At 37.6% G+C, this 72,089-nt stretch overlaps 1 protein-coding gene across 1 annotated transcript; it reads left to right on the top strand.

Annotated features, from left to right (window-relative positions):
- The first annotated feature begins 20,229 nt into the window (after positions 1-20,229).
- Positions 20,230-44,979, top strand: TENT5D (terminal nucleotidyltransferase 5D). The gene is made up of 3 exons (XM_033201099.1): positions 20,230-20,350; positions 38,343-38,462; positions 42,232-44,979. Exon 3 carries the CDS (start codon positions 42,250-42,252, stop codon positions 43,417-43,419), a length of 1,170 nt encoding a protein of 389 aa, XP_033056990.1. The 5' UTR covers positions 20,230-20,350; positions 38,343-38,462; positions 42,232-42,249; the 3' UTR covers positions 43,420-44,979.
- Positions 44,980-72,089: the final 27,110 nt, after the last annotated feature.

Here is a 72,089-nt window from a genome sequence, read left to right as displayed (position 1 = left end):
CTATTCAGGTCCTTTGCTTGCTTTTTTTTTAGACAGAGTTTCACTCTTATTGCCCAGGCTGGAGTGCAATGGCGTGATCTTGGCTCACTGCAACCTCTTCCTCCCGGGTTCAAGCAATTTTCCTGCCTCAGCCTCCTGAGTAGCTGGGATTACAGGCATGCTTCACCACGCCCCACTAATTTTGTACTTTTTTTAGTAGAGGAGAGGTTTCTCCATGCTGGTCAGGCCAGTCTCAAACTCCCAACCTCAAGTGATCCACCCACCTTGGCCTCCCAAAGTGCTGGGATTACAGGCATGAGCAACCATGCCCAGCCTGCTTGTTTATTTTTTATCACCAATTCTTTATTACAAATTTTAATTAGCGCATAATAATTGTACCTGTCTGTAGATTACAGTGTGAGGTTTTGATACATGTATACATTGTGTAATGACCACATCAGGATGATTAGTGTATCTCTCATCTCAAATTTTATCATGTCTTTGTAGTGAGAATATTCAAAATTTTCTCTTCTAGGTATTTTGAAATATGCAATACCTTATTGTTAATCATAGTCACCCTAATGTGTAATAGGATACCAGAACTTATTTCTCCTATCTAATTGTATCTTTGGACCTGTTAACCGATCTCTCCCCATTCTCTCCTGCTCTCTTCCCTCCCCGGTCTCTGGCAAATACTTGTATTTGCTATTTCTATGAGAACAACTTTTTTAGATTTCACATGTGAGTGAGATCATGCAGTATTTTTCATTCTGTGTCTGGCTTATTTTACATAACGTAAGCTTTTCAGGTTCATCCATGTTGTTGTAAGTGGCAGAGTTCCATTTGTTTTTATGGTTGAGTCATACTCCATTGTGTATACATGCTACATGTTTTTTATTCCTTTGTTCATTGAAGGAAACAAATTGATTATTTATCTTGGCTATTGTGAGTAGTGCTGCCGTAAATATGGGAACACAGATATCTCTTTGACATACTGATTTCATTTCCTTTGGATATATATACCCAGTAGTGGGATTGCTGGATAATATGATAGTTCTGTTTTTAATTCTTGGAAGAGCCTCTATACTGTTTTTTTATAATAGCTGTACTAATTAATATTCTCACCAACAGTGTGTGTTTCCTTTGTTCCACATCCTTCCCAACACTTGTAATCTTTTGTCTCTTTGATGCTAATCATTCTTTTTTCAATTGTAAATTGTTAAGTAATAATGTATGTATTCATGGGGTAAGATAGTGATGTCTCAATACATATAATTTATAGTGATCAAATCAGGGTAATTAGCATATCCATCATCTCAAACATTTATCATTTCTTTGTGTTTGGAATGTTCAATATCCTTTTAATAGCTATTTGAAACCATATAATATATTATTGTTAACTATATTCATCCTATAGTGGCATAGAAGACTAGAACTTATCCCTTCTATTCAGCTGTAATTTTGTTATCCTTTAACAAATCTCTCCCTATTCCTCACTTCCCCCTACTCTTCCCAGCATCTAGTATCCTCTGTTTTACTTCCCCCTACTCTTCCCAGCATCTAGTATCCTCTGTTTTACTTTTTGCTTCTGTGAGATCAACTTCTTTTTAGCTTCCACATATGAGTGAGAATCTTCAGTGTATGTTTCTGTTCCTGGCCTATTTTTCTTAACATAACGTCTCCAGTCCTTCCATGTTACTGCAAATGACAGTTTCTTTACTTTTTGTGGCTGAATAGCATTCCATTGAGTATATAAATACATTTTCTTTATTCATCAGTTATTGGAAACTTAGGTTCATACCATATCTTGGCTATTGTGAATAGTACCACTGGGAACATGGGGATGCAGATATCTCTTGATTTAATAATTTCATTTCCTTTGGATTAATTCCCAGTAGTGAGATTGCTGGATCATATGGTAGTTATAATTTTAGTTTCTGAGGAAACTTTATACTGTTCTTCATAATGGCTGTACTAGTTTACATTTCTACCAACAACATATAGCCTTTCTCTTTTCTCTACATCCTCACCAGCGTCTGTTATTTTTGTCTTTTCGATAATAGTCATCCTTGCTGGGGTGAGATGATACCTTATTATGATTTTGATTTTAATTTCCCTGGTGATCAGTGATGTTGAACATTTTTTCAGGTATCTGTTGCCATTTGTTTGCCTTCTATCAGAAATGTCTGTTCAGATCATTTGTCCATTTTTTTTTTTATTTGCTGTTGAGATGTTTGAGTTCACTATGTATTCTGAATATTAATCCCCTGTCAGATGAGTAGCTTGCAAATATTTTCTACTATTCTGTACATTGTCTTTCCACTTTGTTATATGGAACATTTCCTTGCTATGCAGAAGTTTTTGGTTTGATATAATCCTGTTTGTCTGTATTTGCTTTTGTTACCTGCATCTTGAGGTCTTTATGTATATAATCTTTTCCCAGACCCATGTTTTGAAACATTTCACCTGTGTTTTCTTTCAGTCGTTTTATCATTTCAGGCCTTACATTTATGTTTTTGTTCTATTTCGAGTTGATTTTTATGTACGGTAAGGAGTGGTAGCCTAGTTTCATCCTCGTGTATATGGATATCTAGTTTTCCCAGTACCATTTATTGAAGAGATTGTCCTTTCACCAATTAATTTTCTTGGTACTTTTGTCAAAGATCAATTGGCTGTAGACATGTGGATTAATTTCTGGATTTTCTATTCTGTTCCATAGATCTATGTGTCTTTTTCTTTTTTTTTTTTTTAATGCCAGTGCCTTGCTGTTTTAGTTACTACAAGTTTGTGGTACATTTTGGGGTCAGAAACAAAATACTAAAATTTCTATGAAACCACAAAAGACCCTGAATAGCCAAAGAAAACCTGACCAAAAATAACAAAGTTGCATGTATTGTACTACCAGACCTTACTCATTTTTTAAATTAGATTGTTTTCATTCTGTAGTGTTAAGTTCCTTGTATATTTTGGACAATAATCCCTTCTCATATGTATGGTTTGCAGATATTTTCTCCCAATCTCTAGGTTGTCTCTTCATTTTGTTAATGTGTCCTTTGTTGTGCAGAATCTTTTTATTTTGATGAAATCTCATTTGTCTATTTTTGCTTTTGTTACCTGAGCTTTGGGGATCAAATGTAAAAGATCATTACCCAGAACAGTGTCATGTAGTTTTCTCCCCTGTGTTTTTCTACTAATTGTCTTATAGTTTCAAGTCTCATGTTTAAGTCTTTAATTCATTTTGAATTGATTTTTATATATTGTGTGAGATGAGAGTCCAATTTAATTCTTTTGCATGTGGATATTGGTTTTCCCAACACTACTTATTGGAGAGGCTATCCTTTTTGCATTGTATAGTCTTGGCATCCTTTTAGAAAATAAATTGACTATAGATATGTGAATTTATTTCAAGGCTTTCTTTTCTTTCCCATTCGTTGATGTGTCTATGTTTATGCTAGTGCCATGCTATTTTAATTACTATCACTTTGTAGTGAGTTTTGGACATAATCCCAGCAGACACAATCTGAATGCCATAATCCTGAATGTTGAAAACCTGAAAAATCAAAATCCTGAAAATATAATTCAGTAAAGAAGAATGTTAAAACTATTCAAAAGACATGTATTAACATTTTTAAAGGGGAATTATTGGAGAAGCAAAAATACAGCAGAACACTGCGTAGGCCATTTTACACAATAAAATTGCAATTAAGTGATTCTCTGTTTTCACAGCACCAATAATGATTAGCTTTTAAACTTTTTTTTTCACCATTAAGTAGCCTTATATACTTATTACAGCCTTTTTGTGAGGAAACAATTTCACAGATCTCTTCCCTTGTGTTGTAGGGAATACAGTAAGAAGAAATGATATTGACTTCCCAAACACCAAATCTGTATTAGTCAGGGCTCTCCAAAGAGACAGAAGCAATAAGATATGCATATAGATATTTGGAAGGGAATATATTAGGGGAATTGGCTCAGATGATTAAGGTGGCCAAGGTATCCCATGACAGGCCTTTTGCAAGCTGGACATCCTGGGATGCAGGTAACATGACTCAGTCCAAGTCTGAAGGCTCCAGAACCAGGGAAGCTAGCTGATGGTGTAACTCTCAGTCCAGAGCCAAAATCCTCAGGACCCAGAGGGATATTGCTGTTAATTCCTGTACTCCAAAGGCAGTGAAGCTAGAGTTCTAATGTCCAAGGCATCAGAAGAAAAGTCTCAGCTACCAAGAGAGACCAATTTGCCTTCTGAATGTGTTCTTTATGGGTCTCTGGCCTATTGAATTGTGCCCACCAACACTGAGGACAGATCTTCACTAAGGACAGACTCACATCCTAATTTCCTATGGAAACACCCTCATGGATACACCCAAAATAACGCTTTACTGGGTTTCTGGGGATTTCTTAATCCAGTCAAGTTTACACTTAAAATGAAGCCCACAAATTCATCTCTTGTCAACTTGGCATCCACACACATCTCCTTCAACAATACTTAATTTCCAAATAATGACAATAACAGGGTTATAGTTCTGCCTAACACAATGCAGTGTTCCACACTGCCCTAACAGAGGGGCCCCAGCCCTGCAGCAGACTTTTGCCTGGACATCCAGGCATTTCCGTACATATTCTAAAATCTAGGCAGAGGTTCCCAAACCTCAATTCTTGACTTCTGTGCACCTGCAGGCTCAATGCCACATGGAAGCTGCCAAGGATTGGGGCTTCCACCCTCTGGAGTCACAGCTCGAGCTGTATATTGGCCCCTTTCAGCCATAGTTGGAGCGGCTGGGACACAGGACACCAAGTCCCTAACTGTACACAGCAGGAGGACCCTGGACCTGGCCCACGAAAACCACATTTGCCCCCTGGGCCCCGGGGCCTGTGACAGGAGAGGCTGCCATGAAGGTCTCTGACATGGTCTGGAGACATTTTCCCCATGTCTTGGGGATTAACATTAGACTCCTTGCTACTTATGCAAATTTCTGCAGCTGGCTTGAATTTCTCCTCAAAAAATTTGTTTTTCTTTTCCACTGCATTGTCAAGCTGCACGTTTTCTGAACTTTTTGCTCTGTTTTCCTTTTAAAATGGAATGCTTTTAACAGCACAAAAGTCACCTTTTGAATGCTTTGCTGCTTAGCAATTTCTTCTGCCAGATACCCTAAATCATCTCTCTCAAGTTCAAAGTTCCACAAATCTCTGGGGCAGAGGAAAAATGCTGCCAGTCACTTTGCTAAAACATAATAAGAGTCACCTTTCCTCTAGTTCCTAACAAGTTCCTCTTCTCCGTCTGAGACCACCTCAGCCTAGACCTTACTGTTCATGTCACTGTCAGCATTTTTGTCATAATTATCATTTCTTAATAGTTTACCCAGATTACTTACGAAAACTATGATAGTTATTTAAAGTTTAAAGTTTTCTTGTTAAACATTTTTATAACCTATGTATTCCAGGTTTTCGTAAGTAAGAACATTAAGATTAGATAAATGTGAGTTTTTTGTTTTGGTGTTATTTGTTTTGTTTATTTGCCAATAAGTCAAGATTTAGTTGTTTTCATTAACCAACCAATGTTAAATGCCTTATTTATTATATTTTATGTAAACAAAGATAATTCTTTTGAGCCGCATTTACAGATTTATAACCCTCATACCGAATTTCGACATCTAGCAGAGATAAATAATGTATGTTGACAATTTTGAAGCCATTTCTAATTCTTTTTCACCAAATTTTAAAAACCAGATTATTTATTAAAGATTTAGTTAAGCCATGTGAACTTGAAAAAGCATTTGTCTTAAAGTCTCTATTTTTCTGATTAAGTATTTGATTTAAGCACCTTTTTAAAAAGCCGATTAGAGACTTTAATACATTTTTAATAGTGAAATATCATATACTTGATGCATAAATACATAGACGTATTCGACATGTAGTTAGGAGCAGACCTTATATATTCATAAGACATAGTTTTGAAATGTGAGGACATGAGATTTGGAGAGGCCAGGGGTGAAATAATATGGTTTGGTTTTGTCCCCAGCCAAATCTCAACTTGAATTATGTCTCCCAGAATTCCTATATGTTGGGGCAGGGACCCAATGGGAGGTAATTGAATCATGGGGGCTGATCTTTCCCATGCTATTCTTGTGATAGTGAATAAGTCTTCCAAGATCTGATGGGTTTATCAGGATTTTCTGCTTGTGCTTCTTCCTCATTTTTCTCTTGTCTCCACCACATCAGAAGTGCTTTTCACCCCCACCATGATTCTGAGACCTCCTCAGCCATGTGGAACTGTAAGGCCAATTAAACCTCATTTTGTTCCTAGTTTCAGGTATGTCTTTATCAGCAGCATGAAAATGAAGTAATACACACATAATATGGAGCTTTCCTTTGGATTTGATCAAGTCAGATAGAGTTGGTCAAACTCAGTGGGAAAAAGACCAAAACAACAACAAAAACCGAAACAAGCAAACAACAAAAAAATAGTTAAGCAACGCAAACAATTGCACAATTTATGTGATTACTGAGCACTCCAGTGGTAAGGAGAAATGAAGACCAGCTAGTTCTTAATCTTAACTTTAGTGAAAACAAAATCCCAATTTAGGTATTTACCTAGGGATGGGTCTGAAGCTGTTCTCTGTCATCCTAGAAATAGGAAAAAACTCAAACTCTCCTTCCCTTTTGGAAGCAAACTCAAAACTCCAGGAAGGAGTTACCTGTCCTCTATCATGAAAGCAGGAAGACTTGCCTTTATTATTGGAAGCAAGTAAAACATCAAAAACAAGGAGTTGTACAGTAAAATAAACTTTAGATCTTGACTAAAGCTTGGGAGGTCAGGACTTCTCTGGAGGGGGAGCTTCCAGGCCTCAGAAAATTGTCCTATTGGTTTGAACCATAAAGATAGCTCAAGCTGGTACCTATAGGAGATTTGTCAAAGTTCAGGGGCACCTCCACTCAGAATCCCTTCATGGCCACCAAAATGTGAACCCCAAATACCTGCAACAGGTCTCAGTCAATTTAGGTTTATTTTGCCAAGGTTAAGGACCTGCCCACAATAGCCTCAGGAAGTCATGAGACATCTGCCCAAGGTGGTCAGGGGTGCAATTTGTTTTTATACATTTTATGGAGACATAAGACAGGTCTTATAGTCAGTATGTGTAAGACTTACATTGGTTCAGTCTTGTAAGGTGGGACAACTCAAAGTAGGTATTTCCAGGTTAGAAGTAGGTAAGAGACAAAAAGTTGCATTATTGTGAGTCCTTGATCAGCCTTCTACTGAATACATAATTTAGTCTGGCTCAGTGAATCTGCATTTTTACGTAAAGAATAGGGGAGAGGAAGCAATGAGATATGGATTTGTCTCAAGTGAGCCTCAGAGGGATGACTTTGAATAGTATAGGAAGCAGGTTTGCCTTACGCTGTTCCCAGCTTGACTTTTCCCTTTAACTGAGTGATTTGGGGGTCCCAAGATTTATTTTCCTTTCTCACAATATTGATTTTTCCTATATATGAGCATGAAATGCTTTGCCTTTTTTTTGTATTATCTCTGATATTTTTATCAGTGTTTTGTAATTCTCATTGTAGCAATCTTTTACCTCCCTGCTTAGATGTATTCCCAGGTATTTTATCCCTTTTGTGGCTATTTTGAATGGTATTGCATTCTTCATTTGGCTCTCAGCTTGGATGTTGTTGGTGTAGAGAAATGCTACTGATTTTCATACATTAGTTTTGTATCCTGAAGATTTGGCGAAGTTGTTTATCAGATAAAGAATCTTTTGGGCAGAGCCTATAGGGTTTTCTAGGTATAGAATATTATAATCTACAATCAGTGATAGTTTGACTTCCTGTCTTCCTATTTGGATACCCTGTATTTATGTTTTGTTGTTTGTTGTTTTACCTGATTTTTCTAGCTAGGACTGCCAATACTATGTTGAATAGGAGTCTTGAGAATGGGCATACCTGTCTTGTTCTGGTTCTCAAGGGAAATGCTTCCAGCTTTTGCCCATTAAGTATGATGTTTGGCTTTGGTTTGACATATATGGCTGTACTACTATTTTGAGATATGTTCCTTCAATACCTAGTTTATTAAGATTTTTTAACATAAATGGATGTTAAATTTTATCAAAAGGCTTTTCTGCATCCATTGAGATGATCGTATTGTTGTTGTTTTTAGTTCTGTTTATGTGAACATTTAATGATTTGCATATGCTGAACCAACCTTACATCCCAAGGATAAAGCCTACTTGATCATGATGGATTCTCTTTGTAATGTGTTGCTTGATACGGTTTGCTGATGTTTTCATGAGGATTTTTGCATCCATGTTTATTAGGATATTGCCCTGAAGTTTTCTTTTTTGTTTTTTTTTTTGTTGTTTGTTTGTTTTGTTTTGTTTTGAATAATTTCTTTATTCTAACAGTTTGGTATAAAATTTCATATTTCAATCAATTAGCACACTGATTAAATAATGGATAACTGGAATGTTTGAATTAATTATTCAATCCTTATTTTTTTTTATTATACTTTAAGTTCTAGGGTACATGTGCATAATGTGCAGGTTTGTTACATATGTATACATGTGCCATGTTGGTGCTGCACCCATCACTCATCAGCACCCATCAATTCGTCATTTATATCAGTATAACCCCAATGCAATGCCTCTCCCTCCCCCCTCCCCCCTCCCTGATAGGCCCCGTGTGTGATGTTCCCCTTCCCGAGTCCAAGTGATCTCATTGTTCAGTTCCCACCTATGAGTGAGAACATGCGGTGTTTGGTTTTCTATTCTTGTGATAGTTTGCTAAGAATGATGGTTTCCAGCTGCATCCATGTCCCTACAAAGGACACAAACTCATCCTTTTTTATGGCTGCATAGTATTCCATGGTGTATATGTGCCACATTTTCTTAATCCAGTCTGTCACAGATGGACATTTGGTTGATTCCAAGTCTTTGCTATTGTGAATAGTGCCGCAATAAACATACGTGTGCATGTGTCTTTATAGCAGCATGATTTATAATCCTTTGGGTATATACCCAGTAGTGGGATGGCTGGGTCATATGGTACATCTAGTTCTAGATCCTTGAGGAATCGCCATACTGTTTTCCATAATGGTTGAACTAGTTTACAATCCCACCAACAGTGTAAAAGTGTTCCTATTTCTCCACATCCTCTCCAGCACCTGTTGTTTCCTGACTTTTGAATGATTGCCATTCTAACTGGTGTGAGATGGTATCTCATTGTGGTTTTGATTTGCATTTCTCTGATGGCCAGTGATGATGAGCATTTTTTCATGTGTCTGTTGGCTGTATGAATGTCTTCTTTTGAGAAATGTCTGTTCATATCCTTTGCCCACTTTTTGATGGGGTTGTTTGTTTTTTCTTGTAAATTTCTTTGAGTTCTTTGTAGATTCTGGATATTAGCCCTTTGTCAGATGAGTAGATTGCAAAAATTTTCTCCCATTCTGTAGGTTGCCTGTTCACTCTGATGGTAGTTTCTTTTGCTGTGCAGAAGCTCTTTAGTTTAATTAGATCCCATTGTCAATTTTGGCTTTTACTGCCGTTGCTTTTGGTGTTTTAGACATGAAGTCCTTGCCCATGCCTATGTCCTGAATGGTACTACCTAGGTTTTCTTCTAGGGTTTTTATGGTATTAGGTCTAACATTTAAGTCTCTAATCCATCTTGAATTAATTTTCGTATAAGGAGTAAGGAAAGGATCCAGTTTCAGCTTTCTACTTATGGCTAGCCAATTTTCCCAGCACCATTTATTAAATAGGGAATCCTTCCCCATTTCTTGTTTCTCTCAGGTTTGTCAAAGATCAGATGGCTGTAGATGTGTGGTATTATTTCTGAGGACTCTGTTCTGTTCCATTGGTCTATATCTCTGTTGGTACCAGTACCATGCTGTTTTAGTTACTGTAGCCTTGTAGTATAGTTTGAAGTCAGGTAGCATGATGCCTCCAGCTTTGTTCTTTTGACTTAGGATTGTCTTGGCAATGTGGGCTCTTTTTGGTTCCATATGAACTTTAAAGCGTTTTTTTCGAGTTCTGTGAAGAAACATTGGTAGCTTGATGGGGATGGCATTGAATCTATAAATCACCTTGGGCAGTATGGCCATTTTCACGATATTGATTCTTCCTATCCATGAGCATGGTATGTTCTTCCATTTGTTAGTGTCCTCTTTTATTTCACTGAGCAGTGGTTTGTAGTTCTCCTTGAAGAGGTCCTTGACATCCCTTGTAAGTTGGATTCCTAGGTATTTTATTCTCTTTGAAGCAATTGTGCATGGAAGTTCATTCATGATTTGGCTCTCTGTTTGTCTGTTACTGGTGTATAAGAATGCTTGTGATTTTTGCACATTAATTTGTATCCTGAGACTTTGCTGAAGTTGCTATCAGCTTAAGGAGATTTTGGGCTGAGACAATGGGGTTTTTAAATAATACAATCATGTCATCTGCAAACAGAGACAATTTGACTTCTTCTTTTCCTAACTGGATACCCTTGATTTCTTTCTCTTGCCTGATTGCCCTAGCCAGAACTTCCAACACTATGTTGAATAGGAGTGGTGAGAGAGGGCATCCCTGTCTTGTGCCAGTTTTCAAAGGGAATTTTTCCAGTTTTTGCCCATTCAGTATGATATTGGCTGTGGGTTTGTCATAAAGCTCTTATTATTTTGAGGTACGTTCCATCAATACCGAATTTATTGAGCGTTTTTAGCATGAAGGGCTGTGAATTTTGTCAAAAGCCTTTTCTGCATCTATTGAGATAATCATGTGGTTCTTGTCTTTGGTTCTGTTTATATGCTGGATTACGTTTATTGATTTGCGAATGTTGAACCAGCCTTGCATCCCAGGGATGAAGCCCACTTGATCATGGTGGATAAGCTTTTTGATGTGCTGCTGAATCCGGTTTGCCAGTATTTTATTGAGGATTTTTGCATCGATGTTCATCAGGGATATTGGTCTAAAATTCTCTTTTTTGTTGTGTCTCTGCCAGGCTTTGGTATCAGGATGATGTTGGCCTCATAAAATGAGTTAGGGAGGATTCCCTCTTTTTCAATTGATTGGAATAGTTTCAGAAGGAATGGTACCAGCTCCTCTTTGTACCTCTGGTAGAATTCAGCTGTGAATCCATCTGGTCCTGGACTTTTTTGGTTGGTAGGCTATTAATTATTGCCTCAATTTCAGAGCCTGCTATTGGTCTATTCAGGGATTCACTTCTCCTGGTTTAGTCTTGGAAGAGTAAAGTGTCCAGGAAATTATCCATTTCTTCTAGATTTTCTAGTTGATTTGCATAGAGGTGTTTATAGTATTCTCTGATGGTAGTTTGTATTTCTGTGGGGTCCGTGGTGATATCCCCTTTATCATTTTTTATTGCGTCTATTTGATTCTTCTCTCTTTTCTTCTTTATTAGTCTTGCTAGCAGTCTGTCAATTTTGTTGATCTTTTCAAAAAACCAACTCCTGGATTCATTGATTTTTTGGAGGTTTTTTGTGTCTCTATCTCCTTCAGTTCTGCTCTGATCTTAGTTATTTCTTGCCTTCTGCTAGCTTTTCAATGTGTTTGCTCTTGCTTCTCCAGTTCTTTTAATTGTGATGTTAGAGTGTCAATTTTAGATCTTTCCAGCTTTCTCTTGTGGGCATTAGTGCTATAAATTTCCCTCTACCACTGCTTTAATGTGTCCCAGAGATTCTGGTATGTTGTGTCTTTGTTCTCATTGGTTTCAAAGAACATCTTTATTTCTGCCTTCATTTCGTTATGTACCCAGTAGTCATTCAGGAGCAGGTTGTTCAGTTTCCATGTAGTTGAGCGGTTTTGATTGAGTTTCTTAGTCCTGAGTTCTAGTTTGATTGCACTGTGGTCTGAGAGACAGTTTGTTATAATTTCTGTTCTTTTACATTTGCTAAGGAGTGCTTTACTTCCAATTATGTGGTCAATTTTGGAATAAGTGCGATGTGGTGCTGAGAAGAATGTATATTCTGTTGATTTGGGGTGGAGAGTTCTATAGATGTCTATTAGGTCCGCTTGGTGCAGAGATGAGTTCAATTCCTGGATATCCTTGTTAACTTTCTGTCTCGTTGATCTGTCTAATGTTGACAGTGGAGTGTTGAAGTCTCCCATTATTATTGTATGGGAGTCTAAGTCTCTTTGTAAGTCTCTAAGGACTTGCTTTATGAATCTGGGTGCTCCTGTATTGGGTGCATATATATTTAGGATAGTTAGCTCTTCCTGTTGAATTGATCCCTTTACCATTATGTAATGGCCTTCTTTGTCTCTTTTGATCTTTGATGGTTAAAGTCTGTTTTATCAGAGACTAGGATTGCAACCCCTGCTTTTTTTTGTTCTCCATTTGCTTGGTAGATCTTCCTCCATCCCTTTATTTTGAGCCTATGTATGTCTCTGCATGTGATGGGTCTCCTGAATACAGCAGACTGATGGGTCTTGACTCTTTATCCAGTTTGCCAGTCTGTGTCTTTTAATTGGAGCATTTAGTCCATTAACATTTAAGGTTAATATTGTTATGTGTGAACTTGATCCTGTCATTATGATATTAACTGGTTATTTTGCTCGTTAGTTGATGCAGTTTCTTCCTGCCTCGATGGTCTTTACATTTTGGCATGTTTTTGCAATGGCTGGTACCGGTTGTTCCTTTCCATGTTTAGGGCTTCCTTCAGGGTCTCTTGTAAGGCAGGCCTGGTGGTGACAAAATCTCTAAGCATTTGCTTATCTGTAAAGGATTTTATTTCTCTTCACTGATGAAACTTAGTTTGGCTGGATATGAAATTCTGGGTTTAAAATTCTTTTCTTAAGAATGTTGAATATTGGCCCCCTCTCTCTTCTGGCTTGTAGAGTTTCTGCCGAGAGGTCTGCTGTTAGTCTGATGGGCTTCCCTTTGTGGTACCCGACCTTTCTCTCTGGCTGCCCTTAAGATTTTTTCCTTCATTTCAACTTTGGTGAATCTGGCAATTATGTGTCTTGGAGTTGCTCTTCTCGAGGAGTATCTTTGTGGTGTTCTCTGTATTTCCTGAATTTGAATGTTGGCCTGCCCTACTAGGTTGGGGAAGTTCTCCTGGATGATATCCTGAAGAGTGTTTTCCAACTTGGTTCCATTTTCCCCCTCACTTTCAGGCACCCCAATCAGACGTAGATTTGGTCTTTTTACATAATCCCATACTTCTTGCAGGCTTTGTTCATTTCTTTTCTTCTTTTCTTTTGGTTTCTCTTCTCGCTTCATTTCATTCATTTGATCCTCAATCGCTGATACTTTTCTTCCAGTTGATCGAGTCGTTTACTGAAGCTTGTGGATTTGTCACGTATTTCTCGTGTCATGGTTTTCATCTCTGTCATTTCATTTATGACCTTCTCTGCATTAATTATTCTAGCTATCAATTCTTCCACTCTTTTTTCAAGATTTTTAGTTTCTTTGCGCTGGGTACGTAATTCCTCCTTTAGCTCTGAGAAGTTTGATGGACTGAAGCCTTCTTCTCTCATCTCGTCAAAGTCATTCTCTGACCAGCTTTGATCCGTTGCTGCGATGAGCTGCGCTCCTTTGCAGGGGGAGATGCGCTCTTATTTTTTGAATTTCCAGCTTTTCTGCCCTGCTTCTTCCCCATCTTTGTGGTTTTATCTGCCTCTGGTCTTTGATGATGGTGACGTACTGATGGGTTTTTGGTATAGGTGTTCTTCCTGTTTGATAGTTTTCCTTCTAATAGTCAGGACCTCAGCTGTAGGTCTGTTGGAGATTGCTTGAGGTCCACTCCAGACCCTGTTTGCCTGGGTATCCAGCAGAGGTTGCAGAAGATAGAATATTGCTGAACACGAGTGTACCTGTCTGATTCTTACTTTGGAAGCTTCCTCTCAGGGTGTACTCCACCCTGTGAGGTGTGGGGTGTCAGACTGCCCTAGTGGGGGATGTCTCCCAGTTAGGCTACTCAGGGGTCAGGGACCCACTTGAGCAGGCAGTCTGTCCGTTCTCAGATCTCAACCTCCATGTTGGAGATCCACTGCTCTCTTCAAAGCTGTCAGACAGAGTCGTTCGGTCTGCACAGGCCTCTGCTGCTTTTTCCCTGTTGTTTTTTAGCTGTGCCCTGTCCCCAGAGGTGGAGTCTACAGAGACAGGCAGGTTTCCTTGAGCTGCTGTGAGCTCCACCCAGTTCGAGCTTCCCAGCGGCTTTGTTTACCTACTTAAGCCTCAGCAATGGCGGGCTCTCCCCCCCCAGCCTCGCTGCTGCCTTTCGGTTAGATCGCAGACTGCTGTGCTAGCAATGAGGGAGGCTCCGTGGGTGTGGGACCCTCCCGGCCAGGTGTGGGTGTAATCTCCTGGTGTGCCCGTTTGCTTAAAGCGCAGTATTGGGGTGGGAATTACCCGATTTTCCAGGTGTAGTGTGTCTCAGTTCCCCTGGCTAGGAAAAGGGATTCCCTTCCCCTTTGCGCTTCCCAGGTGATGCAATGCCTCGCCCTCCTTCAGCTCTCGCTGATTGCGCTGCAGCAGCTGACCAGCACCGATTGCCCGGCACTCCCCAGTGAGATGACCCGAGTACCTCAGTTGAAACTGCAGAAATCACCGGGCTGGAGCTCTCCCTTCGGCCATCTTGCTCCACCCCCCTCTTTTTTTGTTTGACTCTGCCATTTTGTGGTTATCAAGATGTTGCTGGCCTCATAGAATGAGTCAGGGAAGAGTACCTCCTCCTCAGTTTTTGGGACTGGTTTCGATAGTAATGGCACCAGCTCTTCCTTATACGTTTGATAAAATTCAGTGTGAATCTGTCTGGTCTTGGTACTTTCTGATTTTTAGGCTTTTTATTACTGATTTGATTTTAGAACACGTTATTGGTTTGTTCAGGGATTGAGTTTATTCCTGGTCAATCTTGGTTGGTTGTATGTTACAGGAATTTATCCACTTATTCTAGTTTTCTAGTTTGTGTGCATAGGGGTACTCAATTTTTTTTTTTTTTTTTTTTTTTTTTTTTTCACTTTTGGGTCAGTGGTAATGTCCCTGCAGTCATTTCTGATTTTGTTATTTGGATATTCTCTCTTTTTTCTTTACTAATCTAGGTAGTGTCTTTTTTATTACTATTGTACTTTAAGTTCTAGGATACATATGCACAACATGCAGGTTTGTTACATATGTATACATGTGACATGTTGGTATGCTGCACCCATTAACTCATCATTTACATTACATATATCTCCTAATGCTATCCCTCCCCCCTTCCTCCTCCCCACAATAGGCCCCAGTGTGTGATGTTCCCCTTCCTGTGTCCAAGTGATCTCATTGTTCAATTCCCACCTATGAGTGAGAACATGCAGTGTTTGGTTTTCTGTTCTTGTGATAGTTTGCTGAGAATGATGGTTTCCAGCTGCATCCATGTCCCTACAAAGGACATGAACTCATCCTTTTTCATGGCTGCATAGTATTCCATGGTGTATATTTATTCTTTCAAGAACCAACTCCTGCCTTCATTGATATTTTGAATGGTGTTTTTTGTTTTTGTTTTTGTTTTTGTTTTTTTCATCTGAATTTCCTTCAGTTCAGCTGTGATTATGATATTATCTTCTGCTGATTTGGAGGCTTATTTGCTCTTGTTTTTGTTTTTCCTCTGTAATGTTAGTTTGTTAATTTGAGATCTTGCTAACATTTTTATGTCATCTTTTAGTGCTATAAACTTCCCTTTTAACACTGCTTTAGCTGTGTCCCAGGGATTCTGGTATGTTGTCCCTTTTTCTTATTAATTTCAAAGAATGTCTTGATTTCTGCCTTAATTTCCTTGTTTACCCCAAAGTCATCCAGGCACAGGTTGTTGAATTTCATGTAGCTGTATGGTTTTGAGCAATTTTCTTAGCATTGATGTCTGTTTGGGGTGGGGGGGTGGGGGTGCTGTGGTCTGAACATGTGGTTGGTATGATTTTTTTTCTTTCTTTCTTTTTGGAATTTGCTGAGGATTGTTTTTTGGCTGATTGTGTGGTCAGTTTTAAAGTATGTGCCATGTGCAGCTGTGAATTTATATTATCTTGTTTTTCAGAGAGTTCTGTAGATGTCTATTAGGTCAATTTGGTCAGGTGTTGAATTAGGATCCTGAATACCTTTGTTAGTTTTCTGCCTCAGTGATTTTTCTTATACTGTGAGTGGGGCGTTAAAGTCTCCTGCTATTATTGTGTAGTCATCTAAGTATCTTTATAGGTTTTTAAGAACTTGTCTTATGAATCTGGGTGCTCCTGTGTTGGGTGCATATATATTTAGAATAGTTAGGTCTTCTTGTTGAATTGAACCTTTACCACTATATCATTTCCTGATTTCTCCTTTTTGACTTTTGTTGCTTTAAAATGTGTTCTGTCTGTAATTAGTATAGCAATCTCTGCTTTTTTCTATTTTACATTTGTATGAAAGATTTTTCTTCATCCCTTTTCTTTGAGTCTGGGTGTCATTATATGTGAATTGGTCTCTTGAGGACAGCACACCATTGGATCTTGTTTCTTTATCCAACTTTCCAATTTGTACCTTGTAATTGAGGCATTTAAACCTTTATGTTCAAGGTTAGTGTTGATATGTGCAGATTTCATTCTGTCATCATGTTATAAGCTACTCATTATGCAGATTTGTTGTGTGGTTGCTTTATTGTATCAGTCATCTGTGTGCTTAAGTGTGTATTTGTGGTGGCTGATAATAGTGGTTTTTTGGGGGTTTTTTTGTTGTTTTTTTTTTCCGCTTTTAGCCCTATCTTCAGGACCTCTTGTAAGGCAGGTGTGGTGGTAATAAACTCGTTAGCATTAGCTTTTCTGAAAAGAATCCTATTTTTCCTTTGCTTATGAAGCTTAGTTTGACTGGCTGTGAAATTCTGACTTTGAATTTCTTTACTTTAAATATGCTGAATACAAGCCCCTAATGTCTTTTGGCTTTTAGGGTTTCTGCTGAAAGGTCTATTATCAGCCTAATGGAATTCCCTTTGTAGGTGACCTGCTCCATTTTCTCTAGCTTCCTTTAACATTTTTTCTTTCATTTCAACCTTGGAATATCTGATGACTTTGTGTCTTGGGTATGGTCATCATGTACGTTATCTTGCAGGGATTCTCTGCATTTCCTGAATTTAGATGTTAGTCTTCTTAGTGAGGTTGGGAAATGTTCACAAACAATATCCTGAAATAGGATTTCCAAGTTGTTTGCTTTCTCTCCCTCTCTTTCAGGGGTGCCAATCAGATGTAGTCTTGGTTGCTTTACATAATCCTATATTCTTGGAGGTTTTATTCATTCTTCTTTAATCTTTTTTAATTTTTTTTTCTGATTGAGTTATTTCAGAGAACAGTCTTTGAGCTCTGAGAGTATTTCTGAATTTTTGCCCTAAAATGCCACAATTCACTCAGTAACATAAAAATCATTCTTACTTGAAAAGGGATCTTTAATGATTTTGTTGTTGTTGTTGTTGTTGTTGTTGAGATGCAGTCTCGTTCTGTCACCCAGGCTGGAGTGCGGTGGCCGGATCTCAGCTCACTGCAAGCTCCGCCTCCCGGGTTTACGCCATTCTCCTGCCTCAGCCTCCCAAGTAGCTGGGACTACAGGCGCCCGCCGCCTCGCCCGGCTAGTTTTTTTTTTTTTTTTGTATTTTTTTTTTTTTTCAGTAGAGACGGGGTTTCACCGTGTTAGCCAGGATGGTCTCGATCTCCTGAACTCGTGATCCGCCGTCTCGGCCTCCCAAAGTGCTGGGATTACAGGCTTGAGACACCGCGCCCGGCTTTTTTTTTTTTTTTTTTAAGTCAGGTTCACGCTCTGTTGCCCAGGCTGCAGTGCAGTGGGGCATTCATGGCTCACTGCAGCCTCAAACTCCTGAGCTCAAGTGATAATCCTACCTCAGCCTCCCAAATAGGTAGGATTACTGGTGCATGCCACCATGCCCAACTAATATTTTAATTTTTTTTTTTTTTTGGGGGGGGACAGAGTCTTGCTCAGTCGCCCAGTCTGGAGTGCAGTGGCGCGATCTCCGCTCACTGCAAGCTCCGCCTCCCGGGTTCCCACCATTCTCCTGCCTCAGCCTCCCAAGGAGCTGAGACTACAGGCGCCCGCTGCCACGCCTGGCTAATTTTTTGCATTTTTAGTAGAGACGGGGTTTCACCATGTTAGCCAGGATGGTCTCAATCTCCTGACCTCGTGATCCGCCCGCCTCGGCCTCCCAAAGTGCTGGGATTACAGGCGTGAGCCACCGCGCCTGGCCAAATTTTTTTTTCAAAGACAGCATCTCACTATGTTGCCCACACTGGTCTCAGACTCCTGGCCTCAACAGATCCTCTTGCCTCAGCCTCCCAAAACTCTGGTTGATTTAAAAAGTATATATATCCAAAATGAGTCAAAAGAGAATGACACTATTGGTCAAATTGGGAATTATGGCCTTTGGAATGAATGGGGATGAAACCAGAATATTTGGATTGCTAAACAGCTATTAGCAGTAGTTGTCTTTTGACTTCTGTTTTGTCTTTTTCTTCTCCCAAAACTCCTTCTTCCCATCTTCTTTCTCACTGATACTTATACTATCTTTGTTATTATATTGTTTTGACTTTTTATCTTGGTAAAAGACATATTTTTAAATCTTTATGAAAAGATAATTGAGAATTTGACCTATATCTGATATATGTATTTTATTTTAAACGTGTAGTATTTTACAGAATTCATTATTGCTGATTAATGAAACTGCTTTATGACATTTTCAGATTTCTTTCCAATACCCCTTGCTTGTATATTAAATGGCACCCTACAAAATATCTGATTGCTTATTCTACTTAAAACCCCTCCTCCAACCCCTGCCTAGCTAGCTAGCTTTTGTCCATCATGTCCATTTTATCTTTTACTCTTTTCATGAATTTCTTTGCATAATTTATTTTTTATTTTTTTTCAACAGGATCATAGACCCTTCCACTATACTTTGCATTCTTTTGAATGAGAATTGAGTTAATTAAAGCACTTAATACCTGACACATTATAAGCATCATATAATTTTTAGTTATTGTTGCCATTTAATTATGTTTAAAAATTCTACACTCAAAAGTTTAAAATTAAAAATTTATATTCAGTATTATATATCATGTAATGTAATTTTCATGTTTTTAAGAAACTGTACACATATATTTTTCTTTAAAATTAAACTCCAATGTAACATTCTTTATATACAAGGATTATAGTTTTAAATGTTACTAAAATTATTTATTTGTTTGTCATATATTATAGTGCCAGGAAAACATTGAGCAGGTATCTTGTTTTACCTTTGGCTCCTCCAAAATGTATTTAGTCTTTTCTGTGTTCTACTGGAAAATGCTATAAATTATCTATCTTAAAAATATCACATGGATCACTGACTTAGCCAAATAATTTTCTTCCTATATCTACCTACTTGCCTATCTTTGTAATTTTGATATTCTTATTAAAACAGTTATGTGATAGTTTCTATAAATTGGACATACTCTAACAAAACATTATGTTGGGAAGAACTCTGTCTTTTAAATGTTCTTCTTTGAAATTAGTTGTTGGCACTCAAAACAATTATACTTATCAACCATAATACTTTTTAACTGTTTATTTTTGAGACAAAGGCTTGCTCTGTTTCTCAGGCTGGAGTGCAGTGGTGTGATCATGGCTTACTTCACCCTTGACCTTCTGGGCTCAAACAATCCTCCTACCTCAGCCTCTTGAGTAGCTGGGACAACAGATATGCATCCCCACACCGAGTTAATTGCTTTTTAAATTTTTTATAGAGTCAAAGTCTCTCTATATTGCCCAGGCTGGTCTTGAACTCCTGGACTCAAAGTAATCTTCCAGCCTCAGCCTTCCAAATTGCTGGGATTACGGGCATGAGCCCCCATGACTAGCCTCTTTTTAATTGTTTAAGGATTTAAAAAAAAAAAAAAAGTACGTTCCCTTGGGGGTAAAAATTAACTAGAGAATATTTCCCCAAATTCTGTATTTCAGATATTGCAACTTAATTTTGAAGTCACATGTAGGCAGTTACAATACTTACAAAACAAAAACGTTTGCCTATCTATGCGAATCTGCATGGTTCAACTGGTTATTTTCACTATTTTTTTCTCCTTCCTCCCTCTTCACTATTTTAACTTAAGTTCAAGTATCTTGAGGAACTTGTTTTAATCTTTAATATATCCAATATAACATTGTCTTCTTTGAGATTTGGGACTCAGAATTGCCCCATTTAAATTTTTTTTGAAAATTCCCCCATCTATAAGAACATTAATGATGCAATAATAATATTCCTTGTCTCTTGGCAACAGTAACCCTGGTATTGCAGCAAGTGAGGTATAGAGACTGTGGGGAGATCAGGTGATGCAGAACTCTGGAAAAGGACGTTAGTCTTCAAAGTAGGACTGTTTGTTAAATTCAACAAAGTATGCTATCAGAAGACACGGTGAGAAATCTCGTAGAAAGGGAGTTTTTCTTTTAGTTTTAATTCTGAGCACACATCAAAATCGATGTTCATATTTTGTCCAGAAAGTTACTTGATTCAATTAATATATCTTTGAAAATTATCTCTTCATTAATAACTGTGCCTAAAATCATGGCTGTAGTAAAATTGAACTCAGTTAATATGTTTAAAAGGGCATCAATAATTGTTTTAATATTTTATTTTCTGAACTAGCTCAAGAGTAAGAGATAAAAGACATAATATAACTGATATATTCATATAGTATTAAGAATTACTATGTTTTTTCGGAACTCCAGAGTAAGAGAGTTACAAAACTCCCTAAATCCTACGTTGATTGACTGACACATTGACATCTCAATAAATAGCCTGATGGTGGATTATTTTCAAAATTTAATTTGTTTCTGAAGTGAACTATTTAAAGTAAAAGACTACACCTAATTCTTTTTTAGATATCAAATGTTTTTAATTACTACAGTAATTAGTTCCAGTGAAAGAAAGTTATTGTCAGGTAATCAAGCATGTTTACATATCTGTGTATTTTTTTATATAGTCCTGAACTTCCTTTTCAGATTTTTTTTTTCCTGTAAAGCACTCATGACTTATCTCATTTGTATAGTTTTTGTTTGTTTGTTTGTTTGTTTGTTTGTTTAGATGGAGTCTTGCTCTGTCGCCAGGCTGGAGTGCAGTGGCATGATCTCGGCTCATTGCAATCTCTGCCTCCCAGGTTCAAGCGATTCTCCTGCCTCGGCCTCCCGAGTAACTGGGACTATAGGCATGCACCACCATGCCTGGCTAATATTTTTGTATTTTAGTAGAGACGGGGTTTCACCATGTTGGTCAGGATGGCCTTTATCTCCTGACCTCGTGATCCACCCACCTTGGCCTCCCAAAGTGTTGGGATTACAGGCATGAGCCACTGCACCTGACCTCACTTGTATAGCTTTTAAGTACCTTAAGAGTGAAGTTACCTTATTTTCCTCTAGTAGAACAATTTAATGCAAATAAAGTTTCGAAAAATAATCAAATTAATCGTAAACTTAGTGGATTTTATTAAGCCAATTGTATTGTAAAATATCACACTGCATTTTGAAATTGTTTCTTTAAAGAATGCCATTATCATTCACCCTTTTTCTCCTATGAAAATTAACTGCAGATGCGAGAGGAAACATGAGGACTTAAATATCTGTAGCCGAACCAAGAGCAGAAGGTGTTGAAATGAGGGAGGGGACTTCCCCATGATAAGGAGAATTAACGAAAAAACTGAGTAGAAAAAATGCCACTTCTTTCAGCAAAACTGCCTGCTGAGCATGAACTTAAATTTGTATTTGTGTTGGAAATACTTGAAGAAATGTGAGGAGAAGGAGGAGTTATTGTGTATTGGGGAGTGGGAGAAAAAGTGGAGGTTACAGAGTGGGAGGTTGGAAATTCATTATTTATAAGAAAAAGGGGAAAGGCATTATTTATAAGAAAAAATGGAAAATAGTTTTTGGTGTAGGAAAGGAGAAAGGTCGTATTATCCCACAAGAGAAAGTTCAGCAATGAAGGAGAATGGAAGGTAATAAGAGATCACCCCACCTGGGGTAGGTAGAATCCATATGATTTCCTTCTTTCTTTATTTCTCTCCCTTTAAAAAATGCATTTCATGGCTGGACGCGGTGGCTCATGCCTGTAATCCCAGCACTTTGGGGGGCCGAGGTGGGTGGATCACGAGGTCAGGAGTTCAAGACCATCCTGGTCAACATGGTGAAACCCCATCTCTACTAAAAATACAAAAATTAACTAGGCATGGCAGTGCATGCCTGTAATCCCAGCTACTCAGGAGACTGAGGCAGGAGAATCACTTGAACCTGGTAGGCAGACATTGCAGTGAGCTGAGATCGCGCCACTGCACTCCAGCCTGGCAACAGAGCTAGACTCCATCTCAAAAAAAAAAAAAAAAAAAAAATGCATTTCATTTTATCTTTCTTTAATGGCCCCTTCTTTTGCTTGCTTACTAGCAGGCTCCCTCCTGAGCCTCATGCTAGCACCACACCCCTGTAGTTTCTCCTTGATGGGATGGGTTTGAGGAGAGCAGCAGTTGGTGAGGTAAGTTTTAATGTCTGAGAGGGTGTGGTGAGTAGACAGAGGGAGAGCTGTGAACAGAATTTTATTTTTTAAAAAATAAGCTTTTTCTAGAAACATGGGGGTGAGTTGCTACTTTCCCCCTTCCTCAGATAGTGTTTAAGAGGAATGTGAAAGTTGTATATGGTGTTGGCTATAATTCTGGAGTCCCCTTCAGTGTTGACAGGGTTATCCACAGAGGGGTTAGTGATTTGGAATGATGTGGAAAAAGCTTATGAGGTTACTGGGTTTACTGTGAGTGTTATGGTGAGTTGCACAGCATCCAGTGCAGAGAGAATGGCATTTTGGTCTCACTAGGTGGCTTTAGCTCCCAGCTTGCTTGAAAGCCCATTGTACTTTAGAGTATTATCAGCCAGTCCCTTCAAAAGGGGCTGGAGATTTCTCTGGCCAGCTTGCTTCTCTGAAATTGGTGGCAGTTTGGAGAGGCAGCAACTCTGCATCATGTACATCAGAAGCAAGAGAAGCTCACTTGGTGGCTATTGAATTCACATAGCTATAAATCTCTACCAGCTACAGCCACTGGAAGGGGTAGAGGAACAGTAGCAATGGGAGGTAGTGCTACAGTTGTAGTTTTCCCAATGCAGCAAAATATGTAACAGTATTTTGTTGTTTGAGATAGTATACAGAGTTTCTTTTGTTTTATATTTAAGAGAATTAAGGAGCGTGGACACAAGGGTGAGTTTCAAGTGAAAGTTTAATAAGCAAAAGAAGAAAGCTTTCTGCAGCAGAGTGGGGCCCAAATGGGTTCCCCACTATGAGGCTGGGGTTCGGGGTTTTTATGGACTGGTAAGGGAAGGAATGTGCATAGTTTGCAGGCTGTTTTGGAGAAAGTGTGATTTAGCTTGGTCTGGGACCAATCAGGAGCTGAAGTGATGATTTATAGGGGCTACCTAGCTTGGTCCAGGACCTAGTAGAAGCTGAAGTGAAAGCTTGGCCAAAGACCTTGGCCCTGGGATGAATTAGGAGCTGAAGCAATGATTTATAGAGGCCAAGATTACGGTTTAAAGCATGTTTAGAAAAGGGGAAAAAAAAGTGCCCACCAGAACCTACTGGAGCACCCTATGTACATGCCCACAAAAGGAAAAGAGACTATTTCCTGGAAGCCTGCTGCTGGTTATACAAAGGACAAAGACATTTCTATGCAGAGTCTTGTTCTCTTATTACGGTGGCTGCAGGCATGTCTTAGGCACAAAGAACAAAGGTGTTTCTATGTTGGACCTTGTTTGTTTATCTGAGTGGGCCAGAGGTTTGTACAAGTTTTCTTATCTGTGCCTGCAGCCTGATATTTCTGGCTGTTTCTCTGATTACAGGAGTTTTACCAAGGACCCACCCTAACTGCCTACCTTTTCTCTCTTATTCTCCCCCTCAGGAGTGGAGACCCTAACTGCTGTTAGGGAGATTAGGCGCTGATTTTTTAGCTACTTTTTGCTGGAGAGGGGTGTTGTGTGGGGAACAGCAACTAGGGTTTCTTTTGTGGCTGGCTTAAGGGTCCTTGGAAGAAAGGCATGTTTATGCATGGTTCCTTTTGCATTGCCATTTGTAGCTTGATAGCCTTTAGATGAGAAGAAACAATGTGGTTTATTAGAGTACATGTATTACAATGAAACAAGGGTGGAGGTAAAGACAGCTTAAAAATTCCAAGGCTAAGTGATGGCTAGTTATGACTGTTAAGATTTGGATTCATGGGGCTGGGCTTCGGTTAGCCTTCTTGGTTTTACTTTTTAAACAAAGAAACTTGTGACTTATGGGCACTTTATTTACTTTTATTATCTGGTAGGACTTGTGGGATAATTGCCCAGAACTAGAATATTGTTTTTCATTTCTATATTACCCATTCCCTTTCGTTTCCTTTGAGCAGTAGCTGGAGATTGCTGGTCGATTTACAGGAATAGGGTTAGTTTAAAATGTAGGTAGGCAAAAACTTGAAAACAACTACTGAGACTAGAAATTAATGACAGCTGTATAAGTTTTGAAACAATTTTTTTCTCCAGTCCTCATTTTTGTTAAAAACAAATTATGATAAGACTGTGTTGTTTGTAAAATAGACTTCCGTCTCATACTTGGATTGATTATTTATATAAACTGCAGCAAGAATAGTTACCTTTACATAGACCTTTTAGATGGGCTTTGATGGAACTCTGTTTTACAAGGAATCTTAGATAGGACTTTTTAAAGCTGAGCCCAGCCATGGGTCTGCACCCTTAAATACCTATGAGTTGGGTAAACTCCTTTTTTTCTGAGGTTTCAAGAGCATGGTGTTCTGGGCCTGTTAGAAAGTGACTTTTTTACTCACCACAGATTAGGAACCCTGTACAGGGACTGTGTAGACAAAATATGAGGCCAGTTTTTCCAAGGGGCTTTTATTGGCTTTTCAAGTTAAGCTGGACTTCTTACAGGGAAACACATTCTTTAGTTAAACCCTTGGCAATATACCAGTTTTTAAATTGTTCTGTTGCAAAAGAAAATGCATTCTTATTGCACTGATGCAAACAATATATTGTTAGAAGTTAAGAATGCTTACAACTAGTGTCTGAATTTTAGAGGAACCAGGCAGAGAGAAACAAACATGTTTTACATTTTGTTTACAGAAGTATACCTTAATTGTTAAAGGCTGTATCTAGTTTAAAATAAATTTTGTTGACTGAAAAACAAAACAAGGATTAGCAATATCTTGAGCAAAAGTTAAAAAGATTATTTTAGCTTTTTATTAGTTCAGTCCATTCAGTAACTCTTGTTCTGCTTGATATTTATAAACATTTCAGCTTTTTATTAATCCTGTATGCTTTTCCATTATTAGAAACCTGCATTTGAGAGCACCTGTTAAAGTTTTACAGCTGAGTATAAACCTTTTATGAAGAGGATTAAAGCAGACAATTGTCTTAAATGACAAAATGATCAGGGTGTTTACAATTAGAAACACGATTGTCAAAGAAATTTGTTATTTTTGTGGTTTACAACAGTTTAAGATGATTTCAATTATAATTGATAGCGTATATTTAAACATTAGAATCTTAGACATCCCATATGGTTTTATAACATATGTTAATAATATTTACTGAAGGCTGGGTGTGGTGGCTCATGCCTGTAATCCCAGTACTTTGGGAAGCTGAGGTGGGTAGAACATGAGGTCAGGAGTTTGAGAACAGCCTGGCCAATATGGTGAAACCCCGTCTCTACTAAAAATACAAAAATTAGCTGGGTGTGGTGGCAGGCACCTGTAATTCCAGCTACTCAGGAGGCTGAGGCAGGAGAATTGCTTGAATCCGGGAGGTGGAGGTTGCAGTGAACTGAGATTGCGCCACTGCACTCCAGCCTCGGCAACAGAGTGAGACTGTTTCTCAAAATAAATAAATTAATTAATAATAATAATATTTACTGAAATATAACCTGAAGAAGATTAAATGTTACTTTGGCAATTCCATGTATTTAAACATGTTAAATAATTCTGTTTACCTGTTTTCTGGACATTTCAGAGACTCTCTGTAGCATCCGAAAGCTAGATGTCAGGAAAGACAATTGATTTTGGGAAGCCTGTTAAATATGTTATTGGTCTAAAACACTTGATGTTATGAAATGGAGTTTTAGATTACCATAAGTTATTTGTTTTTCTAAAATGATGACTTAAAAATTTGAAAACTCAAAAACCTTTTATTAGCCTTTAGTATTACATGAAAATCCTGTTCAAGAGAGAGAACCAAATTTACCCTTGCATTAGTTAACTATTAATGTTAACCCCAATTTTAATGAAACCTTATGGACAATTATATTTAATTTTAACCAGTTTGATCATGATGTGAGACTTTTATAAACATTTTATAACCCTTTACACATTTTGCTGAAAAGGGTACCTTGTGCTTTTATTTTAATGCTTAACTTAAAGAAAAATCTATGTAATACTGTTTTGAATTTAGTTAATATGTGTGTACAGAGTTTTCATGGTAAGATTAATTCATACAGTTTTTTCATAGTTTGCTTAAATCTTCTGCTTTATTTTATTTTAGAAAATTCTTTATCCCTAGGCAAAATGTACATTTCAATGCCTTCTTATTTTTTATTTTTTATTTTTTATTTTTTATTTTTTTTTTTTTTTGAGACGGAATCTGGCTCTGTCGCCCGGGCTGGAGTGCAGTGGCCGGATCTCAGCTCACTGCAAGCTCCGCCTCCTGGGTTTACGCCATTCTCCTGCCTCAGCCTCCCGAGTAGCTGGGACTACAGGCGCCCGCCATCTCGCCCGGCTAATTTTTTGTATTTTTTTTTTAGTAGAGACGGGGTTTCACCGTGTTAGCCAGGATGGTCTCAAACTCCTGACCTCGTGATCCGCCCTCCTCGGCCTCCCAAAGTGCTGGGATTACAGGCTTGAGCCACTGCGCCCGGCCCATTTCAATGCCTTCTTACACTTTTTTTGGTAAAAACACATTTTACTTTTTTCACACACCTTGCATGTAAATCCATTTTCAGTAGTTGATATGGTTTGGCTTTGTCCCCACCCAAATTTCAACTTTAATTGTATCTCCAAGAATTCCCACATGTTGTGAGAGTGACCCAGGGAGAGGTAACTGAATCATGAGGGTTGGTCTTTCCTGTGCTATTCTCATGATAGTAAATGAGTCTCACGAGATCTGATGGGTTTATCAGGGCTTTCCACTTTTGCTTCTCCCTCATTTTCTCTTGCTGCCACCATATAAGAAGTGCCTTTCGCCTCCCACCATGATCCTCAGGCCTCCCCAGCCAAGTGGAACTGTAAGTCCAATTAAACCTCTTTTTTTTTCTCAGTCTCAGGTATGCCTTTATCAGAAGCATGAAAATAGACTAATATAGTAGACTTAATTACATGTTATAATGGTAACTCTTAGCAATTTTTAACTTTAATGTAAAACTTGGTAAGTTGTTTTAATTATATAGTAGGTGCAGATAAAGTTTTACTTTTTTCAGCATAATTAGGGGCATGGTTACTTTCATGTGTCCCCAGACCTTATCCATTGTGAAACAGGCAAGTTGAACAGTTTTTAAACGCCAAAGAAGCAGTTTAAAACCTTAAAATATTTAGCAAACCTAGTATGTGACTTGCATAATTTAGACTACCTATTTATATTTTGAAGATATTTGCATTTTACCAGTAATCTTTAAGGCTGTTTTTAGTTTTTAAAGATTAAAGTCATATGAACTGAAAGGTACCAGAGCTTTATTTTTCCTTTAAAAAATATTTGATCCAAGTGCTTATCCTTTTTCAAGTTAATTAATTAGAGCTCTTTTTAAATAGACATTACACATGCAACACATGTATAACTACACAGCCAGGCAGAAGAAAATCCAGCAGCTTAGGGTGGAGCCATTTAAGAATAGGGCTCAGAAAGTATGTAGTTTCTGCGGCCTGATAAACAGGCATACCTGGAAGGTGAAAACAGATTTTGAGAGGTATTTATTTGCCTCTAATTTCAGGGGGTTAATGAGGAAAACAGATATTTTTCCCAAAATGGGATTTGTGGTGACTTTTCTGTTTTCTCAAGGAGTCCTGGGTTACCAGAAGTTATCCTAGGGCCTTTATGCATGCACCAAGAGTGGCAATACAGAGTGGAGAAAAATAATTCAGTTGACTGAGAAAAAGCTTTTTCCAGAAAAAAAGATTTATGAAGAGAAAAAACATAAAGGTCTTTAAAAATATACCTATAACTTAGATATCCACTTTTAATTAAGCTGAGAACTTTTTAAGAAAATTATTTTTATTAAAACTACAGAGAATATAAACAGCGATTTTTATTATTTCTTTTATCAGTTTATACCACTATCTGTTCACAGTAATGTTCAGGTTTTCTAGTTTTCTCTGGAAGAAAGTGATTGCATTCGGACAAGGGGAGTTTTTTAGGTTGACTGCAGATCACTCTAGCAGCAAAGCTTGATATTTGAGGAGGTGATTGTCTGTTAGCCAGAGACTTTCCCTAGAGGACAGCAGTCCTGCTATATTGTGTGGGGTATAAACAGTTAAGTTATTCCCCATGGTTAACCTGTTGGCTTCTGGCAACTGCAAAACCACCACTGCAACTTCTTAGAGAGAGGCTGGCTATCCTTTAGCCATTAAGTTAAATTCCTTGCTTAGATAACCCACTGATTGTTGAGCTGCACCTTGAGCCTTAGTTAAAATTTCCAGGGTTATCCCCTTCCTTTCTGATACATAGAGATTAAATGCCTTCCCTATGGGAAGACTGAAGAAGGCTGCTGCTTTCAAGCAAGGCTTGCTTTAACTGGTGAAAGGCTTTTGAGTTTTATATTCTTAAGTTAGGGAGTGAGTTTTATCTACTCGAGTTTCTTTCATGAGGTGGTATAAAGGGTGAGCTATTCCACTGTACCCAGGTACCCACAGTCTGCAAAATTCATCAATGCCTAAGAATCCTCTTAACTGTTAAAGGAAATGGGCTTAATCCTTTTCTTACCTGGTGCTCTCATCCCTTTTGATAAGGCTGACCTATGTACTTTACTGAAGTCTGACAGAGCTGAGCTTTAGATTTTGAGGCCCTATATTCCCTTTTAGCTAAGAAATTATGAAGAGCTTTTAGTGCAAAGCCCTTCACAATTGTGCAATGGGAGGAAGGGAGGCCTGGATTAGGGAGGAGAACAGAAAGACCAGCTTCGGTGTTTAGAAGGAAGTTTACCTTCCTCCCTTTTACCTCCAGAATTACCCAGGGTCCCTGGGTCATAATGGCAGTCTGAGTTGATGGAGCCGGGGAGTTGAGCCTCAGGACCCATTAGTCCTACTGGATCATTTGTGAGACAGGCCCTGGACCTGGTGACTTGCACCTCTGGGGACAGTCTGCCTTCTAGTGGTCCCTACCACAAGCTGTACAGAGTTGAGGTAGCTTTTTTATTGCCTGGGCACTCCCTTTTGAAGTGTTCTGGTTTGCCATACTGATAGCAATTAGCAGGTGCACCAGGGGACTCTGGATGTTTTGTTGTTGTTTGTTTTTTGAGACAGAATCTTGCTCTGTTGCCCAGGCTGAAATGCAGTGGCATACTGAAACCTCCACATCCTGAGTTCAAGCAATTCTCCTGTCTCAGCCTCCCAAGTAGCTGGGATTACAGGTCCCCACCACCACGCCCAGCTAATTTTTGTATTTTTTTTTTTTTTTCACCATGTTGGTCAGACTGGTCTTGAACTCCTGACCTCAAGTGATCTTCCCGCCTCGGCCTCCCAAAATGCCGGGATTACAGGCATGAGCCACTGCACCCAGCCAGGACTCTGGATTTTATAGACCTGTGAAGTGGCCACTACTGCTTCTGTTCTTTTCTTGTGCTTCCCCTCTTTTTCCTGGCCTCCTCCTGGTTTCTGTTGTAAAAGACCGAGGAGGCTGCCTTCAGGAGGTTTTTATAAGGTACTCTTGGTCCCATAGCCTGCTTTTGTAGTTTCCTTTTGATATCAGGGGCTTCCTGGGTAATAAATTTGTCTTTTAAGATTATCTGTCCCTCAATTGAATTACGAGATAGGGAGGTGTGTTTCACTAAAGTTTCTCTCAGCCTTTTTAAAAAGGCCATCTGGTTTTTTATTTAACAAAGACAGTTTACAGTAATTAAGATGTTTGGTTCTGGTTCTTGCATTCTATTGGGAATGAGGATCCTGCTTTTTTTTTTTTTTTTTTTTTTTTTTTTTGTCTTCACCATCTTTTCCCTTTTGACTGGGTTTCTCTGTTGACTGGCTATAGGAGACATGGTGTTTGTCTCTGAATCTCTCTGCTGCCTGTAGGGCTGCCTGTTTTTTGGCAGCCATTAGGGTTTGGCTATGAGTAACAAAACATTTCCCCATGCAAGATTAAACATTTGGATTAGATTTTGGAAGGCCTTTATATACTTATTGGGGTCATTAGAAAACTTGCCTAGGACCCCCTTCGTTTGTTTAAGGTTCTGCAATGAGAAGGGAACTTGAACCCCAATAGTACCATGTCCATTGGTCATTTCCTGCAGAAACAGCAGCGAAATTGGGGGCTTCTTGGGTGTTACAGCCAGAGGAGCTGATGATATGACTGCTGGGGGCCCTGGATAAGGGGGAAAGGTAGGACATTTAAAAGTTGCATTTGAGAGTTACCCAGGGGTTTGTTTTTCTGACTTTGGGGAGTTATTTTTTGTAGACTTGGCTGAAATGACTGCCAAGAGGGCAGGATTAATTTTACAGTGCTTACAAAGATCTGGTTATCTTGTGAGGCAAAGAAAGCTTGTATGTAGGGAACCTCAGACGATTTGCCCTACAGTCTGCAGAAAAGGTTTAGTCGTTGGATAGTATTGAAATTAACACTTCCCTGAGGAGGCCAGGCCTTCTCTCAGTCCTGCAGTTGGTAAGATGGCCATGTGCTTGTACAATAGATATATGCCATTTTTGTTTCTTTAGAGTCCTAGGGTCAAAGGAGTTTCCTAGAGTCCTAGGGTCAAAGGAGTTTTAGAATGCACTCAAGAGGAGTACAGACTGCAGATGGTTTGTTACCCAACTAGAAAAGAGGAGGAGGGAAAAATGTCTCCTTTCTCTTTTCTGAGTGACCCGGAGTGACCCTAGCCCTCCATCTTCCTGGTTTCCTAGACCCACTTGGCCCATGAGGCTCCCAAGGTACCCTAGTGGCCTGGGAGAGATTATGTAGTAGTTGGATTTGGGCAAGACTCTTTAACGGAGGGAGTGTTTTAATACTATCTCTGGTTTCCCTTCCTGTGGCCCCAGTGAAACATTAGAATTCCAGAGAATGGCACCAAATGACTTCCAAACATAAAATCCCATTTTTGTTTAAATGCCAATGTAGTTACATGCAGAGCATGTGCCTTAAAAGAACACAAAGACTGAATGGCTGTTTTGCCTTTGATGGGGACAGCATCAAGGCTGGAATCTGTCTTACCAGGATGGCTTCCTCCTGGCTATTGAAAGTGGAGTTTTTCTGACTACAAATAGGGTACAGGCCTGATGACTGACAGAGGGATGTAAGAGAGAAAAAAATTGGGGAACTAGAAATTTGGAGCAAAGAGCTGACAAGGCTCCCCAAGGAGAAAAATTCCATCCCACTAGATGGTGCTGTAAGGTCTGAATTGTTAGATAAAAACTTTGACAAAAGTTAGAAAGAGAGTATTAGGGCTTGATATGCTGCCTTAAAGTATGTCTCCCAGCAGAAGAAAATTAACTTGTGTATTAGTCCGTTTTCATGCTGCTGATAAAGACATACCTGAGACTGGACAATCCACATGTCTGGGGATGCCTGACAATCATGTTGGAAGGCAAAGAGGAGCAAGTCACATCTTACATGGATGGCAGCAAAGAGAGAGAACTTGTGCAGGGAAACACTCTTTTTAAAACCGTCAGATCTCATGAGACTCACTCTCATGAGGACAGCACAGGAAAGACTTCCCCCATGAATCAATTACCTCCCACCATGTCCCTCCCACAGCACATGGGAATTCAAGATGAAGTTTGGGTGGAGACATAGCCAAACCATATCAACTTGCTTCATAGAAAAGTATTTTAGTTCTGCTGGGCAGTGCTGGCTTCTCACATGGGAAAAGGAATGGCTTAATGAAGTGGGGGGATAGATGCTTGGGGAGAAATAACTCCCTGTTTAACTCCATTGAGTGCTATTGTTGGGAGATAAATAGGTTTTCAGATCCGGGTCTTGGAATCCCCCATTTTAAGGAAACCACAGAGACAATAATTTGTTGAATTACATTCCTAAGGCTCCGGCTGACTTTGCCCAATAAGACTATATCCCCAGGTTGCAAAAACATCTACAACATTGTATACAAAGCAGGGATAGGAAACATGATAGTTGCAAAAAGAAAGAAGGAAAATGTGATAGAAAAAAACTGGAAGTCCCTGTGCCATTCCCTAATGGGCTGTTGGTGACAGGAGTTGTTCCAAGGGCTTCCAGGTAACACTGAAGTGTAGCCTCAGCCAGATACCCTCAGTTGCCCCGAGGACCTCCTTCTGGCCTCAAATGACAGCTAGGTCCTTTGTGAAAGGAAACTGGATTGGAACAGAGTCAACATTTTCAACATGTGAGGGCAAAAGGAGATTGAAAAATTCTCTCCAGCAAGCCTTTCCCCTGAGTCTTAAGGCTGGCAGCCACACTATTCATTTTTAACTGGCTGAAAGGGACCCTTTGTTTTTGTTTGCTCTTGAGAGAAAAAAAACTTAGGATAAGAAGCCTTGGAAATGAAAGTAAAGAGTTAATGGTCTGCTCTTATCCTTTAGATGAATCCCTTTCTTCCCAGCCAATGCAGCAAAATATGTTGTATTTTTGCCAATGCACCAAAATATGTAGCAGTACTTCATTGTCTGAGATAGTACCTAGAGTTCTTTGTCTCATGTCCAAGAGAATTAAGGAGCACAGAAACAAGGGTGAGATTGGAGTGAAAGTTTAATAAGTGAAAGAAGAAAGCTCTCTGCAGCAGAGAGGGGTGCCAGAATTGGTTGCCCACCATGAGGTTGGGGTCCAGGGTTTTTATGGACTGGGAAGGGAAGGAATATGCTTAATCTTTAGGCTTGCTTAGAGAAAGTATGATTTAGTTTGGCCTGGGACCTTGGTCTGGGACCAATCAGGAGCTGAAGTGATGATTCATAGGGACTACTTAGCTTAGCCTGGACCTATCAGGAGCTGAAGTGAAAGCTTGGCCCTGGGACCAATCAGGAGCTGAAGTGATGATTCATAGAGACTGGGCTCACAGTCCAAAGCTTGTCCAGAAAAGGAAATGAAAGTGACCACCAGAACCCACCAGAACCCACCAGAACCCACCATGTATATGCCCACAAAAGGAGAAGAGACTATTTCCTTGAAGCCTACTGGTTATACAAAGGACAAAAGCTTTTCTATGCTGAGCCTTGTTCCCTTATTAAAGTGGCTGTGAGCATATCTTAGGCACAAAGAACAAAGGCATTTCTATATTGGGCCTTGTTCGTTTATCTGAGTGGGCCAGAGGTTTGTGCAAGTTTTCTTATCTGTGCCTGCAGCCTGATTTTTCAGGCTGTTTCTCCGCTTAAAGGAGTTTTACCAAGGACCCACCCTAACTGCCTAACTTTTCTCTCTTACTGCCACACTACAAGGGAATGATGCTAAACCTAAAAGAAACCAGGCAATGATTTACTTATAACAGTGTATACTTTTATCCTTAGAAGCAATAGATAACAGTCATAGCAATACAAACAAGTGAACACAGCAAGAATTGTATTTATCTGGTTTAGGGCAGTGAGAAGAATGTGGTAAGATTTCTCTGGGATTAGGGGCAGAAGTTTAGCCTGGGGAAAGCTTCTGCGCACCAAGCTCTTAAATTGAGAACTGTTCCTTTTTGGGACCTGTATGCTATTTTCTCTTCGTGTTTATAGATGCCTAGCATGTTTTTTTTTAATTATTCCAATGAATCTTTCACCTAAGCCTCTTAAGTCAAGGATCTTATAGTATGGTTCCACCTACATGTAAGAATTTCAAGAAGTTATTTCTCTATACATCAAATGACAGGAAACTTGGAATTTGTGTAAATCTCTGTCAGTAAGAACACTTTGACTCTTAAAATGGGAAATGGAGGCCAGGCATGGTGGCTCATGCCTCTAATCGCAGCACTTTGGGAGGCTGAGGCAGATGGATCACTTGAGGTCAGAAGTTTGAGATCAGCCTGGCCAACATGGTGAAACCCCATCTCTACTAAAAGTAAAAAAATTAGGCAGGCGTGATGGCAGGCACCTGTAATTTCAGCTACCCAGGAGGCTGAGGCAGGAGAATCTCTTGAACCTGGGAGGTGGAGGTTGCAGTGAGCCGAGATCGCGCCACTGCACTCCAGCCTGGGGAATGGAGTAAGACTCTGCCTCAAAAAACAAAACAAACAAACAAAAAAAAAAGGGAAATGGAGCTAAGCACAGTATTTTAAAAGAGATGATTATAAAGTTAAAAAGAAATGACAGAGCAGGATATAAATAGCACTAACATGGAAAGTATATGCCTGCCTTCTCATAGGTCTGAATAGAAACTAAAACCTTTAACACTCCCATCATCTTTTGGTACAAGATAAATTGAAGCTCTCCTCCTCCCAGCATGGGTCAACCCTGAAAAACATTGCCTACATACATCTCCGAGCATTACCCCATATATAGTAGTTAAAAGTGTGTGAAATAACTTCATTTTAAATATAATTAAAGACATTTTTAATTAAGAATTAAAAATAAACATCTCTTTTTCAAGCTTCACAATTATCTGAGGTATGTTTGTGAGTGGCTATAAATTTTGGAAATGAACAGATTCATTAGTAGAGTCCTGGACAAGTGAATTTTTGCAAGTATTGTTTTGGTATATGAACCTTATTGCAACTAAAATAAGTTTGTGAATTGACCCAAATTGGAGTTGTTTTAGCATTATCTATAGTAATGTGAGTCATTTTTTGGAATGAAATTTGAAAATGACTAATACTATATAAGTGAACAGTTATTGAGAACTCCGTTCTGAAACTTTGAATGCTATAGACTCAGCACATCAACAGTGTTAACATCCACAATGTATTATAGCATAAATGATACAGTATTTTGTGATGTAAGTATTGTTGTGCAATTCAAGTATTGTGGTCAATCATATAAAAATTATAATTACACAATAATAAAAGTTTAATATATGCGTGCAAATAGCTTAGTCTTACTATGACTTCCTCATGCTTATTTAAATTTGTTGTGTTTGGCTATTACAATATCACACATCTAGATTACAATTCCAAATTCAACAATACAGAGATAAACTAAATATTATACTTTTTCCCTAGATAAAAACATTGGAAACATGTAAAACAGTTTTTCATTTAAATTGTTATACTTTTTGATTTAAAACTTTCATCCTTTGCCAGATGTTAACCTGAAATATGTTTCAAGATTGCTTTGTAATTATTTTTAATGTAATGCATTAATACAGAAGTCCTCAAAGAGGGACAGACTAACACATTATTAAAATCAAACAACAAATTTTACTCAAGATATATATTTTGAACAGATGATAAAGTAGCTGCCTATTTAGAACAACTGATAAACATATTCTGATTATAGTATTTATAAAAGGATCTTCATGTGTTGTCTACAGAGCTTAATGTTAATGCTATCTTTTATTGAGAACAAAGTTCCTTTAAATATTTTGCATCTACAATTGGACTCTAAACACAGATTTAGTTCTTTCTTTTGTAAGCAAAACTTATCCAGATGTTAGTGGAACAAAAAACTAATGAACCTAATTGAAAATAAAAACTGGCTCTTTTCAACTTCTTAATTTCCATTTTATTTTAAACACATTTTAAAGCCTTAGCTATTACAGGAATAAATTAGTGTTACAACCATGGATAAAGTATCTGCCTTAAGGTGTTGCAACTAGGAATCTTAATTTAAAGATGGGGTGGACAACATGGGGTCAACTTTAAGTATATGTACCTCTATTTTTTTACACCTTACTACTAGTTTTCCATAGCCTATAATCTAAATTATTCTATGGAATAATATCTCCCTTTAAAGGGGCATATATTCTAATTTGGTGGCTATTCTAAGAATTACTTCAAAGTTTTATGGGTATCTATTAAATAGAATATCTGAATGTCTACTAGATATAGTAGACATTCAAAAAAGAAAATATGTACAATTGTAGATTCAAGATATCTGGAAAAAATAGAGAAATCTTTGATGTATAGAGAAAACTGCAAAATATCAATGACTTTTTCAAGGCAAAGTATATTAAAAGTACATTTGTTTTCAATCTCATTCTTTTTTATTATTATTATAATTTAAGTTCTGGGATACATGTGCAGGACGTGCAGGTTTGTTACATAGGTATACACGTGCCATGGTGGTTTGCTGCACCCATCAAACCATAATCTGCATTAGGTATTTCTCCTAATGCTATTCCTCCCCTAGCCCCCCACCCCCCAATAGGTCCCAGTGTATGATGTTCCCCTTCCTGTGTCCATGTGTTCTCATTGTTCAACTCCCACTTATGAGTGAGAACCTGCGGTGTTTGGTTTTCTGTTCCTGTTTTAGTTTGCTGAGAATGATGGTCTCCAGCTTCATCCATGTCACTGCAAAGGACATGAACTCATCCTTTTTAATGGCTACATCATATTCCATGGTGTATATGTGCCACATTTTCTTTATCAGTCTCATTCTTATTGATACAGTAAGGACTATTGGAAACACATTTCTACTTTTAATTAGCTTTCTCTATAATTAGGCAACTAAAGCTCTAGAGCTCTCTGTTGGTACAGAGATCACTTTTGTCCCATTTAAAACAACTCACTTGCTTTGCCTTTTACTATCTTTGGTATCCTTTTGCTTTGGATTAGCACAATAAACAAGCACAAAAGATATCTGCAGTGTTGATAGTTGAAAAGAAAATCAAATTTCACTGTTAAGATAATTTGGTTAAAAGGGTTTCTCTTATTGCTACATAGCTATTTTAATGCTTTATTCCTTTTACAGCTCCCTCTATATTTCCCAACAATTATTAAAAGTATATGATTTGAGCATCCAACTAGTTAACTGATATCACAACTTTATTTTTGAAGAGCAAAATGACAAAACAGTAGACATCTTACATTTTTCATCATGCAGTCAGACACAAAGTTAATGACTGGGTGAGGGCTCTGTCTGACCTTGCCTGGCTTATTGGTTCACAAGTATCAAAATCAGTATTTTATTTACTGTTGTTCCTTTCAGTATTGAATGAGTAAAATACCAATGGTAGTTTTCTTTTAGGTTAAAGTAATAATATAGGTTTTACTTTTGACTGAGTGAAAACAATGCAAGAGACTTCTGTGAGATGATTAACACTTTATTTTATAGTTTTTTATTGCAGTATACTATTCAGGGTATTCTACAATCTTATTGAACACAGCATGGAAGCATCAAATTGATATTATTTGATAAGTATCATCTTTTCTTCTTGATATAAGAAAATACTATTTTTTCTGAAATAGGTATTTGTATTTAAAAGGGATAATGGTTGGTTATGGGTAAATCATTGTTTAAATACTGAACCATTATTTCTCACAGACATTAATATTTTCTCTTGGAAACAAATGCAATATGTCAAAATATCTAATACCTCTTTCCCATGGTCAAATCATGTTTAATACTTCTTTATACTGGTAAAATATAATACATTCTGACCAAAATCTTGTTGTTTGTCTATAGGTAGGTATATATGGATATATAACTTGAAAGTTTCTAAAGTACAGGAATTCATTTTTGTATACAATCATTTATTATAGGTAAGAGAACTAATTAGATTTAGGACCACAATACGTACAAGCTTTAGAAAGACTTTCTACTAGCCTTAATGTCCAGCTCACAAAACAATATTGCACTGTTAAAATGTTTTCAAAAGTTTATGGTTTAAAAGAGCATTCACTTTGATTAGAATTTTCTGTATTATTTAATGTAATGTTTTAAATTTAGTAGAAATAGCCAAAATATGAGGGACTAGGCACTGCTATTGAGACTACTTTTCCTTTACCATTTCTTCTCAGTTTTCTTTAGTGTAGCAGTTCTTAATGTGTCATTCCCTGACCAGCAGCATCAGCATCACCTTGGAAGTTATTAGAAATGCAGATATTCTGGCCCCACATCTGACCTGCTAAATTAGAAACTCTGGAGGTGGGACCCAGAAATCTGTATATTTACACACAGATAAAATGATTGCTCTAAAATAGTGGTTGTCAAATTTTAACATGCATTAGACTCATTTCTTCTGTGTGTATGTATGTGTGTGTGTCTGCATGTATGTATGTATATATATAATTTGCAGGACTGTTGGCTGTGGGGCATCATTATATTATTTGTATATAAGATCTATTAAAGAACTTTATTTTTGCTTGTATTATCTTGCAGTTTTTCTGATTGGTTTATGACTTTATTCAGTGATAATATGAAAATTCCTATCTTCACTGAAGGATCTGAATAATCGTTTTAACTCAACTATATTGCATTCTTGAAAGTAATCCTTTCAATGTAAGTATGACATCTTTTCTCATTCTCTTTATAGTTCTAACATTAATATAGACAGGTAAAGAGTGGCTAACTTCCTATTTTTCCCATGGTCAGAGGGAACATAGGGTTGTAATAGGGAGAACAATTACATTTTATTTGTTATACAAATATCCATTCACAGTCTTTTGTAATATCTTGGCAAATTGCTTGCTTTGCTTTGCATTCCCAGATGAATTTAACCAGTTGAATCATGGAAACCACTTTGTACTGATTTGAGCATTTACTATAGTCAGATACATTACAGGCATACTAATAGGTTAGGCTAGATGGGAAAAATGTTAGCTTAAAGGATAAGTAAATTGGGAGAAGACAGGGAGCCAAAAGAAGTTTTAAATATTCTGCAGTGTGAACTACTGCTGATCTCCACATTTTGAAAACGATAATTAGAAATTTCATGTTTTGTGCTTCTGTTGAGGTTTATATGGAAAGTTATTGAAGAGTTTCTACCTTGAATTTGGAATTTTAACTCATGAAAGTGTAGTTTTATAATTCATACTCAGTAAACACACTTTCAGTAACTAAGAGTTGGATTGTATGCAAGACAGTATTATAAGCAATGTGGGTGGCTTTGTTGCAGTTTTTCCACCTTTACCATGACACTCATCCAAAGTTTCTATTTAGCCATACTTTTGATTTAGAAAATTCAAATTAAGTTTCCCAACAGGTTTTCTAATGTGCTGTTTTTGATACATGGGTGATTGACTCTACTATATGTGGTTAAGTATGGAGCCATAATCTACACATTAAGATAAGTCCTATTACTTTAATGCCATATTTGAAATTTGTACTAATAACACATTGATATTGTACATTATGTGAAAATGAACAGTAGCTGTGCCAAACGGAGCATAACATTATTGTCAAATCTTGATTATTCATGTTAATAGAGGTCAGCCTTGTTGGAGGCATATATAGATTCCAGATCAGTACAAATCACTTATATTTACTCCATTGTGACATGTATTTTATTATGTTTTGTGCTTATATATGTCTATATGTATATGTATGAGTGTATATGTATCACAAATTTTTATCATAATTACACTTTTTTCTAGGGCTAATTTAAAAATTTTATAATTTTCATTTTCTTATATAACAGTAAAGGTAGTTAGTGATATGGTAACTCAGAATTTGTCAGTTAGTAATGATATGTCAATAAAATAGACTTGATTTCAAAAACAAGCTTTGATAGTTATGGCTAGAGAAAAGTTAAAAAAAAAAACCTAACTGATTATTAAAGCCTTAATTTAGACAGTTGAAAAATGTGTTGCTCATGTAAGGACACCATTTCTCCACATCCTAGCAAGTTGTCTTCACTGTTTCTGTAATTATTAAGAAATACTAGGCCTTAACTATTTTATATGTGTGCTTTTAAAGCTTGTAGATAATTGAAAAGACTAGAATGTTTGGAAATCACTAGCATAGATAATTAAGTGGCTATTGGAAAGTTGCACACTGATGGACAGTTTTTCTACACCACTTTCCTGGTGTAAAGTGAGGTTAAATTTTAGGCCACTTTCTTATCTTTGCAAGATCTTACTGTGATTCTGTTTGGGAAACAAAATCCTATCTTCTCCCTTCTCTGATATCTAAGAACAGATCCAAGATGTTAAGGAGGGCTTCCTATTTCTTGGTTGAAAGATATCTTTTGATCAAGGAATTCTGCATTTTGGCAATGATTTATTTTAGTTATGTCTCTGAATGGTTTTATTTGTATATAAAGGTCCCGTCAACTTTTGTTTGGGAAAGAATTTGGTAATTTCAGTAATGTCAATATAGCAACATAAATGTTTTCCTTTATTTTCAGATCATAGATGATTTACATGGAGACTGTAGGCCTAGGATTAGAACATTGAATTTTTTAAAAGTTTTACTGATATTGACAATGGAAATTTGCCATTAAGGAAAGGAAAATGTATATTTGCAAAACAAATTTGCACATGAAGAAGGAATTTTAGAACTTTTGCTGTATCATCAATTAAAATCTTATAGTTTATATGTGATATTTTTAAAATATTTATTAGGTAATTGTTTTTCTTCCTAAAACTTTTACATGAAGCCATCCGGTGTTATGAACTATTTTTTCTAGATTTAGAATTTGGGTATAACAAACTGTTAGCTTGTAATAATTCAGTGATAATTTCAGGAGAAGGAATTAGAAAATAAGATTACCAGTTCTCATTGCATGTTGTATCACTTCATGTAGCATCTTGCTCTTTCCAGTATCCTAAAGATGCTATATAGATCATTTCATTGGATAGATAAGTTATCAAATTCTGAAAGCCTGATATGTAGTCAGTTTGGTCCAGCCGTCTTTAAGGATTGATTTGGATATTCACGTGGCTGATAAAGCTGTATAAACAGTCATTAAAGTAGCTTAAAACAAGCATCCTATTTCGTGGGTCTTTTCATCATATAATAAAAATAAATATTCAGTCTGTAGTTCGTATTTCTAGGGATTTCATACAGAGAAACAGAATAGGTTTAATTTTTCCTTCTCACTAACACAGATATGCTGTTGCTTAATTGGCCTTTTGCAAAATGCATGTGCTATCAAACTAGTCCATGTAGATGTCAAATAAGATGATTCCGTTTGCTGTAGTTCTACTAGGGAAGTACATAATACTAAATTTCAAATATTTATATTCTGTTTTGATAGCTCCTTAGATAGGTGAAATATGAATACTTTCTACACAAATCTGTCTTAAGCTTCATATTGTTTTTATTTCCGGAAGTCAGGAACAAATGCCTAACCCCAAAACTATGTCCGTGCTGAATGTTACTTACTTTCCTAGATTTATTTGTTTAGACAGCTTATTAATGTACTTGAAGATCCATGTAATCACTGTGATTGTACATAATTACATAGTTATATCTACTTACATTTATAGTGTTACTATACATTATAAAATGTTAACTTCCTAAAATTCCCTAAACTATAAAATTATCTGAGCATATTATATTGCAAATCTGCAGTGAACATTTTTTAAAGCTTAGGAATCTTATGGGTTTATATATTCTTATTCTCATTCCAGGTACAAATTTAGTAATCTCATCTGTTTTTCATTTTAAATTGACATTCCTTCAACTAACATTGTTTAAAGGGCTACTGGGCACATAGAAGAGGTGTTAAATTTGATACTTTCCTTATTAAGGAATTAAAGGAGCTCATACTCTAACAGAAGACTTCAGTAATATTCTTTAAAGTAAGAGTAGTTATATATATGAAACTGAAAAGTATATGAGAGAGTGATCTGATGCTTATGGGATTGAAGATTATGTATATTGTTTGTAAACACTATGCTATTGAATCCATTGGTTCTAACACAGAGACATGTTATCTGGTCTCGCTTTAAAATCATAATAATTAATCTCAGTGATACATCATGGTTATCCCATGAACAAAATTTATATCACCAAAGAAATACCATCATCATAGTATTTACATGAAGAAAGATTGAAAAAGGCCACCATTTTGTATCAACAGTCACTCCAGCAAATTCCTGAGAAATCTGTTTGCATTCATCAATGTATCTAACATCTTTGACATAATCATTGTGGCTTTTATTTCACTTTTATATTTAAATATGATTAAATATATTGGTAGTTTCCTTCCTAGTATTATCATGATTTATGTTGAGGGTAAGTCTATTTTTAACTTTTTTATATGCTTTAGCATTGATTTTAAGGTGCTAACATATTTCTTCCCAATATTTTGCTTGCTGTCTAGTGATCTACTGACTTCACAATGTCTGAAATCAGATTCACCAATCTCACTTGGGATCAAGTTATAACACTGGATCAAGTGTTAAATGAAGTAATTCCAATTCATGGAAAGGGGAATTTCCCCACAATGGAGGTAAAACCAAAAGACATCATTCATGCTGTGAAAGAACAACTCATAGGGCAAGGAATGGTTGTTAAAGATGCTAGATTGAATGGTTCCATAGCAAGTTACATACTTGCAAGCCATAATGGAATCAGCTATAAGGATCTGGACATTATTTTTGATGTTGAGCTTCCAAGTAACGAAGAATTTCAGGTTGTTAAGGATGCAGTTCTAGGTTGTCTACTTGACTTTTTACCAAAAGGTGTAAAGAAGGAAAAGATCTCCCCAGATATCATGAAAGAGGCTTACGTACAGAAATTCATCAAGGTTTGCAATGTGTATGATTGTTGGAGTCTTATCTCCCTTTCAAATAACACTGGAAAGAATTTAGAACTAAAATTTGTGAGTTCACTCAGACGGCAGTTTGAATTTAGTGTAGATTCCTTTCAAATTGTTTTGGATCCCATGTTAGACTTCTACAGTGACAAAAATGCCAAGCTAACCAAAGAGTCCTATCCTGTTGTGGTAGCTGAAAGCATGTATGGAGACTTCCAGGAAGCAATGACACATTTGCAACACAAGCTCATATCTACCAGGAAACCTGAAGAGATTAGAGGTGGTGGCCTTCTGAAGTACTGCAACTTGCTGGTTCATGGCTTCAAGCCAGCCTGTATGTCAGAAATCAAAAAGCTAGAACGTTACATGTGCTCCAGATTCTTTATTGATTTTCCTCATATAGAAGAACAGCACAAGAAAATTGAATCATACCTCCACAACCATTTCATAGGTGAAGGAATGACCAAGTATGACTACCTTATGACCTTGCGTGGAGTTGTGAATGAAAGCACCGTTTGTCTCATGAGTTATGAAAGAAGACAGATTCTCCACCTGATCACCATGATGGCTTTGAAAGTACTTGGAGAACTGAATATTCTACCCAATACAGAAAAGGTAACTTGCTTTTATCAGCCTGCTCCGTACTTTGTGGCTGAGGCAGGGTACCCTACTTATGTAACATCTGAGCCACCCCCCATTATCTTCCAGCCATACCACCCATGGTACTTTCATGGGTCAAATGGTATGGATTAAAAAGTACACATGCAACAATAGAAACTTTGCTTTAATTAAACACCACTTAAAGCAAGTTTCCAAATATAAAATTCAAGATCTATTCTTATTTTTGTACAGTTACCAATTATTTTCAATTACAGTTGATGGAATAGCAGTTACCAATATTTTTTTATCAATTAAGCCATCATATTAAATACAATATCTATAAACCAACCACTTTAAATGTTTTTCAAATGTTATTGACTTGCTATAATAACTTTCAAATGTTGTAGTCCTCTTGAAATGATTTTCAAATCTTTTGACTACTTGTGACTTTCAAATTTACTGTGACAAACATATCAGTGATGCCTGCATCTTTGACTGAAATATAAAAGGACAGATTCATGTTTTAAAATTACGATGTACAGTGACGTACCAAATTTTTTATATTCAGTCAGTTCCTTTGTTACATTTAGTTATTTTTTTCTATTGAATAATATCATCAACACATTTTCAGTACTTAACAGAAATGCCTAATTTCAAAAGCAACAGATTCAGAAGATATTAAAACCCTGGACTTTTCAAGCAATTTTTGACTTTTAAATTGGGTCGGATACAAAAATCCTACTATAGTTTAAAGGAATGCTGGAAAAAAAATGGTTCTGGAAAGCCTTGGACATTAGTAATCTGTCATCTACATAATAAAACATTTAGTTGTTTATTTGAATAACAATACCATACAGCTGTGCAACTACTACTGAGATAAAATTACCAACTCTGAATGTGAAAACTTTCTGTCATCATTTACTACTACAAAGAGACTCTAAATGGCAAACAGGAAAAAACAGGCAGAGGTTTATAGCCATAGCATTTACCATTTTATGGCCTATTTGAAAAACATCTTTATGTTGAGAAACATTCCATTTCAGTAAGTTAATATATTTTCATTGTAACTAAATGAAGTAGGTTTTTCATTTCGCCTTTACCAAAGATCATTTTCTAACATGCCATTCAAGTGCCTCCTTGTGTGAATTTTTGCATAACACTGTAATTTATTCAACAACTGTGTATATTTACAATATATCTAAATATATACTTACTACATCGAGTATGCTGCTAGAAAAATCTACCAGTGGGATTAAAAATGTATTTTCTTCCATAATGAAAACAATCCATGACCAATATTATCTGAAGTGTCAGAAGGGGAGCTGTCTTGAATTAATATGGATCAGGCCATTGGAAAACTTCAATATTTCCACTTGGTTATGATTTTTTCTGAGTTTCCATTTCAGTTTTTATTGACCATCACATGTTTTTTATCACAACATGACCTGACAGTTGTATCCTGATAATTTGCCAGTTATAGACTGTGCTTAACCTATCTTCACTGTACTACAATATTGGACGGAAGTACACCAAATATGGCATTTTCAGATAACCAATATTTTTGAGATGTTTTATACCACAGCACGAGTGGCCATCAGTATATTTTTAAAGAATTATATATCACAGAACCCTGAAGCTTTAAAACACTATGGACTTACCACTTTTTGGACAAATAAATAATTTATAAATACAATAAAATATTTAGAAATGAAAGGACTATTATTGTGATGTCATGGGTATAGGTTCAATATTTTCCAGAGTAGCATTTGATACTCAGTAGCAGAATTCTGAAGCTATTTGGAAATATCTCATAGCCCATGTGCTCCCATAACTTTCTTTGATCCCATTGAGAATTTAAACTCCTTCTTTCCTAAAAAGCAAAACATTTATGGTATTCTCCTGAAGCTTTAAGTCCTGATGGAAGAATGGCCTGAAAGCTAGATACATTCTCCTAACATTTTTTTTTAATAATTTGCAATTCATTTCTTTTTTTTTTTTTTTTTAATACTTTAAGTTCAAGGGTACATGTGCATAATGTGCAGGTTTGTTACATATATATACTTGTGCCCTGTTGGTGTGCTGCACCCATCAACTCGTCAGCACCCATCAATTCATCATTTATATCAGGTATAACTCCCAATGCAATCCCTCCCCCCTCCCCCCTCCCCATGATAGGCCCCGATGTGTGATGTTCCCCTTCCCGAGTCCAAGTGATGTCATTGTTCAGTTCCCACCTATGAGTGAGAACATGCGGTGTTTGGTTTTCTGTTCTTGTGATAGTTTGCTAAGAATGATGGTTTCCAGCTGCATCCATGTCCCTACAAAGGACACAAACTCATCCTTTTTTATGGCTGCATAATATTCCATGGTGTATATATGCCACATTTTCTTAATCCAGTCTGTCACAGATGGACATTTGGGTTGATTCCAAGTCTTTGCTATTGTGAATAGTGCCGCAATAAACATACGTGTGCATGTGTCTTTATAGCAGCATGATTTATAATCCTTTGGGTATATACCCAGTAGTGGGATGGCTGGGTCATATGGTACATCTAGTTCTAGATCCTTGAGGAATCGCCATACTGTTTTCCATAATGGTTGAACTAGTTTACAATCCCACCAACAGTGTAAAAGTGTTCCTGTTTCTCCACATCCTCTCCAGCACCTGTTGTTTCCTGACTTTTGAATGATCAGATACAATTAAAAATCCTTTTTTTTTTTTTTTTTTTTTTTTGAGACAGAGTCTTGCTCTGTCACCCAGGCTGGAGTGCAGTGGCCAGATCTCAGCTCACTGCAAGCTCCGCCTCCCAGGTTCACGCCATTCTCCTGCCTCAGCCTCCCGAGTAGCTGGGACTACAGGCGCCTGCCACCTCGCCCGGCTAGTTTTTTGTATTTTTTAGTAGAGACGGGGTTTCACAGTGTTAGCCAGGATGGTCTGGATCTCCTGACCTTGTGATCCGCCCGTCTCGGCCTCCCAAAGTGCTGGGATTACAGGCTTGAGCCACCGTGCCTGGCCTAAAAAGCCTTTTTATTCAGTGCATCTATTACCTGGAAGTAGTCGTTCAACTTTAAAAATATGGGAAGTAAAGTATTTAATTGAGAACATTGTTGAAGTTTTAAAGTTTCCAATACTTTTCAAAATTCCATTGATTTAAGAGTGCATCTGTCTCACTCATTGAAGATTTTCAAAAATATAATTTACATTGTAAATTAATATTAAAATAGGATTGGGAGATATGTAGAACTACCATTGGGTAGATATTTTCATGAAGGCCATTTTGATAAGGCATCAAACCCAACATTTTAACCTAATCTGGGATTTATTTCCTTTACCATTTGTAAAATAAAATGCATTTAATGTTTTGTTTTAGTTGTGCTCTCCATTTGGTGGTTACATTCTGTAAGTTATAATGTTAAAATTTATGTAATAAGCATTTGGAAATTGTGTTGCTGAGCCACTGCTCCATTTAATGAATATTTCTTCAGCACATATAACTGAAAGTAGCAAACCTGTTGGGATTTCAGTGTTTTACTCTTAAGTGCTTCATTAAGGAAACAGTTTTTCTTGAATTTTACAAGTTTTAGCAAACAACATAGTATTTAGAATATATGCTATTTGGAAGCCAATTTAGTATGTAACTCGTGATCTTTGAGCGTAACACATAATTTCTTTTGCTTTTTTATGGGGGAAGGTAAGGTGATTTTTTTCAAACTTTTCGTGTTTAAGGCAGTACTACATGGATGTATTTGTCTTAAACAACAACAAAAACACACTTTTTGTCTATATATAACTCTTGAAAGAGCAAAAGATAGACAATAGATGAGCAGCTGAATTTTATGTGTGTGTGTTTTTTATGACCCTTCAAATAAACCAAGCCTCCCTGTCCTAGAAAAATAGTATCATATAGATATACATTTTAGTAGCTCAGAGCAAAATAGCCTCTGTAAATGCATAAAATGACCTTTCTAAGAAAGAAATGTCTTCAGAGGGCCCTCTTTGAAAAAATTTTTCTTCTTAATTTCCAAATTAACATTGATGAGTTAAATAAAATAACCCAACCCAAGTAATATCATGGTAATTTTTTTTTGACAATTCACGTGTTACATATTTTAGATGGTAGAATTTGAACCATTCTCTAAAATGCTAATAAGCAGTTCACCTTATGTTATGAATAGACATGGTTCAGTCACACCTGGTCCTTTGGCTCAACTAAGAGAACCCAGAAACATGGGATTGAATTATTGTTTTAGTATTTGTATAACTCCAATATCAGTGGGGGAGGTTGGTCTTCATGAAAATGGCAGTAGAAATAGTATGAGTGTTCACACTAATATTCTATTCAGTAATTTCACTTTTATTATAGGAGGACAACATAAATAAAACTTGTCTATATAACAGGTGACTTTAATCCCAAAAGGAAAAATAATACAGGCATTGTCATATTTTTAACTTGTAAAATCAGAGTTAAAAAGGACATTCTTCTATTATGTGTAGTAGTCACTTCCAATATTTTTAAAATAAAAATTGATATTAGCCATTACATTTATGTATTTCTGTTTTAAAAGTTATTACAAATGTTCACTTCTCCCCAGTAAAATTAAAGATTCAACACAAACATGTTTGCAGATATTTGAACAAACAGAATTGTAAATAATTTTCTCTAAGCTTCACATGTAACCTTTTTGAACACAAAAGATTTCTACATAAATTATTTTCTTTATGGTTTTGAGAGTTTTATAAGGTAGTTTTTGGACATTGGGAATTAAATGCCTTCAAAAACCAATGGTTATTAAGGCAGTGAACTTCAAATAATTATTGTCTTATTGCAAGATTTGCTCTCAGGTAAAATGCATTTAATAATGTCAGCAAGTAAAAAGTGTAAATTTTAGCAGTTTTAAGGTTAAAAATAGACTTCCTTTAAAAGCACCTAAATACATATTTCAAGTAAAAGGCATTGTATTCTTCTAGATAAATAATATATGTACCAAAACAGAAACCATGCCAGGAAAGTTATCTGATTTCGAAATGTGGAGGACTATATTCAGTATGCTGTGAATAGATTTCTATGAAATTCAGCAACTACTTACTAAATTAGGGAAAGTACCTCTATAGAAGAGATATATAAATTCTGGTAATCCTGACAGTTTCCAAAAAGGGAGCATGTATTCCATTTTCCTGAGGACCAAGTTTTTAATTCCTCCAGTTTTGCTTCCTCATTTTCTTCATTTAGTGAAATGATAAGAGTGCTCACAATGATAAGATGCAAAAAAATGACATCTGAGGGCAATTTGTTGCTGTTTATATTACTGAAAGACAAAATGATACTATGCCAAGTTTAATTACTAGTGAGGGAGAGTCTGGAAATGTCATGAGTATTAGTCAGGTAGAATTGTGTTTGTGGATGGTCCCATTCTAGAAGAGAAAACTTCCATGTGTGCATTATAGAGAGTCCAATTTTAGGAGCTCTAATATTTCAAGATTTCCCTTAACTACATACACTAACAACACTTTAATTCAGAAGCCATGATTCTAGAGGTAAAAATTCACTTCTCAGTTCTTGCAGAACCCAGGAATTCTAGGCAGCTAAATGTGAAGAAATTACTTAATTGGCTTACTGTATCATTTAGAGCTCAGACTAGTATAAATTATAAAATACCTTTCTTTAGTAAGAAGTAGTTAAAATTATTTTAAGCATCAGTACATGATACTGTGTAATTCCTGGGAATTTTTAAAAGACAAGTCGCATTTCAATTTAGATTTGAATATATAAAAATTATAAGTAAAAACATTTAAACTTTTAAGAAATGAAAGCCACATGTCAATTTAGATTTCATACATAAAATTATGTCAAATCATACAAACAATACATTTTAAATTCCTATAGATTTTAAATTCCTATAGACTAGTGCATTACGATGTAAAACTTTTCCTAGATGATTCACCTTCATAAATTATAATGCAATATCTATTTACTGAATAAAGTTCAGTATATTCTATGTATTTTATTCAAAAAGCTTAAATATATTTTAATAAAGATTGTAAATAATCCAATGGATTATCTGCATTTTCCAGATCTCAACTCATTGTAATTGGATGATATTGTTATATGAATATGTTTTCAATTGGCTTTTAAGTTCTTTGACACAGTTTAGTTGTTTGATTTATAGATGGCTAACACTAAACTATAGGTTGACATAACAAACTCTGAATTGATCTTTAAATAAAAAGTTCCAGTATTTTTAAAACAAATCCTGTATATCTCTGGAAACCACATTCACTTTATATCCATACACTGCCACTAAACTAAATTGAAAAGTAACATTCTCTTTGGCAGCTCTTGGCTAATTGTTTAATCTCGCGTAGTCTCTGTTTAGATTGAGTGAAATCAGTGTTAGTAACTTTTCCTTCTAGTTTGAAAGTAATAAGCAACTACAATATGTTTTTAGGAAATTTTTATTGTGGATATGTTTAAACATGCACAAAATTACAGAATGAGCCTTCTCCTGTACCCATGCCTCAGCTCAGGTTGTTGATATTTGCCAGTTCTGTTTTACCTATCCCAGCTCTTACACACACACTCATTTGCATGCTTTTTTCCCCTCTGAAGTATTTTAAAGTAAATTTCAGACATTATGTAATTTCACTGTAAATTATCAGCCATGTATCTCCAACTGATAAAGTGTAAAAGAAAAATAAGCATTTTACCATTATCACACCAAAGAAAATTATGAATACCGTTATATCACCTTATACCTCAATCATTGTTCAGATTTCCCCAAAAGGTCTCAGGAATGTAATTTCACCATTGAGTTTGTACAAATCAGGATCCAGCAAGGGCCACACATTGCCTTTGGTTTATGTGTCTCTCAAGCTTCTTGCAATCTTTTCAGTAGTTTTGTTGCCCTGCTTCCGCCATTTCTGTTGTGCCATTTGTTTTTGGAGGAGACTGACCGTCTGCTCTGTAGAGCTCCCCCGTTCTGAATATTTTTGCATCCTCTTGGTGTGCCATAATACAACATTTTTTAAAGTTCTTCTGGGCATAGAGTTAATGTCTCAACCTACAAAACAGAAAATTAAAAAGAATTAAGACACTTATCCAGATAATTCACATCAGTGACATGTCACTGTGTAATAAACAATGAAACAAATACCTAAGTTATTTATGATCCAAATCATTGAATAACTGTGTTTTCCCATATGAAGCAGACCAAAAATAACTATTACATATGGCACAAGTCCTACAATACTATTTCACAATGTGTAAAACAATTCATCTGATAAAGAATAAAGTGAGAAGAAGGTCTGACTTCAAATCTAAACCCATAAATTAGGTCCATAGGTATTTATCTTAAAGTTGTGTCTGAAGTTTCAGTTAATTCAAATTCAATTGTTTAGCATTTAAGAAAATATTAGTGAAAGGAATTATAGTCACTGAGTGGGAAATGAAACAAACATCTAAATGTATTTACCCAGAACCTAGAGAAATTGCTGAGATGATTTCCTACACTATTAAGAAGAAGTACAGTTTAAGTAATTCAACTTTTTAGGAAAATTGTGAATATAAATATAGATTTATAAAAATTTTGGATACTTTTTAGCCTTCTAGTTTATATCACCGGTTCTAGTTTTTTAGTGCAAAAATATGTAAGTGTTCTGAAAAACTTACTGTGTTTCTGTAAATGAAAATTTTGAGCAGTATTTCAGTAGTGGGGCATTTAAGAGATGACTGAAATTTCCAATGGTGAGTTAAATGTCAGTCTTTGCTTTCATGTTGACTGTTTGTTAAATCAGAACGGTTTCTTACTCATTACATAGTTCTGAGATGTGTAGCTACTATTTTGGAAAATGTATTTTACTGTTAACAAAATAATTATTGTTATAAGAGCACAGTGTGAGGTCTTTTTGGTGAAAATTATTTTTAAATAGATTATAATAACTGTAATAAGTGTAACTTTACTCTTTATTATTTATCTAATAGTTTTTATACCTGTTTTGTCTTGTGCTTTTGTACACTATAAGAAAAAAACACTGTAGAAACTCTGTTATTAGATAAAAATGATTTTTAAAATAAAATAACCGCAAAACATACAGCAATGCGCCACCTCCAAAATGGGTAAATGCCTGTTATTTCAAACATCACCAAATTGCCCACAGTGTGTTCAGAATAGTACATGCAAAGAAAATTTACCCTGGAATTTTCACAGAATCCCCAGTGATTTCATTAGTAGTTGTAAACATGGAGCATGCGAAGAGACTGATCTTCAGTATATTATGGCTCTATATAATTTACTTTCACCATGTACCACAAAATAACACCATCCACGTAGCTTAAGATAATTATCATATTCTTGTAGATTTCTAATGCCCAGGTAGATTCTAAAACAGACCCAAACTCCTTTAGGTCACCTCATGTGAACAACCCTTGCCTTTAAAAAAAAAAAAAAATGCATTTTTTCAAAACTCACTCAGTGACCACTATCTCTGAAGAAATGATCTTCTTCACCCATAGCTTCATCATACAAATGATTTGTATTCATTCATTTCCCAAACTTCATTTGATTTTACCTTGATAAAGTTTACTTAACTTATTCTCCCTCTCAAATAATTGTTACCTACAGTATGTTGGATAAAAACATAATTGGTGATGAAATAAATAACAACATCATTAAGGGAAATCTGTCAAAATGTTATTACTTAGCATCGACTCCACCACCTACACACATTAGTATCACACATTTAGCAGAGCCAGATAGTGTATCCAGTCAGGTCTGTGTGTGCTGAGCACATATCCAAGCAGTTATCATAAGTGATCACTCTAGTGAAAACATAGATTTGAATAGAGGCTTTATTAGAAGAATAAAGAACTATGGAAAAAGAAATTGTGAAGATAGCACAACGCTCAATATAGCTTTCTTGAAATTTAAACAGCTTCAGCAATAGCCTAGCAACTCTACAGAAGATTATCTTATGTGAAATAAGGAGCAACATGTCTTTTTTTTTTTTTTTTTTTTTTAAGTTCTGGGATACATGTGCAGAACATGCAGGTTTGTTACATGGGTGTACATGTGCCATGGTGGTTTGCTGCACCTATCAACCCGTCATCCAGGTTTTAAGCCCTGCATGCATTAGGTGTTTGTCCTAATGCTCTCCCTCAGCTTGCCCCCTTCCCCCTGACAGGCCCCAGTCTTTAGTGTAAATACTCTTACACTGAAAATGGTGCATTTTCTCTACATAATGTAAATTACCAGATGACTGAGGCTTGAAGTGAAAGATATGATTATAATAGCCCAAATGATCCACCAACACTATCAAGATGGTGTATCCTTTAATAGGCAAGGATAAGTTGTGCCTTGTCTGGCACTTCAAACTTTACCAGAAAGCACAGATACTGTCCACATTTACATAAAAATAGCCAACTTTAAATTTAGTAATAAATTGTGGGAAATAACAAATGCAAGCCAAAAATATCCCTGTGTTTGTCCAATGATGTTTTGTTTGTATCATGCCAGTGAAATCATGGGTAATATTTTTTAACCACCGTTTACTTATGTAGTATATTTTATCAAGTACTGTAACATAATTTTGTTATTGAGCATTAGTAGATAAGACATTTGTTTATTTTGAAAACTATGACAATGATCCCACTAAGTTACTTGTGTATTACCTAATTTCTGATTGGACTAGGTGATTGCTGCACTTTTCCCTTCCTCTACATTATTTCCAGTGTCAAAACAAAGTAGAGGCACATTATTCCTATAATTATATTCTCTTTTCTGCCCGAAGTGGGTATGGTCTCTATTAGGATTGTCTAAAATTATCTACTTGCACCATGTCTTCAAAGGCACACTTTTTTTAAAAATGTGAACAATCGGCCGGGCACGTTGGCTCACACCTGTAATCCCAGCCCTTTGGGAGGCCGAGACGAGCAGATCACGACGTCAGGAGATTGAGACCATCTTGGCTAACACGGTGAAACCCCATCTCTACTAAAAAAAATTACAAAAAATTAGCTGGGTGTGGTGGCGGGCGCCTGTCTTCCCAACCACTCGGGAGGCTGAGGCAGGAGAATGGCGTGAACCTGGGAGGCGGAGCTTGCAGTGAGCCGAGATCCTGCCACTGCACTCCAGCCTGGGGGACAGAGCGAGACTTTGTCTCAAAACAAAATAAATAATAAAAGTGAACAATCTTTACACATATTTAAAAATAAAATTTTGTTTAAAGACATAAAAGATGAAGACAAGCATACTATTCCCCATCATTCCTCACATTAAGTTCTATTACATAAAATGTTGCCCCCTCAGTTGCTGCTATATTTCTCTCTTTATCCTGTGTTATTACAGAATTTTAATTTCTGAATTCAACAGTTAGTTGCCATGCAAAGAATTACAACATTAAAATAACAAGATTAAAACAACACATTGAGTCATCTTTAGAGTATGCATATACATAGGAAATGAATCCCACCATTTCTCAACACTGTAGTAGAGAGAGACTCTTTTCCCCCACATCCACAAGCAAGCATTCATGGGTGTGGCAAGTACTTAATATACATGCAATGAAGGAAAATAACATTCCCAGTTTCAAAGGGAAACTGAAAAAATTGATATACAAGAAAATTGTCAGGTTATAGCTAAAATATTTAGTAAAACTGTTCAGTTTTCTAGGCACATAAGATGGTAATAAGACAAGGACTTCAATTTGAATTGAGAGGAATTTTCAACTAACATTATAGAAAAGTTTCAGAAAATGAGTCTTCTGAGAGTAGTGTCCTAGGAAGATAATTATCATATTCTTATAGGTTTCTAATGCCTGAGTAGATTCTAAAAAAGACTCAAACTCCTTTAGTTCACCTCACGTGAACAATCTTTGCCTCTGGAAAAAAAAAAAAAAATGCTTTTTTTCAAAACTCACTCAGTGACCACTATCTCTGAAGAAGTGATTTTCTTCACCCACTCCAATGCCTAAATGAAGTAACTTTGAACAGCCCCAGTGGGGAAACCCTTAGGAAAATTGCTAAGTGTGGCATTGTTTACACTTTTCCAAGGACTCAGGCTCCCCGTGCATTTGACTGTGCATCCTAGCACCACTACCACTTCGACCCCATCATTTTATTCAGCTCATACATGTGTATATCCTAATGTGATTCTCTTCCATGGGCTGTACTGAGTAAATCCTTCCATGAAAATATTAACAGTGAATTCTGCTAATGGCTTTCTTTTCTTAGATCATGTGAAATATCCAGAGTGAAGTCAGTAAGACTGGTGGAGTAAAGACTTCCAAAACAATTTTTTTGAAAAGAACAGATGGAAAAAATGTTAGAATTAATATTTTCAAAACCTTGAAAATTATCCAGTCTTGCAACAACATGCAGAGAGAATATGGCTGAATTTCAGTTAGAACAGCAAGCTTTGTGGCGTTTTCAGAGCAGTTGTAGGTTCACAGCAAAATCGAGCACAAAGTACAGATATACATGTATGTTTTCACATGACCCTTTTCCCTCACACACCCAGCCTCCCCTGCTATCAACATACCACACCAGAGTGATATATTTGTTAAAATCAATGCACCTGCACTGACACAGCATTGCCCCAAATCCAAAGATTATATTAGGGTTAACACTAGGTGTCATACATTCTATAGGTTTTAACAAATGTATAATTACATGTATCCATCATTAAAATATTACACAGCTTCAGTGCCCTGAACTGACCCGTGTGTTCTGCCTCTTCATCCCTACCTGTCCCCTAACCCCTGGCAACCACTGATCTTACTGTAACCATAGTTTTGCCTTCCAGAATTTCATATAGTTGAAATAATACAGAATGTAGTCTCTTCAGATTAGTTTATTTCACTAATAATCATGTATTTATGTTTTCTTCATGTCTTTTCATGATTGTGTAGCTCCTTTTAAATAAAGAATAATATGTCTAGATGTACCACAGTTTATTTATCCATTCACTTACTGAAGGGCCTATTGGTTGCTTCCAAGTTTTGGCAGCTATGAGTAAAGCTGCTATAAACATCTGTGTGCATGTTATGTTGTAGCCATAAATTTTCACCTCATTTGAGTAAATACTAAGGAGAATGATTCCTGGGTCCTATTATAAGAATATTTTTAAATTGTTAAGAAACTGCCAAACTGTCTTCCAGAGGAGCTGTACCATTTTGTATTCCCATTAACAATGAATGAGAGTTCCTGTTGCTACACATCCTCACCTGAAATTGGAGTATTTGGATTTTTGCCATCCTAATAAGTGTGTAGTGATATTTTGTTATTGTATTAATTTACAGCCCAGGGATAAAGGAAACACCCAGCAGAAAACATTTACTTATCTTTAAGCCTACCACTCACACTGCATGTACGGGTCACCCTCATCATTGCTTGTGTCAAGCAAGTGAAAGGCAATTCAGTTCCAGTTTGAAGCATTCATCTTCCTATGCAAAGCTGCCACATGGATAATTCAGACTTGGTATTTTTCCTGAGAGCCACCTGCCACATATTTTCATGCGGTGACAATGACCATACGCTTCCAGACCACTTCCTCACTATGCCCCATTCAGGACGGATACTCACAGTGCTCATTCCTCATGGGACTCAACAGTTTTCCTTGTTTGACTCCTGAGTCCCCTTGATCAGGTAAAAATAACTCAAGCATTTCCATTGCTGGATTTTTGTGGTAGCATGAGGGACTGTGCAACAAGTAAGGCTTCTTCACTCTGAAAATCACTGAGCCCACTTCAGTGTGGTACTGGGACTAACCAGTCTAATTATTGTGCATTGATTTTTCCCTATTTCTTGAGTTTTTAAATTTTCTACACATTTTCTTAAATGGCAGGTATTTTACCCCACTCTCAAGAAAAATAAAATTTTTTAAAAATACTATACATTGGGAAAGATAAATAGAGCAACACTTCTACAAGTAAAAATAGGCTTGAGGAGCATGACAGTGTAAATGCTTACACAACCAGTCGCACTGAGTATTCTCAAGAGGGAAATGTTATCACCAATTTGTTTTGCCTTTTTTAATCCTTAGAAATTAAATGCAATTTTTAACATAGAACACTTGATCAGTAATGAGTGTAACCTTATGTGTCAATACTGTTGTACAAATTGGAGGTGATGGCTTAGTTTAGAGCTAACCACCCTGACATTGATCCATGGCACCAAAGAGTAAATAAACTGTTTTCATATATGTTGTTAAGATTCTCGGCATCAAGAAATTGTGAAATGACCCCTCCTTTTTCATTTACATCGCCAAGGGAAATTAAATCAAAACATTGTGTTCACTGGGTTGACACCCAATCCATTTCAAGTGTTCTCTAAGCGTGTTTTTCTAAAATCAGTGTATCATCCTTAAGAGACTTTCTTCCACCTGACCACTCTTCATGTGAATTATTTTAGCAGTGCCTTTATGACAGTGTTTTAGAAGCATCTTACAAGTTCCTAATTTCTATGAACTTTGCCACCAAACAAGTGAAGAATAGGAAATGGGAAGGACAACTTGCTGACAGCTATTTGGAAATCAGTAACAGTGGGAAAGAGGAATATGTCACATAAAACTTTGAAGGACCTAGAATAAAATGAGCTATCTGGAAACTTACCCTGGAGGGGTGAAGATTCCTAGAATGTTAGGCAAGATAAAGATTCAGCTTGTGTAATTACACAGATTTGTTCTAAAGTCTTGTAAAGGACTGAAATATCAAGCCTTCCCATTTCTACTGGCAAACTGGAAAAATGAAACCCCCTGCATACAGGCCCCTCCGGATGCTTGCCTGAAAAGAAAACCAGCTAAGAAACCCTGGATTCTCTCCTATGATGTGTCCTCCGAAAGCCCAACTCAATTGCTTGTTTGCAAATCTACACTTTTGAGAACGTAGGTCCAGCTATAGGCACTGGTAAGAGTAGAGGAGTGAGGTAGCCGAGTGCTGCAGAAGAGGTGTCTCTTTTCGCAACTGTATGCAGTGATTACATCATGTCCTCCCTTAGACATCTTCCTTCCATTCCTCAGCAGGTTACACCACAGAGCTCTGTTCAATATCATGAGACTCAATGCAAGAAGAGTGCCAGAAAATCCAACTGATAGTGGGATGAGGATTAAAACCGTAATGGCTTATTAAGCAATGAGGTCTGTAATGCCATCCAAAGGACGTCCAATCTTGATGTTGGTCTCTTTCCAGGAGACATGAAGGATTCACGATGCCCACATCTAATCCTAATGTGGCATCCACTTTTGAAGCTTGTAGGTTGTAAGCAACTTTTGGTACACAATGAACTAGAAGTTTAGGAAAAGGAAATCAAAACAACCAAATTGGGCCTCAGTGGATTGAATAATGGCCATCAACATTAACAACAAAAAAAAGGATCTTCTTGATTCAGTGTACTTAACAAATACTAAGTTTTTTCTGAATAACTCTCACAGACACACCCAGAAATAATGTTTTACCAGCTATCTGGGTATCTTTTAGCTCAGTCAAATTGACATAAAATTAATCATTACATACACATCCATACACTGTCTTATATTGTTTGCCCCAACATTGAAAGTATGTTGCAGACTTTATAACAATTTACCTCTAAATAATTCAACATAATTTTTTTAAGAATAAAGATATTCTCCTACATAACCACATTATCTCATAAAACAAAATAAATAAATAAATCTCTTATGTAATCTAATATCCAGTCCATATAGCAATTTTCCTAATTGTCCTACAAACATTTTTAGAGATTCTTTTCCATACCTGAGTTTAACCAAATTTCACATGCGCTACATTTGTTTTTATAAACAATTTAATTTTGACTACCAATTTTTTCTACCTAAGACACATATATATGAACACACACAATAGTAACAGATAATATTTATTCATCTACTACTATGGGTACTCTTCTGTGTATTCCACAGATACATTTAATTTTTGCAGCAATTCTGGAAATAGACACTGTTATTATTGCAATTTTATAGATGAAGAAATTAGGGCACAGAAAGGTAAGTAACCTGTCTAGATCCTCACAGCTAGTAAGGAAGAAGAGTCAAAATTTAAAGTATAAACTCAGACATCTGTTTTAGTAGTCCTGTTTTTGACCACTATATTATCCCACACCTTATATATCTACATACATGCTTACATGCAGCACAGGTACAAAAATGCACATACACAGAATATATGAAGTGGTCATTGTGGCTTGGTTATTGCATCATTCTCTGGATGAATTTGTGTCATAATTTCCTCACCTATAAAACAGAAATGATTATAGCTTCTACAACATAGGGTTATTTTGAAAGTTACAGTCTAGCAGAGTAAGTGCTCTAAAAAATTTAGCTCTTATTATTATTATCCTCAGACAGAATGTGAGTTCCATTAACAAAACTATTATTTCTATTTTTGTTACATTTGTAGATATTATGTCACTGGATAAATTTTACACTGAGCATTAAATTACAGCATTGCCCAAACAGCATGAAATATGGCACAATTGTGAATGGCATAAACCCTTTTTAAAATAAAGTTTCCAATTATTTCAATTACATTTATTTTTATAGTTCAGTCTTAAAGAGGCCTTACTCAAATTCCTTGATGGATTTGTAAAAAACATAGAATTTTCGTTACAATCTTGGGTTAAAATCTCATATCCACCTTACTTAAACTCTGAAAACCTGTGTCTTTGGATACATTATTTAATCTCTCAAAATGTTTTCTTCTTTTTGGCATGGTGGGAAAACTAGAAAAAAAACCCAGAACATTTCTGAGAGAACTACTCACTTTTGTTTTTAAAAAAGTATTACAAAATTTAGAAAAACTACTAGACGTTCTGCTTTGGATGTAGTGCTGACTAAAAGAGTAATAAGTAAACAAAAAATAAATGTGACTTCTGAGAGAAATTGATCATGTTAGAGCCAGTGACAATGACAGGTCAATTATGTGTTCATTGGATTGCATTCAAAACAAATTTGAAAGCAGAATTTTCACCATTTATGTAAGATAATCACTTAGTTAACTTCAAAAAAAAAAAAAAAAAACACGTTTTCATTTAACTTTTTGGTGATGTCAACTCCACTTCCAGCAGCATTGTCTATGAAGGTAGTAGTGTTGGAGCTTCTGTATGCAACCAAAAATCTTTATTGGATAATCTAATTGTATTATTTAGGATTCTCAAGGAAAAAAAAAAAAAAGAATGATCTCACAGACTCTCTCTCTCTCCTCTCTCTCTCTCTCTCTCTCTCTCCCTCCCTCCCTCTTTCTCTGCATAGATCTTCTCTTGCATTCTGACTTGAACTGGAACTTACACCATTGTCTCTCCTACTTCTCAGACTTTTATATTGAAAATGTTGAGACTTCTCAGCCTCAACAATCACAAGAACCAATCTCCTTACATATTTTTTATATTCTACTGGATTTCTTTCTCTGGAGAACCCTCACACAGATTTTGGTATCAAAAGTAGTTCTAGAGAAACAGAATTATAAAAATTAGGTTTTTCTTTTTTTGTAACTTTTATTTTAGGTTCAGTTGGGTCCATATGCAGGTATATTACATAGGTAAATTACGTATCATGAGGTTTGGTGGACAAATTATATTGTCACTCAGGTAACAAGCAGAGCACCCAATATGTACTTTTTGATACTCTCCCTCCTCTCACTTTCCACCCTCAAGTAGGCCCTGGTGTCTCTTGTTTCCTTCTTTATGTCCATGTGTACTCAATGTTCAGCTCCCACTTACGAGTGAGAACATGCAGTATTTGGTTTTCTGTTCCTATGTTAATTATGTTGAGATAATAGCCTCCTCACAGCTGGCAAGATGGCAAAATAGGAAGAGTTCTGGTCTGCAGCTCCCAGCAAAATCAATGCAGAAGGTGGGTGATTTCTGCATTTCCAACTGAGATACCTGGCTCATCTCACTGGGACTGGTTAGACAGTAGGTGCAGCCCCTGGAGGGTGAGCACAAGCAGGGTGGAGAGTCAGCTCCCTAGGAAGTGCAAGGGGTCAGGGAACTCCCTCCACTGACAAAGGGAAGCCGTGAGGGACTGTGTTGTGAGGAATGGTGCAATCTGGCCCAGATAATGTGCTTTTCCCATGGTCTTTGCAACCTGCAGATCAGGAGATTCCCTCCTGTGCCTATGCCACCAGGGCCCTGGGTTTCAAGCACAAAACTGGGCGACCATTTGGGCAGACACCGAGCTAGCTGCAAGAGTTTCATTTCATACCCCAGTGGTGCCTGGAATGCCAGCGAGACAGAACCATTCGCTCCCCTGGAAAGGGGGCTGAAGCTAGGGAGTCAAGTGATCTAGCACAGTAGATCCCACCCACACAGAGCCCAGAAAGCTAAGATCCACTGGCTTGAAATTCTTGCTGCCAGTGCAGCATTCTGAAGTCAACCTGGGATGCTCCAGCTTGGTGTGGGGAGGGTCATCTGCCATTACTGAGTTGTTAGTAGGCAGTTTCCCCTCACAGCATAAACAAAGCTGCCCGGAAGTTCTAACTGATCAGAGCCCACCACGGTTTGACAAAGCCGCTGTAGCCAGACTGCCTCTCTAGATTCCTCCTCTCTGGGCAGGGCATCTCTGAAAGAAAGGCAGAAGCCCCAGTCAGGGGATTATAGATAAAACTCCCATCTCCCTGGGACAGAGGACCTGGGGGAAGGGATGGCTGTGGACACAGATTCAGCAGACTTAAATATTCCTGCCTGCCAGCTCTGAAGAGAGCAGCAGATCTCCTAGAACAGTGCTCAAGCACTGCTAAGGGACAGACTGCCTTCTCAAGTGGGTCCCTGACTTCCATGTCTCCTGACTGGGTGACACCTTCCAGCAGCAATTGACAGATACCTCATACAGGAGAGCTCTGACTGGCATCTGGTGGGTGCCCCTCTGAGATGAAGCTTTGAGAGGAAGGAACAGGCAGTAATCTTTGCTATTCTACAGCCTCCTCTGGTGATACCCAGGCAAACAGGGTCTGGAGTGGACCTCCAGCAAACTTCAACAGACCAACAGCAGACAGGCCTGACTGTTAATAGGAAAGTAGCAAACAGAAATGAATAGTATCAACATCAACCAAAAGAATGTCCACACCAGTGGCACCAAGATGGCCGAATAGGAACAGCTCCAGTCTGCAGCTCCCAGCATGAATGATGCAGAAGACGGGTGATTTCTGCATTTCCAACTGAGGTACCGAGTTCATCTCACTGGGGCTCGCTAGACAAGTGGGTACAGCCCACGGAGCAGGGCAGGGCATCGCCTCATGTGGGAAGCACAAGGGGTCAGGGAATTCCCTTTCCTAGCAAAGGGAAGCCATGACAGAATGCACCTGCAAAATCAGGACATTCCCACCCTAATACTGCGCTTTTCCAAAGGCCTTAGCAAATGGCACAGCAGGAGATTGTATCCTTCCCCTGGCTTGGAGGGTCCCAGGCCCACAGAGCCTCCTTCACTGCTGGCACAGCAGTCTGAGCTTCAACTGCAAGGCGGCATAGAGGCTGGAGGAGGGGCGTCCGCCATTGCTGAGGCTTGAGTAGGTAAACAAAGTGGACAGGAAGCTCGAACTGGGTGGAGCCCATGGTAACTCAAGGAGGTTGGCCTGCCTCTGTAGACTCCATCTTTAGGAGAAGGGCATAGCTGAACAAAAGACAGCAGAAACTTCTGCGGACTTAAAACTCCCTGTCTGACAGCTTCTTCCAGTTTGAGATCTGAGAACGGACAGACTGCCTACTCAAGTGAGTCCCTGATCCCCGAGTAACCAAACTGGGAGGCATCTCCCAGTAGGGGGGTGACTCACACCTCATAAGGCAGGGTGCCCCTCTGAGACAAAGTCTCCAGAGGAAGGATTAGGCAACAACATTTGCTGTTCTGAAGCCTCTGCTGGTGATGCCCAGGAAAACTGTCTGGAGTGGACCTCCAGCAAACTGCAACAGACCTGCAGCTGAGGGTCCTGACTGTTAGAAGGAAAACTAACAAAGAGAAAGGAATAGCATCAACACCGGCAAAAAAGACATCCACACCAAAACCCCATCTGTCCATCACCATCACCAAAGACCAAACGTAGATAAAAACACAAAGATGGGGAGAAACCAGAGCAGAAAAGCTGAAAATTCTAAAAATCAGAGCACCTCTTCTCCTCCAAAGGAACACAGCTCCTCACCAGCAACAGAACAAAGCTGAACGGGGAATGACTTTGACTAGTTGAGAAAAGAAGGCTTCAGACGATCGGGAATAACAAACTTCTCCAAGCTAAAGGAGGATGTTCGAACCCATCACAAAGAAGCTAAAAACCTTGAAGAAAAGTAGACAAATGGCTAACTAGAATAAACAGTGTAGAGAAGTCCTTAAATGACCTGATGGAGCTGAAAACCATGGCACAAGAATTATGGGGAGAAATAGGAACACTTTTACACTGTTGGTGGGATTGTAAACTAGTTCAACCATTATGGAAAACAGTATGGCGATTCCTCAAGGATCTAGAACTAGATGTACCATATGACCCAGCCATCCCACTACTGGGTATATACCCAAAGGATTATAAATTACTCTACTACAAAGACACATGCACACGTATGTTTATTGCGGCACTATTCACAATAGCAAAGACTTGGAATCAACCCAAATGTCCATCTGTGACAGACTGGATTAAGAAAATGTGGCACATATACACCATGGAATACTATGCAGCCATCAAAAAGGATGAGTTTGCGTCCTTTGTAGGGACATGGATGCAGCTGGAAACCATCATTCTTAGCAAACTATCACAAGAAGAGAAAACCAAACACCGCATGTTCTCACTCATAGGTGGGAACTGAACAATGAGATCACTTGGACTCGGGAAGGGGAACATCACACACTGGGGCCTATCAGGGGGAGGGGGGAGGAGGGAAGGATTGCATTGGGGAGTTATACATGATATAAACGTTATGCACATGTACCCTAGAACTTAAAGTATAATAAAAAATAAAAAATAAAAAAATAAAAAAAATAAAAAAAATAAAAAAAAAAATAAATAAATAAATAAATAAATAAATAAAGAATTATGGGATGCATGCACAACCTGCAGTAGCTGATTTGATCAAATGGAAGAAAGGGTATCAGTGATTGAAGAGCAAATTAATGAAATGAAGTGACAAGAGAAGTTTAGAGAAAAACGAGTAAAAAGAAACAAAGAAAACCTCCAAGAAATATGAGACTATGTGAAAAGACCAAATTGCCGTCTGATTGGTGTACCTGAAAGTGACGGGGGGAATGGAACCAAGTTGGAAAGCACTCTTCAGGATTTCATCCAGGAGAACTTCCCCAACCTAGCAAGACAGGCCAACATTCAAATTCAGGAAATACAGAGAACTCCACAAAGATACTCCTTGAGAAGAGCAACTCCAAGACACATAATTGTCAGATTCACCAAAGTTGAAATGACGGAAAAAAAGTTAAGGGCAGCCAGAGATAAAAGTGGGGTTACCCACAAAGGGAAGCCCATCAGACTAACAGCGGACCACTCTGCAGAAACTCTACGAGCCAGAATAGAGTGGGGGCCAATATTCAACATTCTTAAAGAAAAAAATTTTCAACCCAGAATTTCATATCCAACCAAACTAAGCTTCATAAGTGATGGAGAAACAAAATCCTTTACAGACAAGCAAATGCTGAGAGATTTTGTCACCACCAGGCCTACCTTACAAGAGCTCCTGAAGGAAGCCCTAAACATGGAAAGCAACAACCAGTACCAGCCACTGCAAAAATATGCCAAATTGTAAAGACCATCGATACTAGGAAGAAACTGCATCAACTAAAGAGCAAAATAACCAGCTAACCTCATAATGACAGAATCAAATTCACACATAACAATATTAACCTTAAATGTAAATGGGCTAAATGCTCCAATTAAAAGACACAGACTGGCAAATTGGATAAAGAGTCAAGACCCATCTCATGTGCAGAGACACATATAGGCTCAAAATAAAGGGATGGAGGAAGATCTACTGAGCAAATGGAAAATAAAAATATCAGGGGTTGTAATCCTAGACTGTGAAGAAACAGACTTTTAACCAACAAAGGTCAAAAGAGACAAAGAAGGCCATTACACAATGGTAAAGGGATCAATTCAACAAGAAGAGCTAACTATCCTAGATATATATGCACCCAATACAGGAGCACCCAGATTCATAAAGCAAGTCCTGAGAGACCTAAAAAGAGACTTACACTCCCACATAAAAATAATAGAAGACTAACACCCCACTGTCAACATTAGACAGATCAATGAGACAGAAAGTTAACAAGGATATCCAGGAATTGAACTCAGCTCTGCACCAAGCAGACCTACTAGACAGCTACAGAACTCTCAACCCCAAAACAATGGAACATACATTCTTCTCAGCACCACATCACACTTATTCCAAAATTGACCACATAGTTGGAAGTAAAACACTCCTCAGCAAATGTAAAAGAACAGAAATTATAACAAACTATCTCTCAGACCACAGTGCAATCAAACTAGAACTCAGGATTAAGAAGCTCACTCAAAACCTCCCAACTACATGGAAACTGAACGAGCTGCTCCTGAATGACTACTGGGTACATAACGAAATGAAGACAGAAATAAAGTTGTTCTTTGAAACCAATGAGAACAAAGATACAACATACCAGAAACTCTGTGACACATTTAAAGCAGTGTGTAGAGGGAAAATTATAGCACTAAATACCCACAAGAGAAAGCAGGAGAGACCTAAAATTGACACACTAACATCACAATTAAAAGAACTAGAGAAGCAAGAGCAAACACATTCAAAAGCTAGCAGAAGGCAAGAAATAACTAAGATCAGAGCAGAACTGAAGGAGATAGAGACACAAAAAACCCTTCAAAAAAATCAATAAATACAGGAGCTGGTTTTTTGAAAAGATCAACAGAATTGATAGACTACTAGCAAGACTAATAAAGAAGAAAAGAGAGAAGAAACAAATAGAAGCAATAAAAAATGATAAAGGGGATATCACCACCGATCTCACAGATACACAAACTACCATCAGAGAATACCATAAATACCTCTACGCAAATAAACTCGAAAACCTAGAAGAAATGAACAAATTCCTGGACTCATACACCCTCCCAAGACTAAAAAGAAGAAGTTGAATCCCTGAATAGACCAATAACAGGTTCTGAAATTGAGGCAATAATTAAGAGCCTACCAACCAAAAAAAGTCTAGAACCAGACGGATTTACAGCCGAATTCTACCAGAGGTACGAAGAGGAGCTGGTTCCATACCTTCTGAAACTATTCCAATCAGTAGAAAAATAGGGAATCCTCCCTAATTCATTTTATGAGGCCAACATCATGCTGATACCAAAGCCTGGCAGAGACACAACAAAAAAAGAGAGTTTTAGACCAATATCCCTGATGAACATCTATGTGAAAATCCTCAACAAAATACTGGCAAACCAAATCATGCAGCACATCTGAAAGCTTTTCCACAACGATCAGGTTGGCTTCATCACTGGGATGCAAGGCTGATTCAACATACGCAAACCAATAAACGTACTCCATCAAATAAACAGAACCAAAGACAAAAACCACGTGATTATCTCAATTCAACAGCCCTTCACGCTAAAAACTTTCAATAAACTAGGTATTGATGGGACGTGTCTCAAAATAATAACAGCTGATTATGACAAACCCACAGCTAATATCATAATGAATGGGTAAAAACTGGAAGCATTCCCTTTGAAAACTGGCACAAGACAGGGATGCCCTCTCTCACCACTCCTTTTCAACGTGGTGTTGGAAGTTCTGGCCAGTGCAGTCAGGCAAGATAAAGAAATAAAGGTATTCAATTAGGAAAAGAGGAAGTCAAATTGTCCCTGTTTGAAGATGACATGATTATATATTTAGAAAACCCCATCGTCTCAGCCTAAAATCTCCTTAAGCTGATAAGCAACTTCAGCAAAGTCTCAGGATACAAAATCAATGTGCAAAAAATCACAAGCATTGCTATACACCAATAACAGACAAACAGAGAGCCAAATCGTGAGTGAACTCCTATTCACAATGGCTTCAAATAGAATAAGATACCTAAGAATCCAACTTACAAGGGATGTGAAGGACCTCTTCAAGGAGAACTACAAACCACTGCTCAGCAAAATAAAAGAGGACACAAAGAGATGGAAAAACATTCTATGCTCATGGGTAGGAAGAATCAACATTGTGAAAATGGCCATACTGCCCAAGGTAATTTACAGATTCAATGCCATCCCTATCAAGCTACCAATGACTTTCTTCACAGAATTGGAAAAAAACTACTTTAAAGTTCATATGATACCAAAAAAGAGCCTGCATTGCCAAGACAATCCTAAGCGAAAAGAACAAAGCTGGAGGCATCATGCTACCTGACTTCAAACTATACTACAAGACTACAGTAAAAAAAAAAAAAAAAAAAAAAAAAACAGCATGTTACTGGTACCAAAACAGAGATATAGACCAATGGAACAGAATAGAGCCCTCGGAAATAATACCACACATCTACAACGATCTGATCTTTGACAAACCTGACAAAAAACAAGAAATGGGGAAAGGATTCCCTACTTAATAAATGGTGCTGGGAAAACTGACTAGCCATATGTAGAAAGCTGAAACTGGATCCCTTCCTTACACCTTATACAACAATCAATTCAAGATGGATTAAAGACTTAAATGTTCGACTTAAAACCATAAAAACCCTAGAAGAAAACCTCGGCAATACCATTCAAGCCGTAGGCATGGGTAAGGACTTCATGACTGAAACACCAAAAGCAATGGCAACAAAAGCCAAAAGTGACAAATGGGATCTAATTAAACTAAAGAGTTTCTGCACAGCAAAGGAAACTACCATCAGAGTGAACAGGCAGCCTATAGAATGGGAGAAAATTTTTACAATCTTCCCATCTGACAAAGGGCTAATATCCAGAATCTACAAATAACTTAAACAAATTTACAAGAAAAAATCAAACAACTCCATCAAAAAGTGGGCGAAGGATATGGACAGACACTTCTCAAAAGAAGACATTTATGCAGCCAACAGACACATGAAAAAATGCTCATCATCATTCGCCATCAGAGAAATGCAAAAGTGTGGGGAAGGGTAGCAATGCGGTGCTGAGAAGGATATATATTCTGTTGATTTGGGGTGGAGAGTTGTGTAGATGTCTACTAGGTCTGCTAGGCCCAGGGCTGAGTTCAAGTCCTAAATATCCTTGTTAATTTTCTGTCTCATCGATCTGTCTAATATTGACAGTCAATATTTGGTTAATATTCCTCCATCCCTTCATTTTGAGCCTATGTGTGTCTTGCACCTGAGATGTGTCTCGTGAATACAGCACACTGATGGGTGTTGACTCTATCCAATTTTCCAGTCTGCGCTTTTTAATTGGGGCATTTAGCCTATTTACATTCAAGGTTAATATTGCTATGTGTGAATTTGATCCTGTCATTATGATGCTAGCTGTTTCTTTTGCCCATTAGTTGATGCAGTTTCTTCATAACGTCAAAGGTCTTTAAAATTTGGTATGTTTTGCAGTGTCTGGTACCAGTTTTTTCTTTCTATATTTATGCTTTCTGCAGGAGCTCTTGTAAGGCAGGTCTGGTGGTGACAAAATCTCCCAGTATTTGCTTCTCTGTAAAGGATTTTATTTCTCTTTTGCTTATGAAGCTTAGTATAGCTGGATATGATATTCTGAGTTGAAAATTCTTTTTTTTTTTTTAAGAATGTTGAGTATTGGTCCCCACTCTTTTCTGGCTTGTAGGGTTTCTGCAGAGAGATCCACTGTTAGTCTGATGGGCTGCTCTTTATTGGTCACCCAACCTTTCTTTCTGGCTGCCCTTAATCTTTTTTTCCTTCATTTCAAACTTGGTGAATCTGACGATTATGTTTCTTGAGATTACTCTTCTCGAGGAATATTTTTGTGGTGTTCTTGTATTTCCTGAATTCCCATGTTGGCTTGTCTTGCTAGGTTGGGGAAGTTCTCCTGGATTATATCCTGAAGTGAGTTTTCCAACTTGGTTCCATTCTCCCCATCACTTTCAGGTACACCAATCAAACGTAGGTTGGTCTTTTCACATTGTGCCACAGTTCTTTGAGGCTTTGTTCGTCCCTTTTTATTCTTTTTTCTCTAATCTTGTCTTCACACTTTATTTCATTAAGTTGATATTCAATCTCTAATATCCTTTCTTCCACTTGATTGATTCAGCTATTGATACTTGTGTATGCTTCACAAACTTCTTGTTCCGCGTTTTTCAGCTCCATCAGGTCATTTATGTTCTTCTCTAAACTGGTTATTCTAGTTACCAATTCCTCTAGCATTTTTTCAAGGTTCTTAGCTTTTTTGCATTGGGTTAGAACATGCTCCTTAGCTCAAAGGAGTTTATTATTACCCACTTTCTGAAGCCTACCTCTGTCAATTCATCAAAATCATTCTCCATCCAATTATGTTCCTTTGCTGGTGAGGAATTATCATCCTTTGGAGGAGAAGAGGCATTCTGGTTTTTGGGATTTTCAGCATTTTTGTCCTGATTTTTTTTTTCATCTTCGTGAATTTATCTACCTTTGGTTTTTGATGTTGGTGACCATCAGATGGGGTTATTTCATGGATGTTCTTTTGTTGTTGATGCTATTCTTTTCTGTTTATTAGTTTTCTTTCTAACAATCAGGTCCCTCTGCTGCAGGTTTGCTGGAGTTTGCTGGAGGTCCACTCCAGACCCTGTTTATCTGGATTTATCACCAGCAGAGACTGCAGAACAGCAAAGGTTGCTGCCTGTTCCTTCCTCTGGAAGCTTTGTCCCTGAAAGCCACCCGCCAGATGTCAGCTGGAGCTCTGCTGTATGAGGTGTCTGTCAACCATTGTTTGGAGGTGTCTCCCAGTCAGGAGGCATGGGGGTCAGTATCCCACTTAAGGAGGCAGTCTGTCCATTAGCAGAGCCCAAGCACTGTGCTGGGAGTTCTGCTCCTCTTTTCAGAGCTGGCAGGCAGGAATGTTTAAGTCTGCTGAAGCTGTGCCCATAACCATCCCTTCCCCCAGGTGCTCTGTCCCAGGGAGATGGGAGTTTTATCTAGAAGCCCCTGACTGGGGCACCTGCCTTTCTTTCAGAGGTGCCCTGCCCAGAGAGGAGAATTCTAGATAGGCATTCTGGCTATAGCAGCTTTGCAGAGCTGTGGTGGGCTCCACCTGGTTCAAACTTCCTGGCCACTTTGTTTACACTGTGAGGGGAAAACTGCCTACTCAAGCCTCGGTAATGGTGGACACCCCTTCCCCACTAAGCTTGAGTGTCCCAGGTTGACTCAGACTGACCACTGTGCTGGCAGTGAGAGTTTCAAGCCTGTGGATCTCAGCTTGCTGGGCTTTGTGGGGGTGAGATTTGCTGAGCTAGACCACTTGGCTCCCTGGCTTCAGCCCCCTTTCCAGGGGAGTGAAAGGTTCTGTCTTGCTGGTGTTCCAGACGCCACTGAGGTATGAAGAAAACTCCTGCAGCTAGCTCAGTGCCTGCCCAAATGACCTCCCAGTATTTGCTTGAAACCCAGGGCCCTGGTGGTATAGGCATCTGAAGGAATCTCCTGGTCTGTGAGTTGTGAAGACTATGGGAAAAACATAGTATCTGAGCTGGAATGGACCATTCCTCAGGACACAGTCCTTCGTGGCTTCCTTCAGCTAGAGGAGGGAGTTCTCTGACCCCTTGCACTTCCCAGGTGAGGTGACACCACACTCTCCTTCTGCTTGCCTTCTGTGGTCTGCATCCACTGTCTAACCAGTCCCAGTGAGATGACCCAGGTACCACAGTTGGAAAGGCAGAAATCACCCATCTTCTGCATTGATCTCGCTGGGAGCTGCAGACTGAAACTGTTCCTATTTGGCCATCTTGCCCAAGTTCCCTATATTTTTAAAATACCAACTTTTACTTTGTTTTGATCTTTTCTATTTTTCTCTTTTTTTTTTTTTTTTTTTTTTTTAGTTTTTAGTTTACATTTAATTTATTTCTGCAATGATCTTTTTGTTTTAGTAGAAACTAACTGGATTTAGTTTTGTTGTTGTTGTTATTACTTGAGGTGTAATTTTAGATGATTTATTTGGGATCTTTCTTCTGTAGTATAGGTATTTATTTTTTGAACCTCCTTTTTAGAACTGATTTATCACATCCCATATATTTTGGGTTTTTTTTTTACTATTGTCTCCAGATATTTTTAAATTTCCCATTTTATTTCTTTTTTGATTATTTATTGTTCTGGAGCATGTTGTTCCATGTCCATAGTTTGTAAATTTCCCAGAATCTTTCCTGCTGTTGATTTCTGCTTTTATAACATTGTGGTCACAAATACTACTTGTATTATAAATCTTAAATTTGGCAAGACTTTTTTTTTTTTTTCACCTAACATGTGGGCTCTCCTAGAGAATGTTTCATGTGTGCTAGAGACACATTGTGTATTCTGTTGTTTTTTGATGGAAAGTTTTTTTACAAGTCCGTCTATTAGTCATGGTTTTCAAGAGTAACAGAACTGACAGGATAACTATGTCTATATATTTGCCTATATAGGCAAGTATATAGATCTAGATACATTTAGATATAGATGGATATAGAGATAGATGTATGAGAGCAAATTTATTAGGGGAGTTGGTTCACATGATTATGGAGGCTGAGAAGCTCCACCATATGCTGTGTGCAAGTTGAAAAAACAGAAAAGCATGGTTCATTTCAAGTCTGAAGGCTTGAGAGCCAGTGGGGCTGATGGTGTAACTTTCAGTCTGAAGTTGAAGACCTCAGAGCTTGGATGACTACTGGCCCAAGTCACTAAGTCCAAAGGTTAGATAACTTGGAGTTCTGATGTCCAAAGGCATGAGAAGACAGGTGTCCCAACTTCAGAAAAAAAAAAAAGAATGAGTAAGTTTGTCTTTCCTTGGACCTTTCTTCTATTTGGGCCTTCAGCAGATTGAATTGTACCAACCACTTTGGGTGAAGACAAAGTCTCCATGCAACGCTGTTGACTGAAGTTGACATTGGCAAAAAACTGCAGAGAATCTCAGTTGCCACAGCTGTCTGTATCTGCAGTAGTGGTGAGAGTTGTTATTGTGTTCTACAATGCTGAAAATTGCTTTTTTTTTTTTTTTTTTATCTCTTTTTCTCCCACCTGGATGTTTTGGCCAAGGTGTTCTTTCTTGTGCCAGCTTATTCTTGCTGGTGTATTTATGGTGGTGATGGTATTGGTGTCTGATGTATAGTGTTCATGGCGCAGATGTCTGAAGTATGGACATGTAGAAAAACCACAGCTCTGTAGGCCAACGTTCTGGTGCCATTAGTGCCAGGAGTGCTGGCACCACCACTGCTATGTCAGTAATAATGTGCAGGATGCAGGAACATACAGAGAACCTGAAGATCTGGACTCTGTAGCACAGGTTTATGAATAACTACTGCTGTTCCAGGGACCAGAGTGTGGACATGCCTGGTGTGGAAGTGACTTCACAGCAGTGGAGTTTCTCCAGTGTCTGATGTGCCTGTGTTTATGGAGCAACTGCTGACTTCAGGTCTAGAACTTAGACATCATTAGAGTAATAGTTGCTCTTGAGCCATGGGTGTGATCTAGCTAACTGTGAAGGTGACTCCAATGTTGGAGACATGGCCGCTCACAAAGTAGTGGAAGACCCATGTTCTAGAGTGCAGTGCATGCACAGGGACTGTGGCTCTGGGGCCTAGGGTGGAGTTAGCCCAGTAGAAATTGTCATTGCTCCAATTTCTGATGTGTTGGTGGATGTGGTTCACCTGTAGATCTGTTGTCTGAAGCACAGGCTCATAAGGAGTGATAGTGTCTCTAGGGTTTGGGGCATGTGTTGCCTC

The sequence above is a fragment of the Trachypithecus francoisi genome, unplaced genomic scaffold (assembly GCF_009764315.1).
Source record: "Trachypithecus francoisi isolate TF-2019V2 unplaced genomic scaffold, Tfra_2.0 Lachesis_group6, whole genome shotgun sequence".
NCBI classification, from domain to species: Eukaryota; Metazoa; Chordata; class Mammalia; order Primates; family Cercopithecidae; genus Trachypithecus; species Trachypithecus francoisi.
This window is presented reverse-complemented; position numbering and strand designations above follow the sequence as displayed.

Coding starts and splice junctions, on each gene's coding strand:
- TENT5D (XM_033201099.1), top strand. CDS start 42,250: ATGTCTGAAATCAGATTCACCAATCTCACTTGGGATCAAGTTATAACA.